General features: G+C 42.7%; 1 protein-coding gene and 1 pseudogene across 6 annotated transcripts; both read right to left on the bottom strand.

Annotated features, from left to right (window-relative positions):
* Window positions 1-23927: 23927 nt before the first annotated feature.
* Window positions 23928-47775, bottom strand: IFNAR1 (interferon alpha and beta receptor subunit 1). Of its 6 annotated transcripts, none has more exons than XM_007183708.3 (11): window positions 47353-47764; window positions 43617-43740; window positions 39391-39572; window positions 36727-36884; window positions 36469-36610; window positions 35460-35574; window positions 32273-32472; window positions 32007-32164; window positions 29403-29553; window positions 28790-28935; window positions 23928-27556 (listed from the first exon to the last, which is right to left on the bottom strand). In XM_007183708.3, exons 1-11 carry the CDS (start codon window positions 47423-47425, stop codon window positions 27317-27319), a joined length of 1689 nt encoding a protein of 562 aa, XP_007183770.2. In that variant the 5' UTR covers window positions 47426-47764; the 3' UTR covers window positions 23928-27316. The 6 variants fall into 6 exon arrangements, with proteins under 6 accessions (XP_007183770.2, XP_028022686.2, XP_057401411.1 ...); XM_028166885.2 differs by lacking the exon at window positions 47353-47764 and adding an exon at window positions 39873-40010 and having other exon boundaries at window positions 43617-43743; XM_057545428.1 differs by lacking the exon at window positions 47353-47764 and adding an exon at window positions 39873-39989 and having other exon boundaries at window positions 43617-43743.
* Window positions 47776-69394: 21619 nt separating this feature from the next.
* On the bottom strand, window positions 69395-69769 carry LOC102997234 (60S ribosomal protein L31-like; annotated as a pseudogene).
* Window positions 69770-72089: the final 2320 nt, after the last annotated feature.

The following is a 72089-nucleotide window of genomic DNA, read 5'->3' as shown; positions in this document are numbered from 1 at the left end:
GACCTTGTTGTTTATCCATTCTATATGTAATAGTTTGCATCTGCTAACCCCAAACTCCCAATTCATACCCCCCCCCACCTCCCCTCCCCCTTGGCAACCGCAAGTCTGATCTCTATGTCTGTGAGTCTGTTTCTGTTTTGTAGATAAGTTCATTTGTGCCATATCTTGGATTCCACATATAAGTGATATCACAGGGTATTTGTCTTTCTCTTTCTGACTTACTTCACTTAGTCTGATAATCTCTAGGTTATCCATGTTGCTGCAAATGGCATTATTTCATTCTTTTTTATGGCTGAGTACTCTTCCATTGTATATACGTACTTGGTACATTCTAATGTCCCATAGAAGAGTGATTGAGAGGTTTTTAATCATGTCGCTGAGATGCAGGGTAGTTTAGAGAAGGATGGGTGGACTCTGTCTTCTTCTGGAAATAGATGTAAACAAACAGCTCAAGTGACTTCACATCAACAAATACTGATGAACTGACTAGGCATGTGACATTCCAAAGGACGTAAAATGATAACATAGACTCTGCCTCCAGGATCTTGCAATCAAATAGCAGAATAAGATGGGAACTCAAATAAGGCAGAGGAGGAGGAAAGCAAAGAGAGTTCTTAGAAGGAGGGGGCTGGTCAACAAGGTCCACCGCTGCAGAGCAAAGAGATGGCAGAGATTGGACCACACCAAAGACCAAAGAGCAAATCTTGGGGTGTGGTTGCCGGGGACAGCAGTGGCTTTCAGAGAGCAGCAGGCAGGGAAGCCAAACTGAGAGGGATTCACCAATGAGTGGGTGTGAGGAAGCCGAGAAAAGTGTGGTGATGAGGCATGGTGGTGAGCCCAGGAAGTGGTAGGGCTGCAGGAAATTTGTGTCATTTTTCTTACGTAGAGGAAGACCTGGGGATGTTTATAGATGTGCAGAAGGAACCAGTGGAGGAGGCATTAACGATGCCGAACACGTGACAGTGATCACCAAGCTGTCTCTGTGCCCCGTATGCAGACCTAGCCGTGCTTCTTAACTGCTGGAAGACATTCAGAGCACGGGTGTTTCATCGCTTAATGAGTATTGTTTTGAGTTTTGTTTGCTTTACAATGAGAACCTATTAATATCCTACTCGTGAGGTTAAAAACAACAGCCAGAACAGGTGTTTGTTGAGGTCTACCTTGTTTCCTGGAGGGGCTCAGGGCAAGTTTGAGCTCAGCTCAGACCGTCAATAACAACATAACAACTATGGATAAATAAATGTGGTCTATGCATATAATGGAATAGTGTTCAGCTGTGAAATGGAACAAAGTACTGACACGTGCTACAACATGGATGAACCTTGAAAACATTATGCTAAGTGAAAAAAGCCGGGCACAAAGGGTCACATACTGTGTGATTCCATTTATATGAAATGTCCAGAATAGGCAAATCCATAGACACAGGATGTAGATTGGTGGTTGCCGGAGACCTCGGGGAGGAGGGGTGTGGTGTGACGGCTTAACGGGTACAGGGTTTCCTTTCGGGGTGATGAAAATATTTTGGAATTAGGTATAGGTGGTGGTTGTACAACATTGTGAATGTACAAAATGCCACTGAAACTATAACATACTTTAAAATGGTTAATTTTATGTTATATGAGTTTTATCTCAATTAAAAAAAAAAAAAAACCAGGGAATTCCCTGGCAGTCCAGTGGTTAGGAGTCCGCACTTTCACTGCTGAGCACCTGGGTTCAATCCCTGGTCGGGGAACTAAGATCCCATAAGCTGTGCAGTGCGGCCAAAACAAGCAAACAAACAAACAAACAAAAAACAGCTCAAAATGATGCTGGGCCCTGCCCATTGCTGGAATCTGCGTTCTTCCCTTCAAGGATTTGTTACTCACTAGCCTTGCAAATCACCGCAGTCCACAGTTTGCTGGTCTCTGAAATGGGGATCCTAACATTCATTGGGCCAATTAACCTCCTGGCACCGCATGACCCGGGCTGATCTCCTGCTGTCCTCCTCACGGCATGGATTGCGTGCCCCTTCCTAAAGCTTCATTGCACCTCAGTCTTTAGCCAACGTTGTGGCTGAAATGTACCGGGCTCTGCAGGGGCACCCACTGTCCTGGTTAGTCAGGGATGGGGCATTTCCTCAGAAGAGGGAATTTCAAGTGCTGAAACTGGGAAAGGCCCGGGTAAACAGGGGTGAGTGATTGCCTTATCTTGTGCTCTGGTCAAATGCTTTGCAGAAGTCAAGACTATGATCTCTCCAGTTTTGGGGGACAGTCCCAGGTTCTCTCACCCTGAGATGGTCTTCTCTTGAAGTCATAGGGTCACATTACAGATGTGTGACAGGGCTCCTGTGGGCCAGGGCAGGAGGCTGGCTCTTAAGATTAGTGAAGCCAAACCAGCGCTAGATTAGGGGCTGGAGCAGTTTCTCCTTTTGTAGTGGAAATTGGGATTTCTTTTGAGGTCCACTTTGAGGTCAGGATGCAAGGTACAGAGATGCAAGGCAAACTCCCGAGGACTATGCTAATGGTAGTGAGGGGAGCTTGGCAGGACCCTTTGGGCTGGACAAGGACCTGGGGCTTAGATGCAGTCAGTGGGGGAAATTAGGAGATGCCTCAAGCTGGGAGATGCAGATTTACAGAGATGCCAAGGAGGCTCCGCGAGAGAGTGACTGGGACTGTCTACTGTTTCGCTTTGAAGTTCAGTGTTACTGGAGCCCATCTGCTGGATGGAGGGTGGGGAAGCTCGACTGAGGCTGATGGAAGAACGATCAGTGGGGGCCCTCATTCACCTTGAGGGCCGGGTGTGTGAAGGGGTTAGGACCGAGGGGATCTGAACAGTGGTCTTGGAGCCTAAGTCACTGGGGAGGAGTGTTAGTCTGGGTCAGCCTATGAGGGACACAGCCACGAGCGCATTGTGGGGTGCCTTCTGAGAAGTGGTTCTGTGTGAATCAAAAGTGGGCACTGGGACTTCCCTGGTGGCGCAGTGGATGGGACTCTGCTCTCCCAATGTAGGGGGCCCGGGTTCGATCCCTGGTCAGGGAACTAGATCCCACATGCATGCCACAACTAAGGAGCCCGCCTGCCACTACTAAGGAGCCCACATGCTGCAACTAAGACCCAGTGCAACCAAATAAATAAATATTAAAAAAAAAAGCAGGCACTAATGCACTCTTCATAACAGCCCCAAAGTGGGAACAACCCAAATATCCATCAGTTTATGGATGGATAAAGAAACTGGTCTAACCATATAACGGAAATTATTCAGCAATAAAAAAACCCCAAGGACTTCCCTGGTGATCCAGTGGGTAAGATTCTGCGCTCCCAATGCAGGGGGCCCGGGTTCGATCCCTGGTCAGGGCACTAGATCCCACATGCATGACACAGCTAAGAGTTCTCATGATGCAATTAAGAGTTCTCATGCCGCAACTAAGTCCGCATGCTGCAACTAAAAGATCCCACATGCCGCAACGAAGATCCTGCATGACACAACTAAGACCTGGTGCAGCCAAAATAAATAAATAAATAAATAAATAAATAAATAAAATTTTTAAAAAAGAAAAAAAACTTGGAGAAAGTCAATGAAACCAAAAGTTGGTTCTTTGAGAGATCAATTAAAAAACAAAAACAAAGAAACAGCTAAAAAAAGAAAACCCGAAGTGTGCATACATGTTACAACATGGATGAGCCTTGAAAACCTTGTGCTAAATGAAAGAAACCAGTCAGAGGTCACATGTATGATTCTCTTTATATGAAATGTACAAGATAGGGAAATCCATGGACAGAATATAGATTAACGGATGCCAGGGGATGGGAGGAGGGGGATGGGGAGGGACAGCTGCGGGGTACAGAAGGTCAACTTGGGGGGTCACACATTCTACCAGTGTGCCTCCCAGAGTCATGCTGTGTAACCTCTGTGGGCCCATTATCCACAGGCTCTGTTTATGCTTCAAGACCAGCTCTTTGTGAAGAAGTCTCTGAGGCATGGAGGTGGTGGGGAGGGAGGACCACACAGCCCAGATGCTGTCAATGCTCTTAGTCTCTTTTGCTCAAATGTGGGTTTTCTGTGTCACAGAGCTGATTTTTGCCCTGAGGTTTTGGTTTCCTGTCTCTTGCCAAGTTTCTGTTTGCCATCCTTTTGTGTGAGTTAGAACAAGTCATAACTGGGGGTGTGGGAGGCCAGGAGACGGCCCAGCTCAGTGCTCTCAGTTCTGGCTGCACTTTAGAAATACCTGGGTCTGTTTAAAGACTAGCAACGCCCAGGCTTGTACCCAAAGTCTCTTGAGTCAATTGCGGTGGGTGGTGAGCACCCACACCTTGACTGTACAGCCAGGATGAGAACCTCTCTTCTGCAGAAAATATTACAGAACAGATCAAAGTGCATGCAGGCAAAACAGAGGGGGTAAGTATTACAGAGATGTCTCAGGCAGTTAATTAATACAAATATTGTGTTATTTTCCTGGGTTTTTTAATGTCCATGATATTTGATTCCTTTTTGAGATTTGTAACTTGTAATTTTATTTTCTCATTCTACACAACTGTTCACTTTTGCACCAAATTTTGTATTCTTTTTCTCAAAAAGGGACTCCCAAGATTCTATGAGTTCTGTGCCCCAAAACACTTGGGATCTGCTTCTTGTCTAAAGGCTCACTTAGGTTCAAGTTTAACATTTTGGCAAGAATATTTCACACATATATCACATTAGTGCTCCCATAATGTCTGTGTGTCTCAATTTTAATGACTATTCAGTTAAGGCATGACAGCCAGATCTGTCCACTGCAAAGATCCATTTGTGCCATTGCAATTAGCAAGCAGTCAGTGGAGTAGTATGTTGTCACCGTGCAAATATTCCACTCCCCAACTTTTCACTGAATGGTTTTAACAAGCATTGGTGTGCCTTTCTGGAGTCAATTATACCACTGGGAGTTGCAAAATGCTAATTGTATGATTCTTTCACTCATTTTGCCTTTATTGGCTGGAATTCTTCTATGAAGAAAGCTTTCCCTTGTTGATTTCACAGATGATTTTAATGTCAACCAACCGTGGTTTAGAAGCAGCGATTCAGTCCAATAGCCACATTTACAGAGGAGAAATACTGAGGTTCAGGTAGGTATAAAGATTTGCTCAAAAATCACACAGTAACTAGCAATCAAAGGCTACTTTTTTTTTTTTTTAAATACCAATAGAAAAACCTTTCCCTTGAAACAATTCCAAAACACCAGAGCAGTGCATCCCAAACTGTTATTCTTTTAGAACTCCTGTCAACATTTCCCAGAACAGGACCTGGCTTGGAAAGTACTACCAGGTTTTGGGAAACATTAGGAGGATTTTCATTTGATCCAGGAATGAAATTAGCTCCCCACTCTCTCATGGCCATTATTTATCATGGTTCTGGAGGTTCTGGCTAACAAAGTAAGATAAAAACTAAAAAAGATGTATAATTGCTAGAAATAAGAATACAAAATCACCACTATTTACATATAGTATAATACTTTTTCTAGAACAGCAGTTCTCCTTTTGGCCTCAGAACCCCTTTACCTTCTTAACATTTACCCTCTTAAAATTTGCAAAATGGCTTTTTAAAAAATGTGGGATATATATATATATATATATATATATATATATATATATATATATATATATATATATATATATATATATTTACCATATTAGAAATTAAGACTGAGAAAAAAACCTTTAAAATATTTACTTATCAATTCATTCAGAAGTAAAAAACCCAATTACGTGTTAATGCAATGAATTCTTAAGAAGAATGATTATATTTTCCCAAACGAAAAGCATTTGGTAAGAAAAGTGCTACTCTTTTGTAGATTCACAGATCTCTTTAACCTCAGGCCTGCTGGAAGGCAGCTGGGTCCTTATGTCTGCTCTGCACTCAGCAGGTGCACTGTCATACGTAATGCAGTCAGTGGGAAATTCCACTTCATACTCATGAGAGAATGAGAGTGAAAAAAGCAAATAACCTCTTGGTTATTATTATGAAAATAGTTTTGACCTTGCAGACCTCCTGAAAGGGTTTCTGGGACTATACTTTGAGAACGGCTGTTCTGGAACACTCAAGAGACTCAGTTAAAAGCTTTACTAGTATCCATTAGCTTGCTAAAGTGGCTGGATAAATGATAAATATATGAAGACAAATCACTTTCCCATATACCAGCATCTCTGGAATGTCCCAGGCTCAACACAGTGTGTGTGTGTGTTGTGTGTGTGTGTGTCCATTGTGTCACCTTTATAGCAAATCTGGAATCTTAACAATCCATGGCTCATGTTGCTAGGAGTCTAGGCTTTTCAAGGGTTCCTTTTCCCTAGCCATTCCTTCTAGGGCTCCTGGATGGGGCAAAAAGGGCAGACAAGATGGGGAGGCAGAGAATGAGGGCTCACATATATCATCAGAGCTGTGCCTGCTGCGAGGAGCCCTACTGTGTGCTATTGGCACTCCCTCCAAGTCCCCCCCCCCCCACTGTACTGCTGACATCCGGGATCTGCCAGCCAGGCCTTGCAGAGAGGATCCCATGGTCCTCTTGGTGCTGCCTTGATCTTCCCATGGCTCCTGGGCACTGAGGGAAGCAGGTGATCGAGAGGTTGGCCCAAGGGGTGGTCAGGAAGGCACCTCACAATCTCCGGGATCTGCCACCCTCTCTGTCACCCTGGTCCACCAGCCAGACCTCTGCATTCATGGAGCATGTCTCAAAGGGACAGTGCCTTCTCTTCCTCCAGTTCATCTCCCTTCCAGGAGCTGCCACTGGGGGTGGAGTTCATACAGGTGGGTCCCTGAGCCTCATGTGCATCAGTAGGTGTGACTGGGTATCTGTGTCTGTGTCCTCACATAGTCCAGGGCCCTTCAGAAGGTCAGTTGAGCAGACAGTGGCCTTGGTCAATTGAGTCTCATTTGACACATGTCAAAAGGCTGGGAATACTGAGGTCATGCCGTGAGGGTGGGAAATTTCAGTAGGATAGAAAAAAAAAAAGAAAGAAAACAAGGGGCCAGGTGAGCAATAGTGTCTGAGTCTTCTGGAAGGTTTTGCCAGAGGAGACAGGAAGGAAGCTCCTTCCTCCAGACACTGCTGGGAGCCCAGTGTGAATGTCCTTCTAGCACGAAGGGAGACCCAGCCTTTTCCAGGGGACCCATGACTTCTTTGTGGTTAAATCCAAAAGATGCTTTTTAGTCCCCTTATCCCAAAGCAGTGGACATTTTCAGTGTCATACAAATTTATAACAAAAAAACTTGTTTCTTTTGTAAACAGAAAAAAAGGTTTTTTTTAAATGATTATTTTCTATGCCTGTCAGAATTTTCTTCATGGTACTATATTTCAAGTGTCCCCAGACTTTATCTTAATTATGTTGAAATACTATGGAGTCTAGTTTTGTTGCAGCCTTGGAATTCTCTTGTTTGGATGTTTTTTCATGAAATAGAAATGCTTTATGACTAACAGTTCATTTATTGCCCAGTTAATTTTTTAAAAAATAGATTTTAAGGTATAATTTATATACCATAAAACATCCATCTTAAGTGTATAATTCAATAATTCTTAGTAATTTTATAGAGTTGTACAACCACTACTGCAGTCCAGAATATTTGCTCATTTTTGTTTAACTCTTAAAAACACCTTAAGTACAATTAGTGTTAGAGAAAATATGGATATCTATTTTTCAAAAACCCCGAAATTTGAAAGTATTTTAAAGTAGTGTTTTTGCTTTCAGTGACAATAGCTTAAACTAAGCCAATTGAACTCATTTTAATGAATCAATCAACTATTCAAAAATTTATCAAGCATAACATAATGGTTCATTCTATGGGTCAACCTGGCTTGGCCTGGCACCCAGATATTTGGTCAAACATTATTCTAGATGTTTCTGTGAAGATATTTTTTAGATGTGTCCTAATGTCTTCTTCTCATAAAGACAGCAGTCCTATGGGATTAAGGTCTACCCTAATGACCTTATTTTACCAGAATTACCTCTTCAAAGGCTCTGTCTCCAAATACAGTCACATTCTGAGGTACTTGGTGTTAGGGCCTCAACATCTAAATTTTTAGGGGACGGAGAGAGACAAAATTCATCCCGTAGCAGATGAAAAGCTAGTCTACTTGGCTAACTTCCTTTAAACTTCTTTTATCATTTTTCCTCTTGAGACATTCACTTGAAAAAAAGAGTTTCACCCAGTGTCTTAGTCAGTTTGGGCTGATATACCAAAAAACACCATAGACTGGGTAGCTTATAAACAGAAATTTATTTCTCACAGTTCTGGAGGCTGGAAGTCCGAGATCAGGATGTAGGCAGGGTTGAGTTTTGGCGGAAGCCCTCTTCCGGGTTGCACACTGCTGACTTCTTCTTGTGTCCTTACCCGGAGGAGAGCAAAGAGGGGAAGCAAGCTCTCTGGTGACCTTTATAGGGGCACTAATCCCATTCATGAGAGCCCCACCCTCGTGACCTCATCTAATCCTAATCACATCCCCAAACCTCCACCTCCTAATACCATCGTGAGGGGTAAGGTTTCAATATATGAATTTTGGGGAGACACAAACACTCAGTCCACAACACCCAGATTGGAAAGTCAGATTTTAATTTTTAATCATGTGAGCTCATTAAGGGTTTGACTTAACATTCTTGTCAAAGTGATGATGTCTGGAAAATGACTGTGGCCGTGGCTGCCTGTGTTTGCTTGAGTTTTCAAAGGCGTGGAGTAAACTGAAATCTCTGTAAAGAAGGTTTTATTTCTCCCAGTCTGATTTCCCCTCCTACGCATCCCTCCAAGTGAAGTCAACAAATAGGGCTTAACACTTTTAGCTTCTCTTAACACTTTGTAATTTAGTGAACAGATCATTCATCTGTTCATTCATCATTTAACCATAAATTATTAGTAAGCATCTACTGTGTAGATGTGCTAGGTAATTTCTAAGGTCAGGGATACTGCAGTGATCAAAAGAGATTAAAAGAAAAAGCCAAAAATTCTATCCCACTTACATTCTAGTGGGGGAGACAGAAAATATTTAAGAGATGTAAGATAATTTTTTTTTTCCTAAAGAGAAAAATAAATCAGGGAAGGGGGTTAGGAAATGTGTGTGTGGGGGGGAGGGGGGTGCAATTTAAAGTAGAGTGAGCAGAACAGGCCTCCCTGAAAAAATAACATTTAAGTCAAAACCTGAAGTGAAGGGCTTCCCTGGTGGCACAGTGGTTAAGAATCTGCCTGCCAATGCAGGGGACACAGGTTCAAGCCCTGATCCGGGAAGATCCCACATGCCACGGAGCAACTAAGCCCATGCGCCAAAACTACTGAGCCTGCGGGCCACAACTACTGAGGCCCGTGCACCTAGAGCCCGTGCTCCACAACAGGAGAAGCCAACACAATGAGAAGCCCGTGCACTGCAATGAAGCGTAGCCCTCCGCTCTCTGCAACTAGAGAAAGCTGGCATGCAGCAATGAAGACCCAACTCAGCCAAAAGTAAAAAATAAATAAATAAATAAAATAAATTTATTTAAAAAAACCAAACAAACCTGAAGTGAACGTGTGAGCCATGGGGATAAGCATGGGAGAAGTGCATGCTAGGCAGAGCAATTGGCAAGTGCAAAGGTCCTGAGGCAGGAGCATGCCCAGTGTGCCTGAGGAGCAGTGGAGGCCAATGTGGTTGGAGAGAAGGGAGCAAAGGGGGAGATGAAGCCACAAGGGTGATGAGGTGCCCCGTAGATCATTGCAAGGATTTGGGACTTTGCTTTAAGAAGGGAGCCATGGGAGGGTTTGGAGTCCATGAGTAGTGTGATTGGCTTACAATGCTGAATAGTCACCTAAAATTACTGAAGAGGGGAAAGGGCTGAAGGAGGAAGGAAGGTCAACTAGGAAGCAATGCAATCATCTACTAGGAGATAATGGTGGCTTAGACCAGGTGGTAGCCGCAGAGTGGGTAAAAGTAGTCAGACTGAGATGTTTTGGTGGGATTTCCCAACAGATAGAATGTGAGACAGGAGTCAAGAGTGGCACAAGTTTTTTGGCTTCAAAAAAATGAAAGAAGGGAGTTGCCATTTACTGTGATGGGGAAGACTGAGGGCGCAGGAAGTTTGATTTGGTTTCAAATCAGCGTAAGCATATCTTATTTTATAACAGAAGACTTTTTAATTTTTTTTGGCAGCATCATGCAGCATGTGGGATCTTAGTTCCCCGACCGGGGATTGAACCCGAGCCCCCCTGCAGTGGAAGCATGGAGTCTTAACCACTGGACTGCCGGGGAAGTCCCAGAAGACTTTTGAAAAAAAAAGATACTGTGTCTGAGGCACATGATTCTAGAATCTTCTAGATGATCCTGCAACCCATAAATTGTCCTAAAAACTGTATGTCCATCACTGCTTAGCTCAGCAGCTGCTTATCTTAGCACATCCATGTGACATGGTGTGACCTGCCAAATTTCTGTTTATTACTGTCTGATGTATTATGTTATACCTGTGTTGTAATTAATGATCGCTCATACGTACTGAGCACTTCTTGTGTTTCAGGCAGAGGTGAAGCTGTTTGCCCAAGTTCATCCAGCCAGTAGGTGGCAGAGCTGGGATCTGAACCAGTTTGCTGGACCCTGAAGCTCCTATCCCTTTGACACACAATTTGGTGCCTAATTGCAAAACTGAATGTTGTGCTGCATCAGGAAGAAGTGCTTGAGAGTAATTCTGAATTATCCATTCCCATGCTCGAGAACAGTGAACTCAGTAAGTTATTTGTTCTTATGGCATTTGAGTTTTTGCCTGAGTTCCACACTTGAAAAAATAAGCTTCCCTGCGTTAGAGGAAGTGTAGCTAGATAACTGCATGCTTAGTCAAGGGGAAATTTTCAAAATAAAAGACAGTATACATTTGAGGAAGTGGGTTAACAGGCCATTGCCCAAGAGGCCAACAAAGAATCAGAGAAATTCACACTTCTCCATAATAATTGTTTAAAACTGAATGGACAGCTCAAAAGCAGTATACATCTTAATTTGTAATCAGTCTTAAGTCAATGATCCCTGAACATGGTAATGAAGAGACCTGCATGGTGAGGGGCATACAGTACGCAATCGAGGTTTGTGGGATGAATGAATGTTCTTGGCCTTTTTTTTTTTTTTTTCGACTTCCTTTCCCTGAAATGACAGACAGCAACAGAACTAGGAAGACCCAGTCTTCACTGACGTATTTATTCTTGATGGTTATCGTCATCAAGATGTAAGTTACAGGAGGCAGATACCAGCTAGTACAGGGCCAGTTACAGAAGAAAGCTTTTGGGTACAACCTCAGTATAGTTTCCAAGGAAAACAAATATGCAACACAAATGCTTCATTTTACCAAATCCTCTCTTTCTTAAAAAAAAAAATCAAAATGCATCTATTATTTTCCATATGGTTATGATTTTAATAAAATCAGATGAACACGTCTCATTCAGGGTAAATATGTACGCAAATCCTGTAAGTCATTGGTCATTTAAGATGAATTCTCCCAATATCTAAGCCTGCAGGCTTGTTGACCACAGCAAGTAGGCATGGCTAAGTGCTCTGGTCAACATATAATAAGGTAGAAATCAAGGTGTTGGCTGGACTGAGTTCTCGTTTGGAGGCTCTGGGGAAAAAACCCTCCATGAAGCCTGTTCTTCTTGCTGGCAGAATTCCAGTCCTTGAGCTGTAGGACTGAGGACTTGGACCGTATTTCCATGCTGACTGTCAGCCAATGGCTACAGGCCCCCTGAATTCCTGGCCATGGGCTCTTTCCCTCCAGCAACAGGTGTTGAATCTTTGTGCTTCAAATTTCTGACTTCCTCTTCTATGATGAGCCAGAGAAAACGCTCTGCTTTTAAAGGGCTCATAAGTCACGCCCACCAGGATAATCTCCCTATCTCAAGGTCAACTATGCTTTATAATACAACCTAACCACAGGAGTAAAATCCATTATCCTCACAGGGCTGGGGATCATACAGGGTGTTTACACCAGGTGTGGGGATCTTGGGAACCATCTTTGAATTCTGCCTACCACACCCAGCTTCAGGAACTCATGGCCAAAGTTGTTTCATCTTGTTGCAGAATCAGCTCCCTGGGAAGCAGGCGCTGAGATGAAGGTTAGCTTGCAGGAAGCTTAGTGAGGGTGCTCTCAGGATCAGCTCTATGCAAGGGAGGAGACTGAGGTGGGGCTGGGAAGAGGGAGGCGGAAGCTGGGATGGTCCTTCAGAGGTGTCTCAAGGTGGGGCAGCTCTGCATGGACAAGACCCTGGATGTGGGCTGCCCCAGGCAGGGGTTCTCTGAGGGCAAGGCAACAATCCGCAGCAAGGTTCTCCCTGAAAATGCTGACAGTAGGAGGTAAGGGAATAAACTTTTCACTTCTGATTGATACATTACAGCGATTGCATTGCACTGCATTTCTACTCCCCTCTCACTCCCATTCATCCAGTAATATTTTGAATTAAATCCAAGATATCATATAACTTCATCTATAAACATTTCAGTCTGTCTTTGAAATACAGGAAACTATGATATCCTTATCTCATCCAAACTAAATTAATAATTCTTATTATAAAAATGTAGTTAGTGCTAATTTTTAAAATGGTCTCATAAGTGTCATGACTCTCCCCCCACCCCATTTCTCTCAAGTTTGCTTGTTTAAGTCAAAATTGAAAATAGATGAACTCTCTCTTTTTCCTTGCACTTGATTTATTAATGACACCAGAACACTTGTCTTGGAGACTTGCTCAGAGTCTGGGGTTTGCTAATTGCATCTGTATGTAGGATGTTTCTTTGTCCCCTGTACTTCCTGTAAGTTAGTAATTGGATCTAAGGCTGGATTAGATGAGGATTTAGTTTTTTGGCTAAAGTAGTCCACAGATGGTCACGTGCTCCTCCAGCAAGAGGTGCATCATCTGTAAATATTCAATACATTTTTTTTTAATCCATCCATTCATCAATGGACATTTGGGTTGCTTCCACCTCTTGGCTGTTGTGAATAATGCTGCAATGAACATGGTTGTGCTAATCTCTCTCTAAGATCCTGCTTTCAATTCTTCTGGATATATACACAGAAGTGGGATTATTGGATCATATGGTAGTTCTGTTTTTAATTTTTTGAGGAACATCCATACTGTTTTCCATAGCAGCTGCACCATTTTACATTCCCAAAAATCGTGCACAGAGTTCCAAGTTCTCCACATTCTCACCAAAGCTTACTATTTTCTGGTTTTGTTTGTTTGTTTGTTTATTGTTGTTTTTTGATAGTGGCCATCCTGATGGCTGTGAGGTGATATCACATTGTGGTGGGTTTTTTTAAAAATTTATTTATTTTATTGTTTTATTTTTTGTGGCTGTGTTTGGTCTTCGTTGCTGTGCATGGGCTTTCTCTAGTTGCGGTGAACGGGGGCTACTCTTCGTTGCGGTGCGCGGGCTTCTCATTGCGGTGGCTTCTCTTGTTGCAGAGTACAGGCTCTAGGTGAGCAGGCTTCAGTAGTTGCAGCACGCAGGCTCAGTAGTTGTGGCGCACGGGTTTAGTTGCTCTGCAGCATGTGGGATATTCCCGGACCAGGGCTCAAACCCGTGTCCCCTGCATTGGCAGGTGGATTCTTAACCACTGCGCCACCACGGAAGCTCTCACATTGTGGTTTTGATTTGCATTTCCCTAATGATCAGTGATGTTGTGCATCTTTATTTTTTAAAAAATTAATTAATTAATTAATTAATTTTTGACTGCGTTGGTTCTTCATTGCTGCACGCAGGCTTTTACTAGTTGCGGCAAACGGGGCCTACTCTTTGTTGCAGTATGCGGGCTTCTCATTGCGGTGGCTTCTCTTGTTGCGGAGCACGGGCTCTAGGTGTGTGGGCTTCAGTAGTTGTGGCTCATGGGCTCTAGAGCACAGGCTCAGTAGTTGTGGCACACGGGCTTAGTTGCTCCACGGCATGTGGGATCTTCTTGGACCAGGGCTCAAACCCGTGTCCCCTGCATTGGCAGGCGGATTCTTAACCACTGCACCACCAGGGAAGCCCTGCACATCTTTCATATGCTTATTGGTCACTTGTACATCTTTGTTAAAGTATCTAGTCCTTTGTCCTATTTTATTTTATTTTAATATTATTTTATTTTTGACCATGCCGTGCGGCATGCAGAATCTTAGTTCCCCAGCTGTTGCAGGAAGGGGGACCCCTTCAGGGCCTGAGAATGGGCTCTTGTCTAACACTCAGAAATTAATTGTCCGAGGAGACACACGTGCTGACAAAGCAAGAAATTTTATTGGGAAGGGGCACCCGGGCAGAGAGCAGCAGGGTAAGGGAACCCAGGAGAACTGCTCTGCCACGTGGCTTGCAGTCTCAGGTTTTACAGTAACGGGGTTAGTTTCCGGGTTGTCTCTGGCCAATCATTCTGACTCAGGATCCTTCCTGGTGGCGTGCGCATCGCTCAGCCAAGATGGATTCCAGTGAGAAGAATTCTGGGAGGTTGGCGGGACATATGGACTGGCATCTCCTCTTTTTGACCTTTCCTGAATTCTTCCAGTTGGTAGTAGCTTGTTAGTTCTGCATTCCTTACCAGGACCTCCTGTTGTAAGATAACTCATGCAAGTGGTTACTATCTTGCCTGGCCAGAGTGGGGGGTTTCAGTCAGTGGTTCCCCTAACACAACCAGGGATTGAACCCATGCCCCCTGCAGTGGAAGCGTGGAGTCTTAACCACTGGACCACCAGGGAAGTCCCTCCTTTGTCCATTTTAAATCAGGTTATTTGTTTTTTTTTGTTGTTGAGTTGTAGGAGTTCCTTATATGTTCTGGACATTAGCCCCTTAACAGATATGTGATTTGCAAATATTTTCTTCTTTCTGTAGGTTCTGTAGGTTGTTAATTTTCTTCTTTAATATGCAGCCATTTTAAAGTTTTATATTACCTGCATTGTCTATTTTTGTTTTGGTTGCTTGTGCTTTTGGTGTCATATCCATCCCCCCAAAAAGGAAATCACTGACAAATTCAATGTCATGAAGCTTTTCCCTTATGTTTTCTTCTAGGAGTTTTATAGTTTTAGGTCTTACAATTAGGTCTTTAATACATTTTGAGTTAGTAAATAGTATAAGGTAAGTGTCCAACTTCATTTGTTTGCATGTGGATATCCAATTTTCCCAATACCATTTGTTGAAGAGGCTGTCCTTTCCTCATTGCATGGTCTTGGTACCCTTGTCAAAGGTCATTTGAGTATATGTATACCCAAAATTTTTATTGGGTTCAGTAGACAAAGAAGGAAGGAGTGATACCAAACTCTGTCCCCAAACTGCACTCTACCCATAACCTCAAAGTTGTACCTGGCATGGTCTGGCCTCTTTCTGGGGGTGATGGGGCAGGAGAAGCTACAGTGTTAGCTATCTGTCTTGGGTAATAGCTCTGACTGTTCTGTACCACCCCTGTCTTCAGTAGCTTGTTCAATAGGTGAAAGAGGATGAGTCAGAGTCAACTCAGCCAGAAGAGTGTGCAGGAGGGGCCAGGGCCATCTCCTTTCAGGTCCAACTCAGCTTTGAAGCAGGGCCTACTTCTTCCCATCCTCTCCAAGGGTATTTCTACGGATGTGGGGCTTCCTTCTCAATGATTCATTTACTACAACGTCCTACTTATTAAAAGGCAAAGGTGGTTGTAGTAAAGGAGGTGATGGCTACGTATTTGCTCAATTGCTTTATCTTGCTTTAGTAAAACCAACAACCAAACCATTTCTGGGGCAGGTCGTGGCAACCAGCACAAGAGTCTTACTTTTTCTTTCCTTTCCTCCTTGTTCAAGATGAGGCATTCACAAATAGAAGAACTTGACGAAGCTCCCTGTGTAACCATACTTTGAGGAACTATCTTCTGAGGGTAACAATGCCTAAGGATTCCCATGGAGCCCTTTAGCAAGGATTGAGGCACACCATTTAAGAAAAGTTTTAAGCCAGTGTTTTTCAAATTGCAGGTTTATTTGTAGGGTATCCTAATTCGCTTCCAGAAATTTAAGAATTTGCCTTCACTTTGGTGGTAATCTTTAAAAAACTAATATAAGCATATTCTGGAATCATCAGAATAAACCTATTGTGTGTTTGTGTTTAGGGTCTCCTCCTTGAGATGTACTAGCACCATTTTGATCATTTCCAGATAATGGGACCTAAACAGAGACAGACTTAATATGTTCTATTCCAGCCAAATGTAATCAAATGGTATTAACCATACTGTACAATCAGAGAGTCATGGTAGTTTGATCTTAAAAAATAGCAATGGCTAAATTGATTAATTATAGGGTGCATGGGAGACAAGCCGTGCTGAACTCAGAAGAACCTTCTCTCTGACCAGATTCATTCTGTCAGTGGCAATTTAACTTCGTCAAAATAACATTATTTTAAATATTGAATTAATGCTTTTGCTTTAACTTTATTGTTTTTCAGTTTTGATTAGAATTCATTTATAAATTTGATTTGGTTTTGTGGTTGTATGAGAGCTACGAACTGAAGATTATATTTGGTTTTAAATTCACACATATTTAAGGAATATTATAATTTAAAAATTGTCAATATTAGGAGATGCCAAAGAAGGCAATTACAATCCAACTTCCCACAAAGAAAAGCTCAAATCAGCATGGTTTCACTGTTGAATTTTGCAAAACATTTAGAGAAAAATGAACACTAATTCTTCATAAGCTCTTCCAAAAAATAGAAGAGAAGGAAACCTTTCCCAACTCATTCCATGAGGCCAGCATTACCCTGATACCAAAACCAGACAATGGCATCAGAAGACAACTACAAGTCAATATCCTTTAAGAATATAAATGCAAAAATCCTCAACAAAATACTAGCAAACTGAATCCAGCAACATGTAAAAAGGGATTATACACCATGATCAAGTGAGATTTATGCCAGGATTGCAGGTGGGTTTAACACACAAAATCTTATCAATGTGATGTGGCATTTTAATAGTATAAACGAAAAAAAAAAAAAAGATGATCTCAGCAGACACAGAAGAAGCATTTGACAAAAATGTAACACCTGTTCATGATAAAAACACAAAGCAAACTAGGAATAGAAGGAAACTTCTTCAATCTGATAAAGGGCATCTACAAAAAACTCCACAGCTAACATCATAGTTAATGGTAAAAGACCACAAGCTTTCTCACTAAGGTCAGGAACAGGACATTCTTTCACTTCTATTCAACATTGTATTAGAGGTTCTAGTTGGGGCAATTAGGCAAGAAAAACAAATACAAGGCATCCAGATTAGAAAGGAAGAAGTAAAACTATCTCTATTTACAGATGATGTAATCTTGAATATAGAAAATCCTAAGGAATCCACCAAAAAAAATCCTACCCAAACAAACATACAAACAAAAAACTTGCTGAACAAAGAGCTGATAAATTCAGTGAGGTTACGGGATACAAGATAAATATAAAAATAATTTTGTTTCTGTACACTAGCAATGAACAATTTGACAATTAAATTAAGAAAACAATTCAATTTACAATAGCATCAAAAACAATAAAACAATTAGGAATAAATGCAACCAAAGAAGTACAAGGCTTACACACTGAAAACTAAAAAATATTAAAAGAAATTAAAAGTGACCTAAATAAACAGAAAGCTATCCCATATTCATAGATTGGAAGAATTAATATTGTCAATATGGCACTATTCCCCTAAACTGGTCTAGAGATTCAATGCAATTCCTATCAAATTCAGCTGGCTCTTTTGCAGAAATTGAAAAGCTGATCCTAAAATTTATTCTTCACTGTCCTGTGTATTGTAGGATATTTAGCAGCATCTCTGGCCTCTACCTGCTTGATGTCAACTCTCATCAATCCTCGGGTAAAATGCGCTTTGGAAACTAGAGATTTGGAAGTTCCCTCAGGCTTGGAAACATTAAATGCCAAGGAGATATGGGGAGGCACCAATAGCATCTGCTATAGTTAACCCTTATACCATGAGAACAATTTTTGCCCCATGTTAACTCACTTCATGCTGTAACTGGTTCTTCCAGGTGATGGCTGGTCACGATTAAAAAAGAATTTAAAAAATCATCATGATTGATAGGGAGATTAGAGGGACAGCTACAGTCCCTATTTCTGAAGATGTTCTTAAGGCCAAAATAGACACTCATCTTCTCCCTCTTCTCCCACCGATTTGAGATTCTCCTCACTCTAGGCCAGCTCTTCTGATCAGGGTTGCTTGCCTGGTGAGATGACCCAGACCTTTATCCCTGAGTGATCTGTACCCCCATGACTGTGCCCGTATCAGGCTGTTACTGTAATTGTCCATTCCCAGTCATGACTTGGCATGGAAGCATGAAGACATGCCTCAGGGAATTCCCTGTGTTTCAGAACCACTCCTTCTTGTCCCATTAGGTAGTTGTATCACCTCATAATAATTGGGGTGAATTACGCTTGCCTTTATAGCATCTCCTTTTTCTGTCTTCTGGTCTATTGGCATGAGGAGCTCAGAATAACTAGGTTTTAGCCACAGACTCAGGTTTAGTGGAGTCCTATGTCCTTTGGCAAAACACCCCCTTATCCCCATCAGGAAACGGAGACCTCTAGTCCAGCCAAACCTAAAGTGCAGATTCCCCAGGGGGATCCTGGGAATGATGGTGAGAGATGTCACTAGACTTCCATCCCTTGGTTCCCAGACCTTTGAATTCTACATATCAGAAACCAGCACCTCAATCCCTCAGCAATCACCTGCCAGCTGGTGCCTTAGCTGTGGTGTTTCAGACTATCCCAATGTTTTATCAGACTGGTAGCTTCTAGGTGATGTTCCATACAGTAGGATCACTGGATCCCAGGATCATGTGTCCATTGTTGTACCTGCTTTGACATGAAATGGAACCCTTGGTCTGAGGCAATGTGTCAGGATTCAATCAGAGAAGCAGAACCACCCTGAATGACGTAGAATAACGTATTGTTGTAGGCAGAATAATGCCCCCCACAAAAGATGTCCACGTCCTAATTCCTGGAACCTGTGAATGCATTAGTTTAGATGGCAAAGGGGGAATTAGGGTAGCAAATGGAATTGAGGTTGCTTATCAGCTGACCTTAAAATTGGATTATCTGGGTAGACCCAATATAGTCACGAGGGTCCTTAAATGTGGAAGGGGGAGGCAGAAGAGGAGGTCAAGCAATGCCAAGTGAGAACTTGACCTGTTGTTGCTGACTTTGAAGATGGAAGAAGGGACCACAAGCCAAGGAATATGGGTGACTTCTAGAAGCTGGAAAAGTCAAGGAAATGATTCTCCCATACAGCTTTCAGAAAGGAACACACCTCTGCTGACCCCTTGATTTCAGCCCAGTGAGAACCATTTTGGACTTCTGAGTCACAGAACTTACAAATCAGTCATATAATAAATTTGTGCTTTAAAAAAAAATAAATTTATTTATTTATATTTATTTATTTTTGTCTGCGTTGGGTCTTCATTGCTGCGCGCAGGCTTTCTGTAGTTGCGGCGAGTGGGGGCTACTCTTTGTTGCAGAGCACGAGCTCTAGACGCATGGGCTTCAGTAGTTGTGGCACATGGGCTCAGTAGTTGTGGCTCGTGGGCTCTAGAGCACAGGTTCAGTAGCTGTGGCGCATGGGCTTTGTTGCTTCACGGCATGTGGGATCTTCCTGGACCAGGGCTCAAACCTGTGTCCCCTGCATTGGCAGGCAGATTCTTAACCACTGCGCCACCAGGGAAGTCCTTAAATTTGTGTTCTTTTCAGCCACTGTTCGTGGTAATTTGTTAGAGTAGCAACGGAAAACTAATACTGATATTTATCATAGGGATTAGACCCTCGGCAGTTATGCTGTCAGGAAGGAAAGCTGAACGTGAACTGACCAGCTGCTGTCCCACACCAGCAAGGTAAGCAAGCGAGTCAGCAACCATGTGCCCAGCTGCCCAATGCCATGATGGATGCTTGCCTCTGTCTTAAACATCTTTGGCAAATTGCTTCCCAGGGGGCTGCTAACCTGCAACAATACAGAGAAGGAAATTCTGGGAAATGTAGCTTCTGCATAGCTATTTTGATGCAGTAAAATGCCATCCACTCTTTTGACCTTTGGATGGTGATGGGGACTAAGGCACTGCCGGGCATGTAAGAAATAGCATTAATCCCAGTAAAATGAATTGCTACCCCTCCAGGTGGAAGTGGTCAGATGCTTGGAGAGTGGGTGGATGAAGGATATTACTGTGTAGGATTCAGCATCCTTCTAGGCTGATGTGGGGTTGAACGACCAGCCTTGGTGACAGGGAACCCAGGCTGTTGGGCCCGTGCATAGCTTCTTTCATGGCTGCTCTAGTCCTGGGCACACTGTGCAAACACCATGGGGGCTGAAGATGGAGACTGGTTGACCTCTATAGGATGAGTGGGCCTCTCCACCCAGTGGCCCAGGGCTCCCCCATGGTGGAAGCTCTCTGGTGAGCACTGGTAATAGACACCCAGACGTGCCCTTTCCCCAGACCTCTTTGTCCATGATTTTCTAATTTCTTTTATTCCAGGCCATTTGGTGGATTCATGAGTACAAGTAAAGGCATGTAATTTATTCGATCATTTAAAAACATGTATTAAGCGCCACCCTGTAGCAGGTGTGATGCTGAGGCCTGGGATCATTGTAGTGAGCAAGAGTGTCACTGTCCCTGCCTCCAAGGAGCTGGCAGTCTAATAGGGGAAAGGTCATTATACGAGTTCTTTCTAGGGTAACGTGGAAGTACGGAGTGCTGAGGGGCCTAAAACAGGAGGACATAGACTAGTCAGAGAGTAACAGTTCAAGGAACAAGAGTAAGGCCGGGAAGGTCGGGCTGGAAAAAGGAGCCACATTAGGCGAGGAAAGGGCTTAACCTAAGAGCAATGGGAAAGCATCTGATAGGTCCCAAATATTGTCTTTAAAGGGCCACTCTCTCCTGTGAGGAGAATGGCTTGGAGAAGGACAAGAGAGGAGCAGGACAGGTTAGGAGGTGGTGTGTGGGGACCAGATGGTGGCGTAGACTAGGGCAGGGGCGATGGACACAGAAGCGGAAGGATTCAAGAGCAACTGAGAAGGTGGAATGAATGGGACTTGGGGAAGGATTGGATAAGGAGTGAGGAGGAAGGAAGGGTCAAGGACACCTTGTGGTTTCCAGTCTGAGCAAAAGGATGGATCCACTTCCTGAGCTGGCACAGAGTGCAGTGGAGGGGAGCCTGGAGGTTCATTTCTTCATCTACGTTTACTGATTTCTTAGGAAGAGGTCAGTACATGGAGGTGCTGAAAAGAGTAGAGTAAAAGGCTCTCCCTGCCCTGAAGGAAGACAGCCTAGTGGGCAAGAAAGAAAGGCAGACCAACACATGGAAGGCAGTAATTCAGCTGGCAAAAAATTTTTTTTTTTGCCACGCTGTGTGGCATGTGGGATCTTAGTTCCCTGACCAGGGATCGAACCTGTGCCCCTTACATTGGTAGGGTGGGGTCCTTTTTTTTTTTTTTAACATCTTTATTGGAGTATAATTGCTTTACAATGGTGTGTTAGTTTCTGCTGTATAACAAAATGAATCAGCTATACATATACATATATCCCCATATGCCCTCCCTCTTGCATCTCCCTCCCACCCACTGTCCCTATCCCACCCCTCTAGGTGGTCACAAAGCACCGAGCTGATCTCCCTCTGCAATGCGGCTGCCTCCCACTAGCTAATCTATTTCACATCTGGTAGTGTATATATGTCCATGCCACTCTCTCACTTCGTCCCAGCTTAGGTAGGTTGGAGTCTTAACCACTGGACCACCAGGGAAGCCCTATTCTGGCTTTTTGACCAAGTAATCCTACTCTTGGAGAGTGATCTGAAAGAAATAACTCTAAATGAAACAGTGAATCCATTTCAATTCAACAGATCCCTTTTCTGAGCAACTACTCACGTATATTGGGCACCATTTGGCCTGAGGAATCGAAGACAAATTAATACAGCCCTTCACCTCAAGCTGCTCACAGTCCGGCAGGACAGACAAGCATGCGAGTAACTGTGACATGAAAGAACATGTGAACAGAGCCAGCTGAGAAGTGAGGGGAAGTTGGTAGCTGGCCAGATTCTTCAGAAGGTCCCCACCCCACGGAGCTGCCTCCCTCAAAGCCTTCTCCTTGGGACAGAATTAGACTGGCATTCATTTTTCTGGCTTGCAATGCTTGCAATGTTGACTCTCTTAAACACTGTTTATTTATTTAGGCTGCATTTGGTCTTCGTTGCTGCGTGCTTTCTCTGGTTGCAGCTAGTGGGGGCTACTCTTTGTTGCGGTGCCTGGGCTTCTCATTGCAGTGGCTTCTCTTGTTGTGAAGCACAGGCTCTAGGCACGTGGGCTTCAGTAGTTGTGGCGCATGGGCTCAGTAGTTGTGGCTTGCGGGCTGTAGAGCGCAGGCTCTGTAGTAGCGCACAGGCTTAGTTGCTCTGCAGCATGTGGGATCTTCCCGGACCAGGCTCGAACCCGTGTCCCCTGCATTGGCAGGCGGATTCTTAACCACCTGGGCCACCAGGGAAGCCCAATCATCATTTTTTTTTTTTTTCCAGCTTCGCTGTTCGGCTTGCGGGATCTTGGTTCTCTGACCAGGCTTCGAACCCTGGCCACTGCAGTGAAAGAGCCAAGTCCTAATCACTGGACCGCCAGGGAATTCTCCATCTCTTTTTTTTTTTTTTTTAATTTATTTATTTATTTATTTTTGGCTGTGTTGGGTCTTCGTTTCTGTGCGAGGGCTTTCTCTAGTTGCGGCAAGCGGGGGCCACTCTTCATCGCGGTGTGCGGGCCTTTCACTATTGCGGCCTCTCGTTGCGCAGCACAGGCTCCAGACGCGCAGGCTCAGTAATTGTGGCTCACGGGCCTAGTTGCTCCGCAGCATGTGGGATCTTCCCAGACCAGGGCTTGAACCCGTGTCCCCTGCATTGGCAGGCAGATTCTCAACCACTGTGCCACCAGGGAAGCCCTTCTCTCCATCTCTTTTTAAAAGTTAAATTCCAGGGTATTAAAGCCTTATAAAATCTGGGAACAGACAATAGTACACAAAAGGCACTCTGCTATCTGTTATGCAGTTAAGGACTAATTCCAGTCTTTTGGAAAAAATGGACCATCTTTCTACTGGAGAGACAGGAAAATGTTTTTCTTCTTCTTCAGTCATTCCCTTTCCCCTCAGCTCCTTCTCTCTGATGGATCCAGGAACTTTTGGGACAGAGGACCAGGAGTGGCCAGAGTCACTGTGAGGAGAAATGTTTAAACCTGCTCCTGAGAGAATTTTTCCATTTCCTCCCTCTTCCCAAGACCTTTCTCTAAGCCAGCATATCGACTCTGCCCACTTTTTCTTTTCTTGGTCTGCATCAATTACTACTTCACCCAGAAGATATCTTCTGCTAGAACATGAGTTCTAGTGGGGACAGAACGTGGGAAGGGAAGGTATATCCTTTGCATGAAAGACATATCAAATTCTCTCTTCTTGCCTTTTTTTCACTCAGGTGAAAAAACTGGATGTTACTGGTATTTGTCATTACTGTTAAGTAACAGGGAGTTTCCCAGGCATCAGAGATGAATTTACTAATATTTACTTCCCTGTACAGTTTGAAAAAAAATTCACGGAAGCTTACTAAAAACACACGAAGCGTTCCCAGCCTGAATGTCAGTGGTGTTTAACTTCAGACTCAAACGTGTCTAGAAGGTAGATCAATTTACACGTGGGACTAGGGAGTCTCCTTAAAGAGCTTATCCTGAGAAGAAATGTTGGTAAAAGGAAGCAGTGTAGTTCGCCGGAGCGGAGTCTGCACCACACTGCAGACTCACTGGGTCAAGGCTGTGCTCCGGCCAAGTCTAAAGTTGAGGCTGTGAAAAAGCAAAAGGCAAGCAAGAGAGCTCCCTGTCCAGGAGCTCCGTGGGGCGATGACGGCAGTGGGGCCCCTTCAGGATACCAACGCCGGGCATGCGCACACCGGGTACAGGGACCAGCCCCCTCGGTTGTGAATACCTCATGAAGACAGCAGTTGCCACTCCAGTGATGCATGTTTAATCAGTTCAAGCAGAACCACCATAAAACCCAAGACTTTTGGCCTCAGTGCTTATTACAGAAAACTGTTTAACAAACTGCTTAAAAAACAGCAATGGGGGTTAAGACAAAGTACAAATGAAATAAGATACAAAGCTCACTGCATAGAAACATTGGAAACATGGTTGTGTCCTTCCACAACTCAACAAGACACACAAACAGTGTCAGAAACACCCATTTGGTTCAAATTTTAGATTACGATCATTTGACAATTATTTCCTGCGCACTTTTTACGTGTGAGGCACCGCACTGTGGTAGGTGCTGGGGATACAGTAATAAGTCAAAGTAAATTCCTGCTCTCACAGAGCTTCTGGTCCCCTGGGGGGCAGACAGACACCACGAAACAAACATGTCAGGTAGTCGAAGGGTTACGGGGAGGAGCGGGCAGGTAGGAAAAGTTTCTGTACACTCTCCAAATTCTTAGGAGCAATCAGAGGCTGTTTTGAAGGTCACAGTTTGGGGAAAAGATACAAACTCTAAATTATATATATATATATATATATTTTTTTTTTTAAAGATATTCACCATGTATTTCTTCTTTAGGTCTTTTTTTTTTTTTAATTTATTTTTATATTTATTTTTGGCTGTGTTGGGTCTTTGTTTCTGTGTGAGGGCTTTCTCTAGTTGCGGCAAGTGGGGGCCGCTCTTCATCGCGGTGCGCAGGCCTCTCACTATCGCGGCCTCTCCTTGCGGAGCACAGGCTCCAGACGCACAGGCTCAGTAGTTGTGGCTCACGGGCCCAGTTGCTCCGTGGCATGTGGGATCTTCCCAGACCAGGGCTCGAACCCGTGTCCCCTGCATTGGCAGGCAGATTCTCAACCACTGCGCCACCAGGGAAGCCCCTAAATTATATTTTTGAAATAACTTTTTTATAGGTTGCAAATTTCTGGTCAGACTCTTTAGTTCACAGTTCTCGAGCAGCATTTATACTTTTCTAACTAGAAGCTATGCTAAGTCTTTATGGCTGTACTACTGGAGTATGGCCCACATCATGCATGTGCACGTGTAGGCATAAGTACATATGTATGTTTACAGGCGTATGTCACCACTTACGTATATGTTAATCTATATTACGTATTAATACATTATTTCTGGCTGTAATGATACAAATCTTTTACATAATGCGTAGGTTATATCTAGCTTCTCCAAGAACTATCAATATTGTAGTTCTGAGGCAGTTTATTGGTGCTCCCAAGTATATGGTATTTCCAGGTAAACTATCCTTCAGAAAAAATACTTGTCACTTTACAAGTAAGCACATCCTGCTTAAGCTACATGTGGGCCACAGTGAAGAATGGGATGGAATTGCATTTTTAGGTCAGAAGACAAGGCAAAATCGAGAGGTTTTTGTTCGCTGCTGCTCAGATGCTTGTTCGCTGAAAACCACAGGGGGTCCCTAAACCTCAAAGACACACAGACTCCCACATCCAGGGACCTGGCGACTTCTGTGGTGTCTTTTCATCCTAATGCCCGAGTTTTCCCTCTTCCACATCCCACGAAGGCGCTGTTTCCTTTTGGGATGTCCATTCTGAAGCAGCCTTCTTCCTGTGGTAAATCCCAGGCCCGCGTGCTGACCAGGCCTGTCGCACCGACACAGCGTGGAGGCCCGGGCTGACAGGGTCCTGGCATGTTCCTCACTTCCTCGCTACAGAGGCAAATTCCCACTGACAGGGCCTTTACAAGCGAAGGGCCAACCCAGATCTGCTTTGAACCAAAAGCCTCTGGTCAGCAGGATCAAAGGTGTGTGTGGGTCCCTGTAGGGATCCTGCAGGAGAGAACTGCTTCGGCGGGGATCCCCGGCCCATACTGTATGCTCCCCTAGGAGCTGGACCGAGGTCCGGGGAAGCACACGGTGTGCTCTGCAGAGGACGTGCTGAGCGTCACAGCCCTTCCCAGGGCAGCTGCTTTCAACCTTTTCTTCCACCCAGAAGACCACAGCGGACCACCGTGTAAATAAGACTGGCCTGCCGTGATGCTGTGGGTAGCTCCATCTCCCTTCCCTTTCACTGGTCCTTCTGCAACGACTGAAGCCGAGAACCCGGCCTCAGAGGCCACCGGAATTCCTACACTTTCCTCCTCTGCAGGCTCTCCATGAATAATCCCAAATAGCGAATCATTTAAAAATAAGCTACAGATGCCTCTGAAAGGCATTATATATTTAAAAAATTAGGTTTTCTTCCTAGGTACATTTCCTCCCACACCTTGATACTAAATAATCAAGGACATTTTCTTGAGTGCATGTAGGCTGAGCAGAAGGGGTGCCTCATACTTCCAGACGGTGTACAGAAGCTGGCCTGGAGTCAGAAATGATACAGATAAGCCACGAAAACAAACCACACTCAGGATGTTAGTAAGCAGCAGTTGATTACACACATTATCCTTATTTTTCGCTAAAGCCACCTGCTTCTTTCCTACGGAATGACTCTACGTCTTACTCTGTCTCTTCTCTCAGTACCATTTTCTGGTCCCAAGACTTCTTACATCCACTGTGACTAATGTCACATACTCCCATATCTTAAAAGCGAACAGTAAGTTATCTCCTCAGATAGTTTCCCGTTTCTCTGTAATTTTAGTGATTATGCACTGTCATCAGAGGCTATTGTTCCAATGTTCTGAATCAGGAAGACTTCATGGACATATAGCAAAAGATTGTCTGGTTTTAGTCCTAAACCGCAGAAGGGACAGGTAACTGTGACGTAGAAGCCAATGTAATTGGTAAAACGGATAGAATTCCCCTGAAAAAACTGTAAGGACCATACCGTGTTTCTGGCATCTGCAGCTGTTTCCCAGAGTAAGCGACTTTTTCAGAAAACCAAGTGATGGTGGTATTCAGGCTTTTCTAAAGCCATTTCCAAAGGGCCTACTTTCGTGTCCAAAGAAAGACCAAATGTTCTAAATATGTCCTGAAAAATAACGGACTGTAATACTGGGACGGAGAAGGGACAGATGGTACACGCAGCGGCAGTGGCAGCACAGCGACGGTAGCAGCTGACGCAAACACAAGCGCCACCCTTACCACACGACGGCACGGTGGGGCTTCAGGGGATCATTAGGAAGACAGAGGGCATCTTCTGGATTTAACTCCTCTCATCCAGGGCGGTCCAATGACAGGTCTTTCAAGACCTTACACATGGAAAAGAATGTAGAAAACTCTTCTCCAAATTCCTTTCAAATAGTTAAGTGCTTGCCTGTGTTTTCAGGACCTACGATCTGAAGATGATCTTTCTTCCCCCACAAGCAAATATTCTCTCGATAGTTACTGAGAGGACCAAGGAGCCCAGGCTCCCACTGCAACTCCCGCAAGACTCCCTAATATTTTAGAGTTCATTCTTGGTCACACAGTTTCCTGTTGCAGAAGTTCTTCACTTATTTTACTTCCACTGTTTTCGTCTTCATTAGAATAGTTTCCTGAATCTTGACTAGTTTGGGAATTGTACTTTTTGTGATCTTCATCAGTTGGATTAGTCTCTTCTATTACAGTAAGAGTGTTTGCATTTTCAATTATAGAACATCTTTCTGTTCGTTCCTCAGAAGTGGAAAGGAGTAGATTCCTTACTGGCGGTTCAGAGAAATACTAATTCAAAAGGGAAAGAACAGAAACAGATTATTTAAAATAACAAAAATTAGTTTTCTAGTTCTAATAAGCTGTGGTTTCTTAAGTTATCTAGAAACCCTATCTTTTGACATGCATATTAAAAAGCAAGCTAAGAGCATATCGATTGCACTATAATGTTTAGAATAAAACCATCACTAGTGAGGTCACGTACGTGTTAGTATCGTTTTGGGGAATTATATGAAGAGTCCCTAAGAAAGGTCCACTGTGCTATCAGGGGTGGGGAGTGGAAAAGTGTGGGCGAGGAAGGAAAGGGAGAGCCCTGGGATTTGGGACATTTTATTTTGACATAATAAAAATTTTGGTATCTAATCCACAAATACCCAGAAAAAGCACAGGGAGAAATTAATTTTTCCCTGTCCCACTAAGAATAAAGAGCTATTGTAACTTGTTAGTTTTAAGTTCTTTAAATAACGGCTCTGAAGAGAAGAGTATATAGAAATGACATTAAAAAACTCAGGCATAAAAGAGTAAAACAGTTCATATTTACAGAACGTTTGTACAGTGTTAGGCCTTTCTGGTTTATCACCTTCGCTCCTCACAAGTCTGCTGGATGGTACTATTGGCTCTGTTTTACAGTCTACGGGCACTTGCTCAAGTACCCTTAAGAGAGCTGCTCAAGTTCACAGAGCCAGTAAGTGCAAATACACTACAGCCCATCAACAATTCACCTTCAGGTCTCTAGCTCCAAAGCCCGGGGAACCTGAAACTGGGCAGGTAGCGCGGAAGCTGCTCCAGGTGAACACACCACCCACAGGGCGGTGTCCACACTCTGGTCTCCACCACTCAGTGCTTTCACTAACTATGCCAACCAGAACACCAAGGTGCTGTGAAAGGAAACTCACGTTCTGCTACTTCGTTTTCTGTGATTTCATCCACAGAAATCAGTTTTTGCACTGATGATAATGTTTTAATCTTTTTGTGAATATAGACTTTCAATGGTAAAACAAGTGCCACAGTAACCAAACTGCCAGAAAAATATGAGATTAAGGACACACCTTACTATGCCATGTTATATTCTATTAAATGACTGTTTCTAAAGTTAATTTTCTGAAACTCTGAAGAAAAAAACCCAAATCAGTCTGTATTATTTTCTGAATATCAAGAAAACATTTATATTCTGTTGAAATCAAATATATTTCCCATTCATTTTAAGAAAAATCCAGTTAGCTGTTGAAAAGAAAAGTAACATACCTCATCTACAGTGGAAGGAGGTTTACTTGATGGAAAGAACACATAATTGATACATCTCAAGAGGACTTTCACAACATAAATGGCAACAATGATAGAAAATAATGAAGTGCAAATTCCAGCTATAAGCCAGGTTTTGGAAGTATTTCCTAAAAACAAATAAATGGTGTTTAGCATCAATATAGGTTTTGACACACATACATTAAGACTGCTGACAGTCTGTGTGAAACAAATACAGCCATGTGAAAGGAAATATACATTCTATTAAATAATACCAACAATAACATAAAAAAATTCACAACTGAACTAATTAAGGGATTTCCACATAATAATAATATTAAGGATTATATAAAAAATTAAAATAGTCTCATTAAATTCTGAGTAATAAAAGGAAATTAATTATGCAGATATCCATGAAATATAAAGCATGCAAAAACCACTGAACTAAGTTGAGTATTAAAAATATTTTCTAAAACTGGAAGGCTCAGCGTGAAGTACTCACACAGTTCATGAAGAAAATATTCTCTATATTTTTGTGGTAAAAAGGAAATATTTTACAATTTTCAATTAAGTCTTGTTACATTAAAAAAGAAAAGATACAATAAAAGATTCTGACCTGGTTTTGTTTTCTCACACACAGTATCACTAAAAACACTGCTTTTATTCCACTTGTCATTCTCAGTGAGTGCTCTGGCTTTCACACAGTATACAGTCAGCGGTTTCAAGTTAGGAAAGGTAAAATCAGTTCTTTTCTCTACAACTTTTCTCTATAAAAAATAAGTAAATCATTGATAAAATTTAGAACCCCAAGAAATCATATAGGGAATATCTATTTTCTGAATTCCTTAAATAGTCAAGATTAGCCTCTCACAAACACTTAGTTGGTATATGTTTGAGAAATATAAATTTCTTTTGGATAACACATTATAACCAAACTCAAAAGTTAAACATGGCTGCTGCCAAAAAAAGAATACAGTATGTTCCTAAGATGACTCTACTTTATAAGTACACGCTGATTTGGTTTAATCACCATCGTGTTATCTCTGTTTAGTGGCAGAACAATTAAGTGCAGAGGTTCTGGCCTCAAACTGCCTGTATCAAGATATCACTCACAGCTACATGGCCTTAGGCAAGTTATTTAATTTCCCTGGGCCCTACTCCCAGATCTGTAAAGTGAGGACAATTATTACTCCTATTTGTATTAGTCAGCTATTGCCGCAATAATGTTATATAACAAAACATTACAAGGCCAACAAAATAATGTTGTGCAATGCTGTGTAACAAAACAGCCTGTGGCTCAAAAGATATTTGTTTTTCTTACTCATGAGCGTCCCAAAGTGCTGGGGGAACGCTCACTGAGACTGTGGATCAGGTTTAGGTCTGCTCCACGGTCTCCCATCCACCTGGGGCCAGAGACCACATGGAGCTTGCTTTCCTCTTGACAAATGGGAGAAGCATGCATGCGCACTTAAGGCCTCTGCTCACACCACATCCACTCCCATTCCACTGTTTATAGCCTAGTATCAGTGAGGCAGTAACGAATATTCCATCCCAAGTATTTGCTGAATAGTAATTTAATCAATCAAACTGTCTGGCAGGGTTGAAGAATGATTGAGACAATTCATGTAAAATACTTAGCCTAGTACCTGATACATAATGAGTATTCAATGAATTTGAGTTGTTATTACGATTGTAATTATTGATGTGTTACCCAGCATAGGATGGCAAAAAAAAAAAAAAAAAGTTATTGAATCTACTATTTGTCAAGCAATGTGGTATGTATTTTCATATATTTTACCTCATTTTAAACCTTATAAACATCCTTTCAAAAAAATTAAGTTACAATGTAATATGCATAAAATGGATAACTAATGAGAACCTGCTGTATAGCACAGGGAACTCCACTTCGCTGTACAGTGGAAACTAACACAACAGTGTAAAACAACTATACCCCAATTAAAACAAACAAAAAATTAAGTTACTATGACCACCACCACTTTAGAGGAGAGGAAACAAAGCTTTAGCAGTTAACCACCTTGCCTAAGGTTACACAGTTTGGCGGCTTGAGACACAGATTTAGATCTTTCTGATCTAGGGATGACTGAGAACTAACCACAGTGCTCAACAGGGCTAAATTCTGCTATGGTTACAGAGTGTTCAGATAGTTAAAATGAAAGCAGCCAAGTCGCTGGAATTTTCTTAGATTTTCAACAGGAAATGAAGTTACAGAATTTACCAACTTATTTGCACAAGATTTTTAAAGGTTGATTCCTTGATTGTAATTCCACAGGGAAAAGTGATCTAGGAATAATGTGGATTATCTGATGTATATTAGCTTTGTCAGTGGTTTTTGAATTTTAGGGTTTAAACGAGTGTTTCTCAACCCTTTTGTCATGACTACTCCCCTAAGGAGCCTTTTTAGACCATTTTTTCCTAATCCCTCCCCCTTTACAAAGTTGAGTAAGATTTTGTTGGGCGAAGTTGAACACTCGAGGCAGGTTTTCCTCCTGGAGGGTCACGAACCACTGTAACAGGTAAGATTCTTTTGCACCCTAGAAACCAATTTTTGCCCTCTTGGAGGTGCCCCACCCCCCAGGGGATATTTGGCAATATCTGGAGGTATTTTGGGTTGTCAGAACTGGGAGGGAGTGCTACAGGCACCTAGTGGGTAGAGGCCAACGGTATTGCTAGCCATCCTATAATGCACAAGGCAGCTCCCACAACAAAGACTCAGCCAACCCAAATGTCAATAGTGTTGAGAAACCCTGGTTCATGAATACCTGAGAATCCTGTTAAAAATACAAATTCCTGAGTTCTACCCCCAGAGATTCTGACTGAGTAGGAATAAACTCAGGATCTGAATTTTAAAAACTAACTGTGGGGGCGGCGAATTCCCTGGCGGTCTAGTGGTTAGGACTCCGTGTTTCCACTGCAGGGGGCACGGGTTCCATCCCTGGTCGGGGAACTAAGGTCCTACATGCCACGTGGCGTGGCCAAAAACACAACAATAACAACAACAACAACTAACTGGGGCCCAGATGCAGGTGATCGTAACTCTTACTGCGTAAAACATGGGAAATGCTCATTTCTTCCTATTGTAAATATCTGAGTTAATCAGATAAAGTTTAAAAATTTCCCTAGAATTTTAACTTCAAGCTTTGTTTACCCAAACCACAGTTATAACTCTAAATTATAAACCTATACTACATAGTCTTTTTACCTCAGCATTTGAAGTGTTTTCCCGAAAAATAACTTCATAAATTAGTGGGTAAAGCTGGTTCACAGACTTGTTTTCAGACTCTTTTGGAGCACCGATAGAGACGTGCAGTGAGTCATCATTAATGGATTTCATGCTAATGACTGGAGGAAATATTATAGCTAGAAAAAATGTGTAAAGACACAAAGTTCAAATTAGACTAAAAAACAATTTTAAGAGTTCGCAACAACTTGGAGAATTACAATGTAAAGTAAAAACTATTGGCTTACTTTTCATTTCAGTATTAAATATTTTCTCTTCAGACCAAAAAGATGTGTTATTTCCATTAGATGCTTGGACACGGATACGGTGAATTCCTTCTGGGAAAACATTTTGAGGAATCACACAGTGGGTAGTTTTGACATCTTCACAGTTTGGTATTTGTTTCCATTTGTCTGAATGACTTCCAGGAATCCTTTTTAAAAACTCACTTTTAAGACAAAAAAATGTTTTTTATTCTAAACACATTAATTTAGTAAATATTTACTGAATACCTATAATACACTAGACACTCTGTTAGGGGCTAAGGTTACAGAGGTAAACGGTCCTCACCCTCAGGAAACTCACAGGACGGTGGAAGAGACATGTTCACAAAAGAAAACCAAAGATCTTGCTCCAGAGCGTGATAAGGTAGTGGTGTGCTAGAGCTGGCTCGTACCGGTGCACAAAAACAACTGCTAAATTTTCAGGAATGCTGCCAGCTAGTTGTTAAATACAGCCATTATTAAAAGTTAAGTTACATAAACTTACAAATAAATAAATTGTATTAAAAACAAAGGTAATAAATACTCAAAACTCATCTTGTCCTAATTATCTTCCTACATTTTATTATCTATGCTCAAGGCTATTTACGTCTATTGTGTCTATATGGCAGAAACGCTACATGACGGAGGGCTTACTGTGCATCTTCCCAAATGCATGTTCAGTGACATGCTGTTGGGAGCTTGACAGTGGCCGTAATAGGAGTAGTTATATTATAAAAACTGGCAAATGCTACAGATAAGGCTTTTCCCTACTGGAAAGCCAGCTGCTAAACGTACCAGCACACCTGTGGGCAAGTGCTGTATCAGAGATACACACCAGTGTCCTAAGAGCAAGTATGCACAGAGTAAGACTGGGCCTGGAGAGGTTAAGTAAGCTGCTCAGAAACAAGCAGCTCCAAGCATCTCAGTTCAAGCCTGGAACTGTAACAGCCTCCTGACTTGTCCCCTTGTCTGTCCTGTCTCCTTAGTCCCGCTGCACCACACACGATGTGGCCACCTTCTCCCTCCTCAAACACAGCCCTGTTACCCGTCCCTCAACACAAAATTCCCAATGGCATGCAAATGCCTACAGGGCAGTCTGAGGCCAAGCCTAAGCTTATGCCATCCTATTAATTCAATGTTCTCTCTCATTGCTCTCCCAGGCCCAAATGTTCTGCTACTCTCAAAGCAGGTCCTCCCTTCTTGTCGGCAAAATTCCAAACTGGCCCCCCAAATTCCTACCCGCTGGTGCACAAGCCCTACATGATCCCCTCCGCCTCAGTGTGGGCAGGATCCGTGAACTCTTGATTAGGTTACATTATTTGGCAAAGGTGAAGGGATTTTACAAATGAAATCAAGGTCCCAAACCAGTTGACTATGAGTTAATCAAATGAGAGCCTATCCTGGGTGGGCCTGACCTGATCAGATGAGCCCTTTAAAAGAGGGTCTAGAGGCCAGAGATTCTCTCTCCTGATGGCCTCCAAGAAGCAGGTCACCATGAGCTCTGCAGCTGCAAGAAATGGATTCTGCCAACCACCACATGAGCTAAGGAGACAGCACGAGACAGCGTGTACGAGACAGCACCCCAGCTGACACCTGAACTGCAGCCTCGCGAGACCCCGAGCAGAGAACCCAGCTAAGCCACACCTGGACTCCTGACCCAAAGTCATGGACAGATAGATAATAAACAGTGTGTTTTAAGCTGCTAAGTTTGTGGTAGTTTATTACAGAGCAATGGGAAATGAACCCCTTCTTGTTACCCCGACCTCATTTTGTCTCTTCATATCCTGAGCTTTCCCCTGTGTGTAGCCCCTGCGTGGGATGCCCTCTCTTGTCGTTTACAAATATGTGACTCAGCATTCGAGGCCTGGTTCACACTGCATCTCCTTCCAGAGGGCTTCTTTGGTCTCTCCAGCCCCAACCACCTTTGCATTTCTGACTTCTGTAACCCTTATAATCTGTACTCCACTCCTCAGTCCTAAATCACATTTTGCTATGCAAAGGCAGATAACTGCTTCGGATTTCTAGCACCATGTGTTTTATTCTGCTGTACCTTTACGATTCCTTCAGTGCTTTGTACAGTGTGCTAAGTACCCAAAAGAAACTTAGAGACCAGCCATCAGAAACCCCTATCCCTGTCTAGTCTGTGGCCCTACTGTTTAACATGCTTTTGAAAGTGAAGAATACATAAAAGACTCCTGTACAGTTTCCTGATCAGTGTGTATGTGTGTGTGTGTGTGTATGTATGTATGTATATCTGTAAGGGCATGTATGACATGAATGTGTTTATTATACAAACTGTTATTGCCTCGAAACTAACACCAAAGGGTTGAGAGTCATCAGTCACAGCAGTATTGACTTCCCTTTTCCCTCATTTTTTCTGTGTCTTTCTAGTCTCTTTCTTCTCACTCTTCCCTTCCTGCTTTGCCTATACTTGCCTTTGGTGCCTCTATTCCTCTGCCCTCAGTAGCTCTTTCTTTCCCGTCCCTTTTCTCCCCATGGTGCACTTCACCTTCCACTTGATTATCCTCTTCTCTTCTCCCTCTCTACTTATCCCCTACAGTTTTCCAATCAGTATAAACTATATGCAGTCCCCTTCCACTCACGTGGTGCTAAGCTTCACTCATATTTGGCTGGTCTCTACTCAATCACACAGAGCACAGTTCTCTCCAACTTTCTTAATTTCCCACTAAAGTAATCACTAAAAAATCTGCCAAAGCCACGAAAATAATCAAGACAATGGGAAGGCTAACTTGAATTGAACACGACAGAGTGACTGGAGTCAAATCATTTCAAGGGCTCATGGAAGAAGTGGGTTCTGAAGAAAGATCACGGCCATGGGTCAAGTATTCCAGACTGAGGAAATAGCACATGCAACTAGAATCACACCTTTAAAAAAAAAAAAAAAAAAAAGAGAGCCGGTAAGAACACTAGATAGTATTAGAATGTACCCATTTTACAACAAGTGAAGAAACTGAGGCCCAAAGAAGTTAAGTGATTAGCTCAATGACATCCTGGGACTAGAATGAAACACTCCAGTTCCAGTATGTCACGACCACCTTTCCATCAGGCCACACGTGTGCACGGAGCAGCAGGTGGCTGAAGCAGGGTGAAAAGAAACCTAACAAACTGGGCAAAATAAACTGCAAAAGGACACTTATGCAATAGAACTTACTGGGACCACTGAGCTCGAAAAGTCGTGTTTTCATATGCGTAATCCCACTTAAGAACATAGACCTGATTTTCAGCATCGATTTGTATATTTTCTGGTGCAGGCACTTTATGTTTCTCTAGAAGACAAAGAGCACACAAAAACACACACACACATTTTCTCTAGTGAGATAACAGACGGCTAGAATTCCTAATGGCATGAGCAAGAAGACAAAAGGCTCGCATTTTATCATAATGACCTAACAGCTAAATAAGTTATGGTGTATATTCACGCAAGGGAATACTATGCAGCCATTTAAAAGAATGTGATAGATCTATATGTGCCGACATAAAAAGAGAGTCTCAATATATTGGGTTAAACAAGCAAGTTTAAAATATATCTGGCAGGACCTTATTTTTTAATTTAAAAGACAAAAACCCCAAAACTGTTAAGTCCAAGTATATACTTATATAAGCCCTGAAAAAAGTATGAAAGGTTGTACACAGACTGCTGGTGATACTTATCTCTGGTAAATGGAATTGGGGGTCAGGAGGCAGGAGAGGAAACCTTTAAACCCTTCTATACTGTTTGATTTTAAAAACAAAGCATATTAAACTTATAATTAAAATAATAAATCCAAGCTCCTGCCCTTAAACCTTAATTGTTGGCAAGATGTCACTGATTAAATGTATCAGGATGCTTTCATATTTTAACATTTCATCTATAAAGGTAAACTTTTTGGAAGACTAACTGTTCTTCTAGCAACTACCTCCCTTTCTTGTGGATTCTGAATAAAAACAGTTTTTTTCATTAGAAAATACTTGGATTTTACGCAAAATTTTCATTACTATTTACTTGAGACAAAAATCCCAAATAACATTTGTTGCTTACGTAAATGCTGTTAGAACGCTTTTGTTTTAATGTCTATTAAACCATCACATAAGCTTTAGCAACTATTGGAAAAATGCCAAAATTAATAGGTTGCCAATTTGTATACATAGTTATTGAATCTGAAGCAAGACTTCCTCCTTACCTGTGGTGTTTATACAATACACTGGACTATAGAGACCAACTCTTCTTGGTGAACGTAGTTCTGCTTTAACTTTTAAACAATAAGTAGTCTCTGGTGAGAGTTTATAAATTTTATCTCTGGAATAAACAGTTTCAGTCCTTTCCTATAATTAAAAAAAAAAAAAAGAAGTCTGTTCTTTAAAAAAGTATAAAGTCAAGTTTTAGAATTAATTCATGTCATTCTTCTCTCACATCAAACAAAGATAAAAATAATGCTTACTTCTAGCCTTGAAGAGTTTTTCCAGATAACTAAGCTATACATAAAGCTGGAATGATCCATAGCCCACATGATACTATCTTTTGTCCCAGGAGGAGAGATGTTTATTATTATTGCCTTATCTTCAGCTTCTAAATGTACATCTAGAGGACCAATCTGAGCTGTAAAAATAAAAACATTTACTAGATAAGCTCACTAATACAAGCCAAAACATTCATACAACAAACAATTCTAAGCACTTAATATGTGCCTGGCATATAAAACGGAGAAAATCCCTCATGGAGCTTATACTTTAGTGACGGATGTGGCCAAAAATCCCAAATAAACAAATGCATATAATGTTATAAGGTCATGTGTGCTGTAAGAAAAAATGAAGCAACATCAAGGGACAGAGAATGGCAGCAAGAGCTGTTTTAGGTAAGTTAGTGAGGAGGAGGCTCCCCGAGGCGTTTGAGCTGAGACCTGAACAAGGTGAGGGAGTCAGTCATGCAAGTCTCGAGGGGAAAAGCATCCCCAGCTGAGGGGGCGCCAAGGGCAGAGCCCCTGAGATGGGAATGTGCTCACCATTTTCAAGAGACAGTAGGGGGCGCTCGAACGGCTGAGTGGTAGAAAATGAGATCAGAGAGGCAGCTAGAAGCCAGGTAACAGGCAGAACTCTGTAGTCTGAGTCTGCAGTCTCTGGAGGACTGCTGAGACCTGATTCACATCCGGGAAAGATCACCCTGGTTGATGTGTGAGGAAGCAGGGAAGCTACTGCAGCAGTTTGAGTGACAAATGAAAGTGGCCTGGCGAAGGCTGGTAGCAGGGGTGGAAGTGAGAAGGGATCCGATTCAGGATATACTTTCAAGGTTGATCACTCAGAATTTGTTGGTGGACTGGATGTTGCATGAGAGAAAGAGATGTCAAAGGTGATGCCAGGGCTCTTGGCCTGAGCAAATAAATAGGTGATGTCATTAACAGAGATGAAAAACACTGCAAGAAGAGCAGGTCTGGAGGGGGAAAATCAAGAGCTCTGTTTGGCCATTTAAAATTTGAGACGACTCGTAGACCTCTAAGTAGAGATGCTGAATAGGGAGCTGGTGATATGAGTCAAAGGTAAGGGGAAGGAATGAGGCTGGAGAGATATAATTTGGGGAGTCAAGAGCACAGATGATGTTGAAAACCATACGATTCCTGGTGGAGGGCGCATAGAGAGAAGAGGTTCAACGACCAAGCCCTGCAGACTGAGCCCTGCAGCTGTCCAACATTTAAAGGTCTGGGGGATGAGAAGAAACTGACAAAGGAGCAACCAAGGAGCAGGAGGAGAGCCAGGAAAGAGCAGTGCCCTAGAGATCAGAGATGGAAGGGTTGCAAGAAGAAGGGAGTGATGATCACGCCGATGCCACAGGGGAACTGGGCCAGAAGAGGACGGGGAATCCACCAGGCATTGTGGAGGTCACGGTGACCTTCGCAAGAGTAGTTTTAGGTTAGTGATGGGGAACAAAGCTCAAATGGAGAGGGCTGAAGAGGGAGTAGGAGGAAAAGTGTACAGAGAGAAGGTACAGATCATTCTTGTGTGAGTTTTGGTACAGGGCAGTGGTTCTCAAACTGTTTGGTCTTGGGACTCCTTTACACTCTTAGAGAAACTGAGGGTCCTAAAGAGCTTTTGTTTGCATGGTCTATGTCATTGAATATTTAGCATATTAAACATTAAAATTGATAAAAATTTAAAATATCTATCAATTCATTAAAAAATAGTAATGATAAAACCCACTACATGATAAAAAATGACTATATTTCCCAAAACAAACAAGCCAAAAAGCTTAGTGAGAACAGTGGTGCTATTTCACATTTTGTTCAAATCTCTTTAATGTCTGGCTTAATAAAGAAGGCAGCTGTGTCTCACACCTACTTCTGCATTCAGTCAGTCACCATTGCACATCAAACAGCCTCTAGAAAACTCCACAGTACACTCATGAGAGAATGAAAATGAAAAAGACTAGTAAGTCTTAGAAGTATTAAGAAAATAGTTTAGACTTTATAGACCTCCTGAAAGGGTCTTGGAGACCACACTTTGAGAACAACCACTATAGCAGCGGTCCCCAACCTTTTTGGCACCAGGGACCAGTTTTGTGGAAGACAATATTTCCACAGATTGGGGGGGGTGGCGGTGATGGGGGGAGATGGTTCAGGCGGTAATGCAAGTGATGGGGAGCGGCGGGGAGCGATGGGGAGCGATGGAGAGCGGTGGGGAGTGGTGGGGAGCGGTGGGGAGCAGTGGGGGGCGGCGGGGAGTGATGGGGAGCGATGGAGAGAGGCAGGGAGTGATGGAGAGCAGCGGGGAGCGGTGGGGATGGGGAGCGATGGGGAGTGATGGAGAGAGGCGGGGAGCGATGGAGAGCAGCGGGGAGCGGTGGGGAGCGGCAGATGAAGCTTCGCTCGCTTGCCCGACACTCACCTCTTGCTGCACAGCCCGGGGTGGAAGGGGTGGTTTGGGGACCCCTGCACCGTAGGGAAAGCAGGAAAATGATGCCATAGCAGGAAGGAGACACCGGTTTAAGGGAATCCTTGTTTGTTTGTTTTTAAAGATGGGAGACTTTATATCATGCAAATGAATGGGCTTGGGAAGAAGCTGTTCTGGTAATATTTAATAAAGAATACAGTGTAATTCAGCTGGCAACTTCTTACCTTTTTGAAATGGTATAAATGGCTTAACCTCATGCCATTGAGAAGTGTTGTTTCCTTTTTCTGCTCTTATGCGCAATTCGATTTTTTCATAAACATTTTTAAGCTTGACTGAAGAAAAGTTGCATTCGGTACTAGTAATATGTTGACACCCAGGCAATTTTTTCCAATTATCCATCCCTGGTCTTCAAGATAAAATAGCAAATAAATGAATGAACATTATAAATACAAGAGTGACAAACATGTTTTCTATTTACATTAACATTATAAAGCTAGTGTAAGTAGTTATTTCTTCTACTTGAGTTAATGTCCTGACGATATTTTTGTGCGCAATATTCTACTCTTTTTCAATACATATATACCAAGTTATTATTTATACAATGGAATAATTCTGACATATAATTTTTTAATATAAAAAATCCTAATGCATTAGGATTTCAAAGAAGCAGAGAAAGAAAGAACCCGTAAGATAAAAGTGGACTTACTGTCGGCTTTGTTAAAGACAGCTGTGTGACTTTTGGCCAACTACTTTGTATTCTGGAGCCTCTCTTCCTTACTGAAAATTTGGGAAGTAGATTTGATGATTCCCTTCTGACCTCCTCCTATGAAGAGATATACTAACCCTAAGGAAGACCTCAGAATCAGTATGGTTTGAGAATTTCCTCTGCTCTTCTCAAGACCAAACTATTCCTCTGCATACTGATCTCTGTAATTCCTTTGTTACATGACTAGAAACAAAGAACTTAAAATGTTAACATAAACTAACAAACTTCTCAATGTGGATTTAGTCCATTAAAAAGTCTGAGTGATATTAGATTTTTTTTAAGCACGTGAAGAAATTAAGTTGGCACAGAGTGCCTTAAACAGAAAGGACATGTTGTTACAAAGGGGACAGGAGCTGAAGTAAAGGTGAGGGACAGAAAACAAACATTAGATTTCAAAATTTTTGCCTGTGGTAAGCCGTGTCTGCCTTAAACCGAAGAGAGAAACTATCCTCTGAGAAGGCATTTTTGTCAAGCCGAATTCATAGTTCTAGCACTAGCTGATTTTTATTTTTTGGGTAATATTGTAGACCTCATTTTAAAGATGCTAAAGCATCTTTATTTTTTTTTAAATTTATTTATTTTTAAAAATATTTATTTATTTGGCTGCACCAGGTCTTAGTTGTGGCACTGGGGATCTTCACTGCAGCATGCGGGATCTTTTTTTTGTTTTTAGTTGCAGCATGCGGGCTCTTAGTTGCAGCTTGCTGGCTCCTTAGTTGTGGCATGCGAACTCTTAGTTGCGGCATGCACGTGGGATCTAGTTCCCTGACCAGGGGTCGAACCCAGGCCCCCTGCACTGGGAGCACGTAGTCTTAACCACTGGACCACCAGGGAAGTCCCTAAAGCATCTTTAATAAAAAGCTAAGGATGCTCTATTAAAAGCTAATAGAAATTAGGGATGATATCTAAATAATGTTTGTGCTGACTCCAATTCAAGTCTACCTTATTTTTCAAAAAAGAAACATTTAAAAAAAGTTACTGGGACTTCTCTGGTGGCACAGTGGTTAAGAATCCGCCTGCCCATGCAGGGGACAAGGGTTCGATCCCTGGTCTGGGAAGATCCCACATGCCATGGAGCAACTAAGCCCGTGCGCCACAACTGCTGAGCCTGTGCTCTAGAGCCCGCGAGCCACAACTACTGAGCCTGCGTGCCGCAACTACTGAAGCCCACGCACCTAAAGCCTGTGCTCCGCAACAAGAGAAGCCACCACAGTGAGAAGCCCGTGCACCACAATGAAGAATAGCCCACACTCGCCACAATTGGAGAAAGCCCGCTTGGAGCAATGAAGACCCAACACAGCCAAAAAAAAAAAAGTTACCAAAAATATACACTACCATATACACTTCATTCCTGGCGAGTTTCGCCTTCTTTACCTATCTGAGCTTTGAGATTAGAGTTGGCATTAATAATACCTTGATTTAAATGCAAATCTTCCTGAGAAACTCCTCCACAACAGAACCTATTTTTTTAAAATCCAGACTTTAAAAATCTAAACCAAAAATTCAGATTGTTTTTCCCCTCAAATGTCATTTATTAGAAGATATAATTCCAGAGAAATTAGGAGATTAAGGAAGTCTGGGAAGTGGGTACGGTACACAGACCTCTTTAAATCAGGTGCACAGAGGGTCAAAATAAAATAAGCTCCAGGCAAAAAGCCAGTAAAGCATTTCTGGTCCATTTATATGGAGAACTTTTATTATACTCAACAGAAAACCTTATAAAAAATTTAAAACCAAGCCTTGATATGGTTTCAACCTACCCTCACTCTTTACATCTGTCTATCCTGCTCCAGGAGATGCAGCTGCCCACTCTATTACAACTGCTTTTGCATGTAAGGGAGCTACTGCAGTGGTAGCTACATTTATATTTTCTTAAAAAAAAACCCAAACTTTATCATATACAGTGTTTGATCACAACAGAAATATAACTTGAAAATAAATGTGTAACCAATAGAAAATTCATTTCATAAAACCAGTTTCATAATAAAACTTCATGCCATCTTTGTCTCTCCTATTCACTAATGTATTCCAAGTACCCAGAAGAGTGTTTGGCATAAAAAGCATTCAATGTTTGTTGAATGAAGACTGCACACTACATACGTCATAATACATTTTATTTTATTTATTTTAAATAAATAAATAAATTCATTTTTTTAGTTAATTAATTTATTATTTTTGGCTGTGTTGGGTCTTTGTTGCTGCATGTGGGCTTTCTCTAGTTGCAGCCAGTGGGGGCTACTCTTCATTGCAGTGCGCAAGCTTCTCATTGTGGTGGCTTCTCTTGTTGTGGAGCACAGGCTCTAGGCGCAAGGGCTTCAGTAGTTGTGGCATGGGGGCTCAGTAGTTGCGGCACACGGGCTTAGTTGCTCCATGGCATGTGGGATCTTCCCGGACCAGGGCTCAAACCCGTGTCCCCTGCATTGGCAGGCGGATTCTTAACCCACTGTGCCACCAGGGAAGCCCCTACAAGGGTAATTTTAAATAAAGGAATCTGAAATAATCTCTGTTATACCTAAAATAGTTGTTTCATAAGAACATTCTGAACTAAGGCAAAGAACAAATTTGGTAACAAAACTCATTAAAGAAAATCTCTAAAGATGAAAACTGTTAAATTATCAGTTCTGAGAAAAACCATGTATGTGTGTGTGTGTGTGTGTGTGTATGTGTATACATATATATGGTTGACCCTTGAGCAACACGGGTTTGAACTGTGTGAGCCCACTTACACGCAGGTTTCTTTCAATAAATACATGTTACAGCACTACACGATCTAGGGTTGGTTGAATCCACAGATGCATAACCGCAGATTATGGAGGGCCTACTGTAAAGTTATACTCAGATTTCCGACTGCACGGGACGGGGGTAGGGTGGGGTGACCATCCCTAACCCCCGCCATTGTTCAAGGGTCAACTGTATATACACACACGCACAAATTACTCACCAACAACTGGAGAACAACCGGGCTGTGGTTGAAGTGGTGGAATCCTGGTTCTAGAGGTCCTACACCCTGTTTCTTCACTGCCTGATTCCCTGCCTGCTCTTTCTTGGACAGGGATCATGGTTAGCAGACAGGGCCCCAGAACCCAAAGCAAAGTACTATATTTCCTGAGCGGCATTTCCTTCTGTAATCCCTTCTTCCACAACTCCCTGTCTGCCTATCCTCTTGGCAATCGTTAAGTAGAAAGTTAGCACTAGGGAAGAGGCAGAAACACCAGAAACACTGAGTCTGTGGGAAGGCAGGGTCCAATATACTGATGTTTATAAAGTGTATCTAGAATTAAAACTTTGTGTATGATGGAGACAAGAGGAAAGCCTGACCACAGAAGCCTATTCCAAGACTGTGGCTAGGCCTTTAGGGGCACTCTCCCCTATCCTCAAGGTATGCTCTAGGTCAGCCCCTAATTTATATTTAAAGAAGTTGGAGCGTACAGAACAGAGAAGGTATGGCTGTGGACTACAGAAGTTGTCTGCTAGCCTCGTCCCCAAAATCTCTTGCTTCAATACCCAAGGATGAATTTGACTGAGTCTCTCTTTGTAGAAATGAAGTTATAAGTATTATGCATAATAGCCATACATTTTCTTTAAAAAAATGGAAAAACCAAATGTTTCCGAAATCTGAAAAAAAAATTTATGGTGTTAAAATGGTAAAAATTATTCAGCAAATCAATAAGTAGAGTAACATACATTTTATACTCTGCTGAAAAAGTCACATTCCTGACAGACTCACTGTTGCTGTTCCACTTCAGGATAAAGTTGTCATCAATGATGCAGACCCTGCCATTTTCAGGAGATTTTAGATTTGTTCCCCCTGTCAAGGCAATAAGAAAGAAGACAGTTAGTTATACATACATACATACACACATACTAAAGATATTTTATATATTTTTAAATGTTATTCTTCACATCACTGATTGGAGAATGAATACATTTAAATATAAAATATAAAAGTTAAGCATATAAAAAAATCTAAAAAAACCTAGTGCTTGCTCTCAGCATGGGGAGGCTGCTAATTATTTCTATCTCTGCATTCGAGAGAGTTGGAAAATGCTTGAGTTTTTAAAATCTATAAAAAGCAAACATTATATATCAATTATATCTCAATAAAGGTGGAAAAAATAAATCATAAAAAGGTAAGCATTGTCTTTTTTTTTTTTTAACATTCTTTTTATTTATGTATGTATGTATGTATGTATGGCTGTGTTGGGTCTTCGTTTCTGTGCGAGGGCTTTCTCTAGTTGTGGCAAGCAGGGGCCACTCTTCATCGCGGTGCGCGGGCCTCTCACTGTCGCGGCCTCTCTTGTTGCGGAGCACAGGCTCCAGACGCGCAGGCTCAGTAATTGTGGCTCACGGGCCCAGTTGCTCCGCGGCATGTGGGATCTTCCCAGACCAGGAATCGAACCCGTGTCCTCTGCACTGGCAGGCAGATTCTCAACCACTGCACCACCAGGGAAGCCCAAAAAACCAGCTTTTAAGTTTACTCTTTTCCCTACAACATTTCTAGCCTTTACTTCTGCTTCAGGACAAGGATGTTATCTCCTCACAGACTTTCTACTACAGCGGTCCTTGTATAGAACTTTGTTTTATTGGGATTGCTGCCTCTACTTTCCAGTTAGAGATATTATGGTATGGAGTCAAAAGGGGAGACATCTGAGGAAACATTTTCTGACTTTTCTTTTTAATTTGGGGAGGTACTCATTGAGTCTCCCCATCCACATTTTTCTATTTTACACTCCTATTCTCCGAGACTTCATCACCGAATAGAATTACTTCCCCGTATCCCACTCAAAACTTAATCCCCATCCCAGTTGTTGGAATTTTAGAGATTCTGTGCAGCCAGAGGACAGTGACTGCGTTTATGGGGTTAACAAAAGGTCTGATGGCATCTGTAGTCTCCAGCCCAGAATATTCTAATTCTAGTAATTCTGGGCCCTGAGATAGGATGCAGCAATTTGATACCTGGGGTAGAGTCAGGTATTTCCTCCGAGATGAAATCCTTCTGCTACTAAGGGAAGGAGACCCTGGAGTTAGAGGCATCTTGGCATTTGGGAGACAAACAAATAATTGACTGATAAATGGACAGGGACTTGGAAATAGTTATTAAATAGGATTTTAGAGTTCATAGATTTTGTTCTATTAGTATTAGCAATATCCCTTTGATAACAGTTTATTTCAACATTTAGCATGTAAAGTATATAAAAGGGTACTTAGTCCAATATTTCTATTTATAAAATTGGTTGCTTCAACCCTTCACATTCATATTGATGACTAGAAATGGTTTATTATATATATACATTTTTAGTATTTATTTGGTTGCGCTGGGTCTTAGTTGCGGCAGGTGGGCTCCTTAGTTGTGACCGGTGGGCTCCTTAGTTGTGGCATGCAAACTCTTAGTTGCGGCATGCATGTGGGATCTAGTTCCCTGACCAGGGATCGAACCTGGGCCCCCTGCACTGGGAGTGCAGAGTCTTATCCACTGCGCCACCAGGGAAGTCCCATGGTTTACTATATTTTTAAGTCTGACATAAATCCAGACACATACATCTATACAAATATAAATTTCCTCCCATATTTTGGATAGTTTTCTTAGACTAGGATCCCAGAGTTGCATTTACTAGGTTTGAAAGTATGAACAGTTTGATGATTTTGAAACATAGAGCAACATTATGATCTCAAGTTAGGGTTAACATTTCATTTAGTTTTCAACACTGCTATTCCTTCGAGAAAAAAGTAGATTAGTTAATTGAAAGATAACTAAGCCCTTAACATATAGGTGGATAATCAAGAACTAAATTGTGTGACCTTTAGAAAAAGTCTAGCCTTAGGCCCCAGGGCTTTGAGGCCAGATTCTCAGGGTTTGATTTCCTCCTAAAGCACTGGCTAGCTATATGGTCTCAGTCCACTCCTCTGCAAAAATTAAGATAACAGTGCCTAGCTTTGTTCTGAAAGCTAAATGAGTTCATACCTTTAAAACACTAAAAGTAGTGCCTGGTACATAGTTAAGAGGACAATAAATGCCACTTGTGTATGAACTTTATTTTAGCTCTCCTCTAATCTAGATTAAAATTGTGATCTTAATGAACAACCTCCTGGAATGTTAATTTTACATGAAAATTCTGGGGAAAGACTTTTTATACGAAAGCAAACATGAGTTGAAGGCAAAATTTTCATGAACAAAAGACTCCAAAGAAATTACCAGGGGTTACACCAGGACCCTAGTACCCATATACTATATACTATGTATGTGGAAGAGTTTGAGAAATAGGTGTGAAACAGAATAAAGGAAACATCATTTAAAATGAAGTCAGGAGGCCAGAAGCTGGAGCCTTCATGCACTTTCACTCACCCTCAATTCCAGACCCCAAGAGGAAGAATTCTCCTCTACCAGCAACAAGCCCGGCCAATGGGAAAAGCAGCACCATCCTGAACTCTTGCTTTCCTCCAATGGACTTACTCTCAAAACAGCCCCACCCAACTTCCTCCTTTTTCTCTACAAAGTAACCTTCTTCTCTTTTTGTTGTTGGACTTGCCTAAGGTTTTTGACCTAACTTGCTTGTCCCAAATTGCAATTCCTCTGCTATTCTGGAAGAAACCCATTATGCTGGTAAAATTACTAACTGGCTGTTTTATTTTTTAGGACAAGACAGATAGGATACCATGTACCCCAGAAAATAAGGATATGCTTTTCTAAACAAACAGGTATTTTAAGCCCACTAGGCAGCCTCACCAACTCCTGGATTCCTGCTCTCAGCTGCTAGGCCCTGTTTGTCTTTGGGCCTCCAAAGACAAAGGGGGACACCGAGTTCCCCTTCTCACTACAAAGTCAACCGTATGATAGTTGCCATTCCTCCGTGCATCCCAGCTAAGTTAAGAAAGGCAGCAAATTAGCTTGGTGGCTCCCAGCCTTTGTATTTTGGCTTTGTATTTTTCTTTTATTATTATTATTTTTGATTAGATTGTACGAATCCTGAGGGCAGAGAAATGCTTGCAAACCTTATCCCCCTCCCACATGGGACCAAGTAACTGTTTACTAAATTGAGGAAACAGCAGCACATAGCTCGTGGCTAAAGCCTTGTTTATTATTAAAAAGTCCAGTCGAGCTGCCGGAATTTTCGGACGGAAACAAACTCAACACCAAAGCTCTCCCACACCCAGCCCCGCGGGGTAGGAGCCCAGGGAACAGGCACAGGGCCGAAGGGATGGCGAGGAGGGCGCCCCCAAGCAAGCGGTGTGGAAGGATCTTGAACATCACTTTCTCTCGTTTGATTTTCGAGCCCAAGTTGGTTTCAATGTGAGCGCTGCGACCACGGACAACCAGAGGTCTCCCAGAGAGGACCTCTGTCCCTCCCGGGTCCGAGGTTTCCCACGCCGCCGCTGTCCAGCCTCGCGCCCAGCCCCCGACCCATGGACCCCCATCTCTCACCTGAGGCTGCGGGCAACACCCACGGCGCCCCAGCGACCAGCATCAGGGTCGTCGCGCCCAGGAGCGCGAGCATCGTCCGCGGGCCGCCGGCAGCCCTCCAGTCACATCTTCTGCCACCGCAGGTAGGGCGAGGCCGCGCGAAGGAAAGTTGGGCGCACTGGCTAGCCCCGGGCCGGCGCCCCAAACTCGCCGAGCCCACCTCCGCGTCGCCCCGCCCCTCTGCCCACCGACTCCCGCGCACGCGCCGTCCCTTCTGCGCGCGTGTCAGCGTCCGCTCACGCGCGTCGGACACTGGTGGGCTGCACAGCCTCCGCTGCCGTCTCTCTGACACCTCTTTCCGGCCCGAGACTGCACGCTCGCGGTGCACCCTCGGGTTCCGGGAAGACCGCGTCTAACCGGAGGCCTTGACCCGGGCGGGAACGCGGAACTTTGCCAGTGCGTCTGCGCAAGCCTCGCGGCCTGGCCTCCGCTCCCCCGTCCTCCTCGCCTCCCCCCCACTTCCCGCTAGTAGCAGCCGGAGGCCACTGTCGGGCGCTCTGGTCCCTCGCCCGCCCCAGCCCGGGTAGCGGACAAGGGAGCCTGGGAAAGCGGTGTTGGGGAGGCTTGGGGATTAAGGGAAAAAGCAATGAGGAAGCTTCCGAGCGGGTCAGGCCGCGAAGGGTGGGCGTGTCCAGAGTTAAGCCTAGACACGTTGAGCTCCCGTTTTCCGAGCGATCTGGCCGGGGGCAGCACGGTCCCTTGGAGAGGGTCGTGACGGCGTCCGGGCCTTGGGGGTGGTGTCCGGAACAGAGGTCTCTAAGCTCTTTTGATCGGCTGCCCTTATCAGTAAATAATTTGAGTCCATTATTCAATGGTTATTTAAGTACGTTAATAATAGATTATGTACATTATAAAAATACACAAAAGGGAAAATGTGAAGGACGAAAGATGAAATAAGTAGTCAAAGGCGTAACTGTTAATTATAAGAACTAAATTTAATGCTCAATTATAAAGTCAAATGAGTTTTGGTAAAGAACTATGCGCTTGAATATTGCCTTATAAACAACTGAGGTATAATTTGAATACCATGAAATTCACCCATTTCAAGTGAACAATGATTTTTAGTAAATCTGTGCAGTTGTTAGCCCTCATTTTTAAAAACCTTGGATTATTACTTTGTGATTCATAAAATTTTAGGTTTGGTTCTGAGTATGTCAGTGTCTTGCTTCCATTGAGGTCATAGATGGAAAAATACCAGATGAGAATATGTGGCTCTAAATGGAAGAAGGAAGTTCCTGATTGCACTTATTAATCATACTCTCATTAAAAGCCTTGACAACGGTTTATGGTTTTCATTAAAGTTTTTATTTCCTGCCGTCCAAAAGTTGTTCTTGCAAACTAGTTGGAATAGAACAATGGGCCCAAAGTATTTCATGGACTGAAACATTTCATTCGAAATATTTTAAAATATGTTGAAAAATTTCCCTCCACTTTGGTGGGCAGCTCGAGGTTTTTTAGATGCACATAGCATTTTTGGCAACAAAATTCACATTCAAATGGAAATATTTCCAAATATATTTTATTTTAGTAAAATTTGTTTATTTATTTTTGACTGCGTTGGGGCTTCGTTGCTGCGCGCGGGCTTTCTCTAGTTGCGGCGAGGGGGGGACTACTCTTCGTTGGGGTGAGTGGGCTTCTCATTGCGGTGGCTTCTCTTGTTGCGGAGCATGGGCTGTAGCCATGCGGGCTTCAGTAGTTTTGGCACGTGGGCTCAGTAGTTGTGGCTCGTGGGCTCTAGAGCACAGGCTCAGTAGTTGTGGAGCACAGGCTTAGTTGCTCCGCAGCATGTGGGATCTTCCCGGACCAGGGCTCGAACCCATGTCCCCTGCATTGGCAGGCAGATTCTTAACCACTGCGCCACCAGGGAAGTCCTCCAAATCTATTTTAAAATGCAAGAATTATATATACTGAATACCTGTATAGTTTCTTTTGATTTTCATTTGTTCACAATAAAAGCAATTTTAATGGATTAAATGCTTTGTTTTGTTTTTCAGTATTGCTACATGACATGCTAATGTTTTACACTTATTAAAGAAAAGGTCAGTAAATACATTTTGTAAAACCAGTTGAATGGCACAGAAGACTTTCATAGTTTTTCCCATCTTAATACAATAATTGTAAAGATTGGATTGTATCTTAATAAAATTGGATTGAATTTTAAAAAATTACCACAGGCGTGACACCCTGTAGTACTTTGTGCACTTCAGTTTCAACTTGTTTGCTGTGATAGTTTGTCTCTGGATGAAACATGAATTAATTTCCTGTGTGGTGCTAGCTCTGTAACCTTAACCTAGAACCTCCCCCTCGCCCCCTTTATTCAAGTCAAAATGATCCATCAGAGGTTATGTAACTGAGCAGGACCCTATCAGGCCTTCCTAGAATGGACCCTACTCCCACCCCTCCATGTCCTCCACCTGCCTTTTGTCTGTAGAAAAACTTTAGTCAAAGAATAAGTTTGACCTGAGAAGGGAGAAAATGCAGAAAGAAAGGAAAACAGTCAAGCAAGGCAAAATAATAATAGTTTAGTCATTAAACAGAGTCAGGGACCTTTAGTTCCTTCTCAAGGGCTATAGATAATGTTCTGAGCCACAGCCTTTGAGCTGTTTTGCAGATACTGAAACCCCCGCCAGGTGGAAGAAGTTAACTGCGTGCTGCCCACAAGCATGTAGACCCCAGACTGGTTGGAACCAGAAGGTTGATAGTGTTGACTCCCGATTACCTCACCACCAACCAATCAGAAGAATGTCCACAAGCTGATCACACCCTGCTCCTTGAACACTATAAGACTCTTCACTACCCGCTGCAGGACGGGATACACAGGCTTGAGGGCTTTAGCCCACTGTGGCCCCCTTTGCCAGGCAAAGCAATAAAGCTATTTCTTTCTACTTCACCCAAAACTCTGTCTCCAAGATTTCATCCAGCACCAGTGTGCAGAGGCTGAAATTCGGCATCAGTTACACTTGCAGTTTTTCCATAAAACATGTTCTTTTAAACTTTTTATTCTGAAATTGCGATGGTCCAGCCACCGCAGGGGGTCTTCCAGGTCCCAACGGAGAGGGGTAAGGGACTGAATAGCACCGTGAGTATGGGGGTCAGAAGGACCAAGACAACTGATGGTTGCAAGGCACTTTATTTAGAATTTACTGAATCTTATATAGACAGAAGAGGAGCTCATTATTAGACAATAATCCCATGGAATTGCTTATTGTCTCAGTTCAGTCACTACCACGGACGGATGTCAACAAGTTTACAACGACCATCCTTGAACATTATCTTCCCTTAACCAGGCTCACACACAGCCCCCAGCCATAAGGAACAACCAGGACTCTCAGCTCCCTGAGGTCTCCTGGCTTGAGATAGTTTTGCTAATCTCTTTTACATTCCTCAGGCCTGGGAAAAGGAGTGCATTCCAAGATAAGGGCTTTGCCTTTTGTGAGAGACATACTGTCTCCTCCAGGAGTTACCTCCGGCTAAGACTGCATGCTTCCCACAGAAATAATTTCAAACTTACAGAAAAGTTGCAAAAATAGTAAGAGAACTCCTGCATACCCTTTGCCCAGATTCACCAAATTGATACTTTGTCATACGTGTCATCTCTGTCTACACATACAAGTATGCATACAAACTTCTTTTTCCCTGAACTTCTTTAGCTTTCTTTAATCTGGAGCAGTTACCTGGCCTTGGTCTTTCACAACACCGACTTTTTTTTTTTTTTTTTTTTTATACAGGCTAATTATTTTACAGAATGCTTTTCAATTTGGGCTTTCTGATGTTTCTTCATGATTGGGATCAGACTATGCATTCCTGGCTGGAATACTGCATAAATTGTGTTGTGTTCTCAGATATTCCATCTGAAGGCACACCATGTTCCTAGCCCCTCACTGGTGATGCTAATTTTGAACAGATGATCAAGATGTTAATCCAATGTCTCCACTCTAGTCCTTCGTCTTCTTGCAATAATCTATGGAGAGATGCCCTAAGATGCTGCAAATACCCAGCTTTTCATCAAACTTTTACATCTAGAATCAGCATCCATTAATGATGCCTGCCTGAACCAGTCTACTCTGATAGTTGTGAAATTCCTATTTCAACCCTGCCTCTCCAAATGCAAGTATTGGTCGACATATTATAGGAGAGAGCTTTCTCTTCTTTCCATTTATTATCAGTATGGATTCATAGATTCTTATTTTATTCAGTGTTTATAGTTCATTACGATCCTTATTTATTTATTTTTAAAAATGATTTTTAAAAAATTTTATTTATTTTTTGGCTGTGTTGGGTCTTCGTTGCTGCGTGCAGGCTTTCTCTAGTTGTGTTGAGCAGAGGCTACTCTTCGTTGCGGTGCACGGGCTTCTCATTGTGGTGGCTTCTCTTGTGGAGCACGGGCTCTAGGCACATGGGCTTTAGTAGATGTGGAGAGTGGGCTCAGTAGTTGGGGCACGCGGGGTCTAGAGCACAGGCTCAGTAGTTGTGGCGCACGGGCTTAGTTGCTCCAAGGCATGTGGGATCTTCCCGGACCAGGGCTTGAACCCGTGTCCCCTGCATTGGCAGGCGGATTCTTAACCACTAAGCCACCGGGGAAGTCCCAATCCTTATTTATTTAAAAACTTTTTAAATTAATAAACTTCACTTTTTAGAGCAGTTTTAGATTTATAGAAAAATTGAGCAGAAAATATAGACAGTTCCCATATATTCCCTTCCATCACCCCCCCACCTTTCCCCTATTGTTAATATCTTGCAATGGTATGGTGCACTTGTTACAATTAATGATTCTATACTGATACATTATTATTAACTAAAGTGCATAGTTTACATTAGGGTTCTCTCTTTGTGTTATATAGTTATATGGGTTTTGCCAAATGGTTAATGTCATTAATCTACCACTACAGTATCATACAGAATAGTTTTACTGCTCCAGTGGTTAAGAATCTGTCTGCCATGTAGAGAACAGACATATGGACACCAAGGGGGGAAAACTGCAGTGGGGTGGGGATGGTGGTGTGCTGAATTGGGCGATTGGGATTGACATGTATACACTGATGTGTATAAAATTGATGACTAACAAGAACCTGCAGTATAAAAACAAACAAACAAACAAAGCAACTAATACTAAACTTTCATTGGGTTATTTGTATGGAAATATGTTAATATAAATGTTTCAGACATTACATGAAATTTCTAAAAAAAAAAAAAAAAAGAATCTCCCTGCCAATGCAGGGGACGCAAGTTCGAGCCCTGGTCTGGGAAGATCCCACATGCTGCGGAGCAACTAAGCCCATGTGCCACAACTACTGACCCCACGTGCCACAACTACTGAAGCCCGCACACCTAGAGCCCGTGCTCCACAACAAGAGAAGCCACTGCAATGAGAAGGCCGTGCACCACAATGAAGAGTAGCTCCCGCTCACTGCAACTAGAGAAAGCCCACGTGCAGCAACGAAGACCCAATGCGGCCAAAAATAAATAAATAATTAAATTCATTAAAAAAAAAGAATAGTTTTACTGCTCCCAAAATCCCCTGTACTCCAGCTATTCACCCTTTTTATTTTAGTGCTCAAATTGTCCCAGTCTTGGCCAGGGGGAGCCATTTCAAGCTGGCTCCTGTTTCTTTTGATACATCCCATCTTTTTTTTTTTGAGCACTTCTTTACCTTTGGGCATAAAATGTTCCAGGCTCATTTTATACTTTTCCTGCCCCATGGCTCAATGTCTAATCCATCTCATAATTGTCTGGTACCATTTTATTTTTATTTGTTTTTTTTTCAGATTGTGGGACATTTGCCTGATAATATCAGTCAGGGATGAAGGCAGGTTTAAAAACTGGCTGGAGAAAGGTTAAGGGGGTCCGTTTTGCTCTGCCAGCCCTATTGTTCCCTAAAGGTATAGAATCTGTCTTCTCAGTATGGGCTGAACAGTGAACAGTAGCAGTTTTAGAAGGGAGGTGGATAGCTTGTAATAGGGCAGCAATTATATGCCCATTAGCAATAGGAGTCCCTGCAGAGGTTAAGAATCCACGGGATTTCCAAATTGAGCCAACAGCTTGGCAGACTGCAAAAGAGAGGTGGTTTTCCCTTTTTCTCATGTACACACTCTAGTAAAAGCTACAAGTTCAGCAGCTTGGCTGGTTTGACAGTGGGCAAAGATTATGCCTCAGGTGTTTCATGTGGGGAACCCATGGCATAACTAGTTATTATGTTTCTCTCAAAATTTCATTTATAAGAGCCATCACAAAATAGAAGTAAGCCTTGGTTGTCTGAAGGGATGTCTGAGAGATCTTCTTGTGGCTTTGAGACCATTTTTGTAGTTTCAAGGCAATCATGTGGAATGGACTCAGGCTCTCCATCACCAGGGAGGGGGCATGAAGTAGCTGGATTTAGAGTATTACAACGATGGAAGATGACGGAAGGGTTAATTAAAAGAGCCTGGGTGGTGCTTTGCCACGACCTAGAGGGGTGGGATAGGGAGGGTGGGAGGGAGGCTCAAGAGGGAGAGGATATGGGGACATGTGTATGCATATGGCTGATTCACTTTGCTGTGCAACAGAAACTAACACAGTATTGTAAAGTAATTATACTCCAAAAAAGATCTATTAAAAAAAAAAAAAAGAGCCTGGGGACTTCCTTGGTGGTCCAGTGGTTAGGACTCCATGCTTCCACTGCAGGGGGCGTGGATTTGATCCCTGGTCTGGGAACTAAGATTCTGCATGCCATGCAGCGTGACCAATAAATGAATGAATGAATGAATGAATGAATGAATAAGCGAGCCTGCTCATAGGTGGTTGGTTGCCCATGTAGGGAGATGCTGCATCCTATGAACTCGCAAGATAGCAGACACAGCATGGGGAACAGAAAGTTGCATGGGAGACCCTATTGTTAGAGTACTGGCTTTGTCAATCAAGGTGGCAGCTGTGGCCACCACATGTAAGTGTGGGGCCTTACCTAATGCTACAGTGTCTAACTGGCATGAGAAATATGCTATAGGACTCATCTGAGAGGCAAAAGACTGTCCTATAATGCCTGCAGTAATTCCATTATTTTCATGGCAGTATGGATGAAAAGGTTAGTCAAAATGAGGTAAGCTGGAGGTGTAGCCAGAGCTAATTTTAAGGCCGCAAAGGAGGTAGCAAAAGGCTTGCTGGTGAGGAGTTTGAAGCTAGAAAAGCATGACAGGTGTTAAGAGGCCCTCAAGATATTAGGGTGGGCTGAGACATGGGCAATGAGGTAGGCTGCCCAGAGACTCCAGCTGCTTGAATAGACTCAGAGGTGACAGGTAGAGATAAATCCTCTGAGCAGATGGTAGAGAAAATCTCACCAGTGTCAATTAAGAAATCCAGTTCGGAACCTCTGTTTTAAGTTTAATGGTAGGCTTTTGGGGTTGAACTGGGGATCCGCTGACACTGTCATTTGAGGGGGAATTGTCTGTCAGGAGCAGAAAAATGAACCTGGGAGTAATGGGACCTAGAGGGGTTGTTTCTTAAACTTTCCTTTCTCTTAAGTGCAGGACAATTTTTCTTCCAATGTCTGGATTTCTTACAGTATCTGCAACTGTCTGGAAGAGCTCTGAGTGGGCATGGAGTTGCTCTTAGAATCATGCTTTTGTTTTTCTAAAGATTCCAGTTGCAAAGCAATAACTCTTGCTTTTAACTGTTTTTCCCCCCTGGCATTCCTGCAAACTATTTTCAAAGAATTGAGCTACAGCTTCCATTATTAGCTTAGCGGTTGCCCAGACCAACTGACCACACTATTTTGAATCTGTTTTTAATAACAGGGAGAAAATTTCCCACTAAAGCAGATATGAAGAGATTCCTGTGTTCTTGGGGCTTCTGGGTTCAGTGCGGTGTGTCTTTGAAAAGTTTGTATAAAACGTTCAACAAAAGCTTTTGGATGTTCCCCATTCTTCTGAGTGTATAATTTGACTTTAGACCAATTAATCTGGGGGGGAAGACTTCTACTATTGCTTGAACAGCAGGCTTATAGGGCCTACTCATGTGTTCTGCCCTATAGTTCTTCCTCCTTCTGACAAATGACAAAACAGATAGAGACAAAGAAAAACAGTGACCATCTGGGAGGACAGAATCAATAAAAAGCAAGAGTACTCATTTACCAAATGCCAGAGGCTCTATGTCACAAGGAACTAGCTCCAAAACTAATCTCCTGCTAATCTAAATAGAGAGAGAGAGAAAAGGGACTCCCACCACTTTCCCTTCAACCAGACCCTGCAGGCAGAGATCTGGGAGGCTGACGTGATAAGAAATCTTAGCTTCTGCTGGCCTTTGTCAGGTGTCTCAGGATCTCTCAGCTGTAGCAGCCTTGGGGTGGCAAGGGTCTGGCCAGTCTCCTGGCTGGCTTACCAACTGTCAGGGAGGAGGGAATTTCCCCCTCCCCTCCCTTCTTGAGTTCTTGCAGCTGGACTAATAATAAAATTGACACTAGACAGATTAACAGGAGGAAAGAAACAAATTTTAACTTGTATATATGGAGTTCTCATAGAAATGGGCCCTAAGAAGTGGCCAAAGCTGGCAGCTTTTATACTTTTTTGATAAAGAAATAATAAATTTGTGAGGAATTGTCAGGACAAAGAAACTTAGTTTTGGGTGCTTAATTAGTGAAGAATCTAAACAAAGTTCGGGGGACTTCCCTGGTAGTCCAGTGGTTAAGACTCTGTGCTCCCAATACAGGGGTCCTGGGTTCGATCCCTGGTCAGGGAATTAGATCCTGCATGCCTCAACTAAGAGCCTGCATGCTGCAACTAAGACCTGGCACAGCCAAATAAATAAATAAATATTAAACAGAGTTTGGGTTTGGGGTAGTAAATTAAAGAAGTAACAAAGTTGGTTTATATAGGCTTCTTGGGCCTGAATTCCCTATCTCTTGTGATAAGGGTGTCCTACTTCCAGATGCAAGGGAGTGCACCTTTCACATGGAAGATTTATTTCCTGCTTTCAGGGGGACAGAGGAGGGTCCGTTTTCTTCTTGCATCCACTGCTTCTCAAACAACTTCAATTCAAAATAATCAACATGCCATCAGCATATTTTGGGGTGACCCTCCCTGAACCCCAACACCAGAATCTGGCACAAGGTGTTCAATAAATATTGGCTAATTTTTCCCCTGGCCATTATGGTTATTGTATTTTCTATTTCAGAAAGGCTCAGGGGGAAGATCTAGGTCTGCTATTCTGAAGGATCATGTGACCCCAAAACCAAAACTTTCTTGTCTAACCTCAACTGGGCTGACATTTAAAACCTTCTGCACTCACTGCAAATCTCGGCCCCACCACTTCTCATTTTCAACAGATGTCCCACTCAACTCCTACTTTCTTGGAAAATTCAAGCAACCACAGATCAGACTTTAGTTTCTCACCACCAAAATCTCACATGCATCTGAACTTGCAGCTCTTCTTTCCTTTTCTTTCTTTCTTTCTTCTTTTTTTAAACCCTTTTTAAGTTGAGAGGTTTAATTTTGAAATTGAAGACTATGGAGAATATATAAATGGATTTCTTTAAAAGGAGAAATAACCTGATCCAATTTTCCAGTAGAAACACTCTGGCAGCAGTGTGGAGAGTGAGTTAGAGAGAACAGTGGGAGACTGAAAGATTTCTTAAAATATGGTTGCGGTTAGGCCAGGATAAAAGGGATGGCCTTTAAGGTAAGATTGGAGTCATGGATAAGGTAAGGAGCTAGTGAATACTAGGGAGCAGCGTCTATCTTTTGCTAATTAGTTGTGGAAGAGGTTGTAGTTGAGGATGATGGAAGAAATTTTCACATGTTGAGATATGGGGAAGTCATTCTGGCTTAACTTTATGCTAACTAGAACAGCCTGTTTTGTGGCTTATTAAACATGCATTGTACATCTGCTTTAACCATTAAAGAAAAGAATGCATTTAAAACTCAAAATGGAGTAGCTGTAGTTCAACCATTCAAAATGGAACTGGGTGGCCATTGTGGATGTGGTTTCAAACATGTTCCTGCAATACTGAGAACTTGAATTTTCTGAACTGTATCAGACTCAAGGACACCAACAGCCATTCTCAAAACAATATCTGTTAGCGGCTGCCAGCTGCAACCTTCTGGTCTCAAGGTAACTATGCAACCATTTCAGACCCCAACCAATCCTTGCTTCACAAACACCCTTACTTCTTGCCAGTTCCAATTATAATTCTTGAAAAATTTATATAATTTTGTGGGTTTTGCTTTTATAAGCCTCCCCTTTTTTGTAGTCCAGCGGAACAGAATTCAAGTGCTTCTTGAATCTGTGTCTCCCAGGCAATAGTCCTCAGTTTGGCTCAAATAAAATTATTTTCTATTCCAGTTATAGACTGTTTATTGATTATTTCTGTCAACAAGGATAACTCCTAGGTTTCCACATCGAAGAATGACTTGACGGTGAGCCCATCATCAAGACAGAAAATAGAAGAGGAATGAAGAGTAGGGTGGAAAAGACAATGAGTTTATGTTGAGACACATTACCTGCTTTAGCAGGTAAATGTTGCATGTAGAGGTCTGAGTTGGAAAAATAGATTTGGTAGTCATCAGCTTTATATTTTATTAAATGAATCCATGCATGCATATGAGGTCCCTAAGAGGGAAAGTGTATGGAATGAGAATGATAGAGAACTGAGGAACACAGGCATATAAATTCAGGAAGGAAAAGAAGAATCTACAAATGGGTCCCAGAATAGCCATCCAGAGAAAAAAGGGAAACCAAGGGAGTGACACAGCCTTTCTTTCTTTTTCTTTCTTATTTATTAATTTTTTAAAAATTGCAGTTTAGTTGATGTACAATATTATATGTTTCAGGGGTACAACATAGTGATTTACAATTTTTAAAAAAATTTTATTGGAGTAGAGGTGATTTACAACGTTGTGTTAGTTTCAGGTCAGTTATACATATACATATATTCATTCTTTTTCATTTCTTTTCTCATGTAGGTTATCACAGAATACTGAGTAGAGTTCCCTGTGCTATACAGTAGGTCCTTGTTGGTTATCTATCTTATATATAAGAGTGTGCATATGTTAACCCAAGCTCCTGATTTATCCCTCTACACCACGTTTCCCCTTTGGTAACCATAAATTTGTTTTTTACACCTGCGACTCTGTTTTGTAAGTAAGTTCATTTGTACCATATTTTTAGGTTCCACATATAAGAAATATCATACGATATTTGTCTTTCTCTGTCTGACTTACTTCACTCAGTATGACAATCTCTACATCCATCCATGTTGCTGCAAATGGCATTATTTCATTCCTTTTTATGGCTGAGTAATATTCCATTGTATATATGTACCACATCTTCTTTATCCATTCCTCTGTTAATGGACATTTTGGTTGCTTCCATGTCTTGGCTTTTGTAAATAGTGCTGCAATGAACATTGGGGGTGCATGTATCTTTTCTAATTATGATTTTCTCTAGATAGATGCCCAGGAGTAGGATTGCTAGATCATATGGTAGTTCTATTTTTAGTTTTTTAAGGAACCTCCATACTGTTCTCTATGGTGGCTGTATCCATTTACATTCCCACCAGCAGTGTAGGAGGGTTCCCTCTTCTCCACATCCTCTCCAGTATTTATTGTTTGTAGGCTTTTTTTTGGCTGTGCCATGTGGCTTGCGGGAATTCCCCACCAGGGATCCAACCTGTGCCGCACAGAGCGCTAACCACTGGTTTGCCAGAGAATTCCCTGTAGACTTTTTGATGATGGCCATTCTGACCAGTGTGAGGTGATACATCACTGTAGTTTTGATTTGCATTTCTCTGATAATTAGTGAGGTTGAACATCTTTTCATGTGCTTTTTGGCCATCTGTATGTCTTCGTTGGAGAAATGTCTATTTAGATCTTCTACCCACTTTTTGACTGGGTTGTTTGTTTTTTTGACATAGTGATTCACAATTTTCAAATGTTATACTCCATTTATAGTTCTTATAAAATATTAGCTATATTCCCTGTACTGTACAATATACTCTTGTAGCTTATTTATTTTATACATAGCAGTTTGTACCTCTTAATCCCTTACCCCTTTCTTGCCCCTCCTCCCTTCTCTCTCCCCACTGGTAACCACTAGTTTGTCCTCTATACCTGTGAGTCTGTTTCTTTTTTGTTATATTCACTAGTTTGTTGTGTGTTTTAGATTCCACATTAAAGTGATATCATACAGTATTTGTCTTTCTCTGACTTATTTTACTAAGCATAATACCCTCCAAGTCTATCCATGTTGTTGCAAATGGCAAAATTTAATTCTTTTTAATGGCTGATTAGTATTCCATTGAATATATATACCACATCATTCCCTGTTCCCTTGTTCTCAGGGTCTCATGATTTCACACTCATTTGCTGTTCCTTCTGTCTCTCTGGCCATTCTCAAGCTCCATCGCAAACCCACACCACTGCTTTTTACTTAATATTGGTGTCCCTCACTGTTTTGTCCTAACCCCTCTTTTTACTCATTTTAAGCAATCTCCCCTCATGGCCTCTTCCCCTCCATGAGTTCATTGGCTATCATTTATCCCGGTGGCTCCCAAAATTGTCTTCAACTTAGATCTCTCTTCTGATATCCAGATTTTATACCCTGTTATTCTGCCCTGTGAAATCTAGCTGCTTCAGCCTTCATGGATTCCTAGTTCCATCTACTCAACCCACAGGGCTCTGGGTTCCTCCTCTCTGTGCTGATTCCTGGCAGTTCTCTCCAGAAAGTCAGCCTGGGCAATCACAGAACTTATCTCGGTTGTTTCTCTTCTCTCAAGGATCGCTGTCCTGAGCTGTGTATTGATATAGATCCAGAACCAGGAGTCCCATCATTGTACTGCTTTTCAGATACTTTCTCCTCTCCATTTTCTCTGTTCTCTTCTTATTAGTAGGAAGTTTTACTTTCTTCATTGACCCTTGATGTCTCTTAATCTGTTCACTCTTGTTTTTTTATCCCTTTGTACTTTTGTCCTTGGTTTCGGAGGACTTACTTGACTTCCAATGAAATTTTTATTTCTGCAATTGTGTGTTTAATTTTCAAAAGCACTTTATTATTCTGATTTGTTTAAAAAGTAGCACCCTGTTCTTGTTTTATGGATCCACCAACACCTCAAATCTTTCAGAACTTGGGTTTTGGTGACCTTCTTTTCTGTTCCAGTAGTCTGTTTCTCCAAGAGTCAATTTGCTCTGTTTGCTTAGCTTTGTCTTTCTCTTTCATGCTGCTAGTTTTTCTCATTGTCTAGTAGTCTTTGGGCATCTATTTATTTAAAAGGTCAAAGGTTGGTTTTTTTCTTTCAAAAAGCACAAAACATGATTCTTGAGCATTATAACTGATGTCTTATTTAGTAGAATAAGTTGTGTCTGGGTTAGAGGTAATAAAACGTTATGAACCCACAACAATAGGCTCTTCTCAGTACAACTGCTGAGACCACAGAATTGTGAAAGTGAGTCATAAGGGAGGCCGTTGAGAGCCATGTGTACCCACCTGTTTTTTATTTTGTTTTGATCATTTGCAAAGCTTATTTGCTGCTTCAGGAATAAACCAAAATAAAACTCCATCCTAAGCAGGGACTGAGTCCTCATTTTCCAATCCTAGAATCAGGATCAGACATTATTGTCTGGCCTTGCATATACCAACGCTATTGGTGATCCATGACCCTTAGGATTCCCTTTACTTGTCTGTGTACATCAGCCAGCATCTGCTAATGGCAAGCACCTATACCTTTGTTGGATGCAGGCTAGAAGTTTCTTGGGAATGATGTGTGGTGGTATATATACCCCACTTCCCCTACTCCTTGGCTAGGGTACTTCTGAGGAATGTGCTCTGCATCATTTTCCCCAGCTTCTCCATGGGATTAAGATTTACTTTGATAGCTGGTTTATTGGAAGTCTTCCTTTTCCTGTATCATCTTCCCTCTGCTCTTGTCTGTGCACCTTCCAGGAGAACTACATGCTCTCAATCATCACCTCAGGATCTTCTTCTGGAGGGAATCCAATTAAGATAGATTGTAATGTGAGCCAAAAGCTGACACCCTTCCCATTTCTACTTCTACCAAAAGCCCCACTCTTCTCTCTCCAAAAGTCCATTAAGAGAGTCTGGTGAGGAGGGACAGATTTCTACTCTTGCGCTTCCTAGAATGTATTTGCCCCTGCTAATGGCAGGAAGAATGCAGGTACCCAGAATGTGGCAGATATGTCTCTAAAGACTGTTAAACCACAAAGAACACAAACCTGCCAGATGGGTTGGAGGATAGACCTCAGCTGTCATAAAGAATCTCTTCTGCTCTTGTTGGTGTTTCACGTCCATTCATCTCCACCACCATAGGGTACTTTTTGACTCCTGCAAAATAAGAAGTCACAATAATACAGAAATCTGCAAATTTTGTAATAAATTAACCATTTATGTATCATTTAAGGGAGTGGTCCTCAAACTTCTGTGTGCATCAGAATCACCCAAGGGCTTGTTAAAACACAGATTTAAATACAGGTCTCACCCCTAGTGTTTGTGATCCAGTAGGTCGGGGGCGGCACCAGAGAGTTTGCATTTCTGATACGTTTGCAGGTGATTGCTGCTGTCCAGAGAACACACTTTGAAAATCATTGCTTTAAGGAATTTTGATGTTCTTCCCATCCTAGCTTAGATGATTATATTTCTTAGTCTCTGTTCCTTTCACGGAATCTTCTAACACAATTTATGTAGTTTTCCATGTGATTGTATTGTATCTACAGGACTCAAAGTTTCATATTAGTGATGATAGGATATTCAGAATTTTCTTCTATATCAGGCTAGTATATTTCACAAGCAGTTCTTTTATCCCAGTAAAATATTAACCTACTTCATTGAATTTTAAATGCAATCAGCAATCTCATTATTTTCAGGTGTAACAATTAATATATCCAAATATATTGCAAAAGCAGTTCAGTTTCTGTCAAAAGTCACAAGGTTTCCAATTTTTCGGGACACTTTTTTACCTGCATAAAGTGATAGGCTTTGAAGGAAAAGCTTTGATCTCTCTCTTAAGTCTGATGCATTTGCATTGTGCTTCTCAGAATAAAGAACCAAGTCCCCTAAGGAGTTTGTGGATTGCAGTGTTTCTGGAAGGTGGAAAATTGATGCCAGAATGGGGCGGAGAGAAGAAAGGAAAGACCTCAGCTGAGAGGCCATGGCAGGTGTGGCCAGCAAACAGGAGGGCCACCAGCAGAGCTTAACTGTGCATGGTGGAGACCCAGAGGGTCAAGGCAGGTTGGAGAGGATGAGAAAGAGAGCAGGGGCAAGGCAGCTCTGAGGGGCGAGGAGCAGGTGCTGGAGAGAAAAGGGGTGGGGAGCCAAAAGCACTCCCCGAGTTGGAAGCAGCAAAGGCGTAGCTGCTTGTTAATGCCTACAATGTGTCTTAAGCAGAAATTGTCTCTGAAGGACCTTAATCAGAAAACATGTTACAATTTTCTATAATAAGAAACCCTGTAACGTTCAATTGCTCCATCGAAGAGCAAGATACGAAAAAGGTTAGAGGCTGTTTTATATGAAACATCATTAACCAGGAGGGTCAAAGGTTTTCTGGCTTACACCACACAATGCCATCTTGCGTGTTGCCTTTATGACAAACCTTCTCCTCAGGTTTATTGAGTTAAGATGAAAAAAAAAAAAGAAATAAGGCTTTGTGGAGAAATGTAATGTATTTGATGACAAATGCATAAGGTATGTTTGTTTTTGGAAATGGTATTTGCTTCGAACACTGTAAATAAACACACTAATGATACTTAACCCACCGCTGTAATCTGTGTCCAAAGCAACTGACCAACCAAACCAGTGTTGTGTTATTTCAATTCATCACTGCGGTGGAGGTTCTTTTGTTAGTCAGAAAGCACTAGATTCCCATCTTAGCTCTATCTTTACAGACATGCTCCAAAAAACATTGCCTGAAACTACCCAGATATTCATCAACGGATGAATGAACAAATGCTGTGTGTGTGTGTGTGTGTGTGTGTATGAATATTATTCAGCCATAAAAAGACATGAGGTACTGAAACATGCTATAATGTACATGAACCTCTAAAACTTCATGCTAAGTGAAAGAAGCCAGACATAAAAGGGCATATATTGTATAACTCCATTTATATGAGCTCTACCCAGAATAAGTAAATACATAGAGACAGAAAGCAGATTGGTGGTTGCCAGGGATGGGGAAGGGGGAATGGGGAGTGATTGCTTAATGGGTGTGGGTGATGAAAATGGTTTGGAATTTGATATGGGTGGTGATGGCATACCATTGTGAATGTACTAAACGGCACTGAAATGTACACTTTAACAAGGTTAATTTTATGTTATGTGAATTTCACCTCAGTTCGGGGGGGGGGGGGGGAAGTAAAACATTGCGTGTGGCGCATTAGATTCAACTATAATGTGAAGCTTGTCCTTCCACAGCAGGCACTCAACTTCCCTCTCCCAGAGCCCCTGAGGTTGAGTTTCTCAGATGCTTCTTCCAGCAGCACCTCTAAGCTCAATAGAGAAGGGATGTCTGACTCATGTAATAGGAACCCCAATGCAAGGCAGACTCCTAGGATAAAAACAGGAGCACAGGGTCATGGGAAGGAGAGAGAAAGCAATGAGGGGGTAGAATTTCTGCCATAAATTCTGCATTTTAGAATGAATGAGAAATAATCAACGTGAACGTGCTTAAATTTCCACATGGGGAAAAAGATGCTGTACAAGTCCTAGTGATGGGTACAGATATAATTTAACTACAAATGGAAGAGTTTAAGAAAGTTTACATGTGCTGATTCCAAATTGTGTACCTATCACATCTAAGAATCCAAAAGACGGGAAGCAACCAGTCAAGGGACACAGAAGACCTCAGCTCTGGGTCTGAGTCTGCCACTCATTTACTGGCCGACCCTGGGCATGCATTCATTCATTCATGCATGCATCCAACAAATAGATCTTGAGCACCTGTTAGGTGCTAGGTACTGTTCTAAGGGCTGGGGATCCAGCATTGAACAAGACACACAAAGTCTCTGCCCTCATGGAGCCTATAGTCTAGTGTGGATACAGACAACTCTGTGAACAAGTATTTGTTGAACTGAATTGAAATAATGTAAGGTCAAGTAATGATACATGCTATGAAAAAGAACAAAGCAGGACAAGAGACAGTGAGAAGGAAGGTCTTTCCCAAGGGGAGACATTGCAGCAGAAATGCAATGACATGAAGAGGGGGCTGTGTAAACAGAGAGCATTCAGGGCATAAAGAAGAACACATATGAAGGCTCTGAGACATACATGTGCTCGGCATGTCACAGGCATAGCAAGGAGGATGGAAGAGCTGGAGTGTGGAGAGGGAGGGGTGCGGAGGAAAGGAGCCAGGGAAGTAGTCTGTAGAACCTGCAGGCTCCGGGAAGGGTTTGGGCTTTATTCCGAGTGAATGGAAACCATTATACAGATTTTAGCAGAGGAATGAACTTATGACTCAAAAGGCTCCCTCTGGCTGCTGTATAAAGATTCAGGTATAGGATGGGGGGCTAGAGAGGAAGTAAAGAAACCTGTTGAGAAGGTCTTATAGTAATCCAGGTGATTGGTGAGGGAGGCCTGGTTGGGGTAGAAGCAATGGTGGTAGGGAGAAGTGCTGCACATTGAATCTATTTTGAAGGTAAATGATACATGTCTTGGTGATGGATTTTATTTTGGGGTGAGAGAGAACTAGAGGAGGAAAGGATGACTCCAAGATTTTGGCCATGTCCTTGAGTCTGTAAGCCTTTGGTTCTTCATATATAAAGTGAGGGGGATTCGACTAGGCAATGTCTAAGGCTCCTTCCAGCACCGAGAGTCCAAGACTCTAAGAGAACACTGGATAATACACAGTAATGGAAGGACCAAACCTCAGTTTACTCATCTGTAAAACGCACCCATCTGAGGCCGGTGGTGAGGAGGAAGTGAGGTCATACGTAACACTAGCTTACACTGAGGGTCAAATAATTACTAGCTTCTTTCCTTCTTTTGAAGAGCGAGCGTATCTAGCTGTGCCAGGTTCCTGAAGCCTCTGGGAAAGGGGTTCCAAACTAAGGGTGAGTTTTATAAAACAAACCAAGTATTTGGCATGCAGAGTGTCACTTAAAACTGATGAGAACTTATGTCCACACGAATACCTGCCTACGAATGTGTATAGCATCTTTATTCATAATTGCCAAAATTTGAAGCAATCAAGACGTCCTTCATTAGGTGAATGGATAAATAAACTGTGGTACATCTATACAATGGAATATTATTATTAGTGCTAATGAGCTATTAAGCTATGAGAAGACATGGAGAAAACAAATGCATGTTACTAAGTGAGAGAAGCCAATCTGAAAAGGCTACATACTGTGTGATTCTGACTATATGATATACTGGAAAAGGCAACATTACGGAGACAATTTTAGATCAGTGGTTGCAGGGGTGAGAGAGGAGGAATGGATGAATTGGTGAAGCACTGGGGATTCTTAGGGCAGTGAAACTATGTGTGATACTATAATGGTGCATACCTGTCATTATACATTTGTTCAAACCCGTAGAATGTACAACACCAAGAGTAAGCCCTTTGGTTAATAACTATGGGTGAATATTGGTTCATTGATTGCAACAAATGCACCATACTGGTGTGGGATGTTGATGGTGGGGAAGGCTGTGTGTGGTTGCGGGGGAGGGAACTCTGTATTCTCACTCAATTTTGCTGTGAACCTAAAACTGCTCTAAAAAAAAAGTCCATTAGTTTTTCAAAAATGCAAATTACCTTTGGGCAGAGCTTCATGGGCCCAACTACGCCATGTGATCTCAGCCCTATGGGCACATGACCCCTGCTCTTCAGCTTGGGAATCTCCCAAACTTATTTAGACCAGTGACCCTGAGTCCTTTTGAGACTTGTTTTTCAGTTTGTGCAACTGAATGGTTTTTAGTATATTCATAGAGTTGTGGAGCCATCACTACTACCTAATTCCAGAACATTTTCCTCTCTCCCCTAGAAAACCCCATACCCTTTGGCAATTATCCTCCATTTCCCCCTGCAACTTCCAGCCCTAGGCAGTCACTAATCTACTTTCTGCCTCTATGGATTTGCCTGTTCTGGACATTTCATATAAATGGAATCATACAAATGTGGTCTTTTGTGACTGGCCTCTTTCACTTAGCATAATGCTTTTTTTTTTGGTTTGTTATAATTGTTTTTTATTAGTTCTTTTTTTTAACATCTTTATTGGAGTATAATTGCTTTACAATGGTGTGTTAGTTTCTCCTTTATAACAAAGTGAATCAGCTGTACATAGACATATATCCCCATATCTCTTCCCATGCTTTAAGGTCCATCTGTCTTGTAGCCTGTATCAGTACCTCGTTTCTTTTTATGGCCAACTAATATTCCATTGTATGCATATACCACATTTTATTTTCCATTCATGTGTTGATGGATATATGGGGTTGTATCTACTGTTTGGCAGTTATGAATAACAGTTCTATGAACATTCGTGTACAAGTTTTTGAATGGGCACATGTTTTCATTTCTCTTTGGTATATACCTAAGGTGGAATTGCTGGGTCATATGGTAATTCTGTCTAGGGAACTGCCAGACTGCTTTCTGAAGTAGCTGCATCATTTTATAATCCTAACAGCAGAGAAGAGGAGTTCTGATTTCTCCACATCTTTACCAACACTTGTTATTATCTGTCTTTTAAATTATGGCCACCCTATTGGTTGTGAAGTGGTATCTCACTGTGGTTTGAATTGTATTTCTCTGATGGTTAATAATATTGAGCAACTTTTCATGTACATCTTGTCCAACTGTGTGTCTTCTTTGGAGGAATGTCTATTCAGATTCTTTGCCCATTTTCTTTTTTTTTTTAGAGCAGCAGCTTTTAAAATTACTTACTTAATCAATTAATTAATTAGGCTGTGTCCGGTCTTAGTTGCGGCAGGCGGGATCTTTCGTTGTGGAGCACGAGCTCTTCACTGCAGCACGCGGGCTTCTCTCTAGCTGTGGAGTGCGGGCTCCAGAGCGCACGGGCCCAGTAGTTGTGGTGCGTGGGCTTAGCTGCCCTGAGGCATGTGGGACTTAGTTCCCTAACCGGGGATCACACCTGTGTCCCCTGCATTGGATGGCGGATTCTTAAGCACTGGACCACTAGGGAAGTCCCGCTCTTTGCCCATTTTTAAATTGGATTATTTGTCTTTTTACTCCCTTTGAGGCTCTTGAAAGCCCCAGTTCTTCTACCCACAACAATACAAATAAGACCTCAGGTTAAGAAACTCTGGGCTCTGGAACCAGACTCTGGGGCCGACCCAAGACAGAATCAATAGGTGAACTTGGGAAAGGAGATTTGCAAGGTCACCTGGCACTTACCTCCCTCCTGGCTCATAATGACATTGCACTTACCCCATTAAAAACTTTTAATGTCCAAGGGTTTTTGTACACTGATAGGAACCCACATTAAATTATTTGGTTTTTTTTTAACAGTTAACAATTATCTAAATGTTCACATTCTGCTTAGACAATTATTATATCAAAAAACATGAATTTTACAAATTAGAGTTCCCCAAACATTTTAACAGTGATCTCAATCAGTTAAACTGTTCCAAATGAAAACTTGATGAAAATTATAAGCCAAATTATGGGCTAGTTTAAAATGCTTTAAACAGCTTAATAATCTGACACACATGAAAGCAATGATTACAAAATTGTCAATATAAAGCTATCAAAACTTTTGTTTGGCAAAAATGCCACTGTCGTGGATCTAAATTTGCTTCCATTATCTCTGTTCTTAATTTTACTTTCTCTTTTTCATATTGCTTCCCTGGGATGCTGGAGCCCTCCATCTGCCCCTCCAGATCCGCTCTGCTCCTTGTCTGCCCTGGGAGACACTTTGTATAAAATGCATCAACGGAGCCCTTTACCTTCTGACTCTGGTTGGGTTCTGCCAGTGGGAGACATCAGCCTGAGATTGGAGGGTGGGGGACACTGAGGTGGGATCCCTTCCTGGAGGGTTTGTGGGTTGGCCATAGACCCTGCTGCTAATCTTTACTCTCTCTGGGGTCATGGTTCCTCCCATTTCCCTCCAGGCCTAGAGCTAGTAGTGGGATAAGAATCAGTCTGCCAATGCAGGGGACACAGGTTCGATCCCTGGTCTGGGAAGATCCCACATGCCTCGGAGCAACTAAGCCCGTGCGCCACAACTACTGGGCCTGCGCTCTAGAGCCCGCGAGCCACAACTACTGAAGCCCGTGTGCCTAGAGCCCGTGCTCCACAACAAGAGAAGCCACCACAATGAGAAGCCCGCGCACCGCAACGAAGAGTAGCCCCCGCTCGCCACAACTAGAGAAAGCCTGCGCACAGCAACAAAGACCCAATGCAGCCAAAAAACAAACAAACACAAAACTATTCCCACTATTGCTAGCCTTATGCTACTGTACTCTTCCTTGATGGTTTCCCTTACCCCTGCCCACCCCGCTATAAATGGTCCCTTCATACTACACTCTTCAATCGCTCTATTGGAATGTTCCATCTCTTTCCTGCTAGATCCCTGACTGATAGATCAGATTACAATTTCCTTTGCCTGACCTGGAGAATCCGAGTGACCTTCACTAATCTGTTAGGATGACCAATACAGCTGATCAGTTGAAAGCTCAGAACCAGGAACAGGAGACTTGGATCTGCTATCCAAGGGATTCTGTCCAGGCAGAATAAGTTCTTTATCTTTTTTGGATAGGCTTTGTTCATTGCATGAGACCCTGCCCAGGTTATTGGCTCTAAACAGTCAGTTTCGCTTGGATTTTTTTTTATGTCCTCAGTCTTGTAATTCTTGCAAAATTATGCTGTTTGAAGGTCTTATCTTGAAAGGGGAGGCTGACAAAAGACAATGTCTAATTATGTAAGTGTTTATGATGCAATCAATATAAGCCATTTTGCAACCACTTGTTCTAAGAAGGACCTGGTTTGGGTTGACTAATTATGCTCAATTCAGTGAACTGAGACAATGATTTTTTTTTTTTTCCTGGCAGTTCTATAACTTTATTGGACAATCAGCAGTTAGTTCTCATCTACATTAACTGCCTGTAGATTTTTGAAAGTGGTGACAGGTACATAGGTAACCAACGTATAGCGCTTGTTTGGTGAATCTTCATCTTCATTCCGTTTTCTGGACAACCGCACACGGATACGGTATGGGACATTCCTTATTCCTTTGGCTCAGACAGCTTTGTTGAGCCTGGTGTCAATGCATACATCTGGAGTTCCCATCTCCTTCATGGCAAATTTCCGGACTTATTCGAGTGCCCGAGGGGCACGCTTCTTGAAACCCACTTCATGGCTGTGCTTGTGAATGTTGGTGGTGTATTCTCTGGTCACCACCTCGTTGATGGCGGACCGGCCCTTCTTCTCGCCATCCTTCTTTGCGGGAGCCATCCTGCCCGGCCAGGATTGGAAGGGAAGCAAGACAATGACTTTTATTTCTCAGTAACCATTAAGACTTACAATAATGAGGCCTCTACCTCTGTGTCTGCTCAGGACCTCAGGGGCACCCAAGGCCTCCAGGGCAGTGAGTACAGTCAAGATAATGGGGCCTTTCAGGGCAGCCCACTTGGGGCAATTTCACGTTTTCAGTAGAACAACCTTAGCAATTCCCCATCAGCTGGTGCTGCCCCAGGAGCAGGAAGAGAAAAAAGCGATGATTCCGCACTTGAGGACTTTCTGATACAAATTGTAATCTCTGAGTGGGTGTAGCTGGAGTTTTACTGCTTGTATTTTGCCAGCCAGTTTGGTGTTTTGAATTTCCCTGCCTGTGGGCCTTGGCTGCTCAACTGGGTGCATCTAAGTCGTTTTTGGACACACTTTCTGACACTGGCTGAACCCTTTTCTCCCGGGACTGCTGTGGAAACTAGAAACACAGCAACAGGTCAACATCACTCCCCGGGAGGGCTCTTCTTCCAGCCCTTTCCCCATCTAACAGAGCTATTTGCCCATCGCCGAGCTGGGCACTTTGCAGATATTCTGCCGCTGATTTTCAAATAGGCTCTCAACACTGCCCAGTTAGCCCTCTCCTTTGTCGGGTGAGCTCACTTTCTCATGGCCCTGGAGGACCGTTTCACGTCCACTCATTTATCCCCCAAACCCCTCTCTTCCCTCCTTTAGCTGATGATCTTCATTGGGAAAATAGGAGACACCAGACTTCCTGAACTTCCCTCCCGCATCCCTCACCCACGGCTGGCTAGCCTGCCTGCGCTGCCCCACGCTCTCTTCTCTCTGTCCTCCTGCCAGAGGCCAGGGCCAGGGCTCCGGGTCCTGCCACCGCTTTCATGTCCTTTCCAAGGGCAGCAGTCCTGCTCTCATGGGTATCATCAGTGTCATCAAGGGCTCAGCTGAGCTGGAGAGAGAGCGATGAGCTGCCAGGAGTAGCTGATAGAAGCAACAAGCCCCAGATGAGAGTACCAGTGAGGTTTTCATCACTTACCACGATGGTATAAGCAAGAGGCACCCCGTTCCATATCCCCCCCATGGAACATGCAGTGGTCCAGGGTCAGATGGACCAGTGGGGGTCGTCTCACTGTTGAGGGAGCCTGAACCAAAGGCTATACAGTTTTATGGACCTGGGTCCGGTGGGGGAGGGCGGGGAGGGGGAGGGTGGAAAAGTACAGGGTGCAAGTCACAATGGATAACAGTGCCTCAAGGCTTTCCCCTCCTCCCTGATAAGGGGGCTTTAGCAGAGGTACCTGAAGACCTCAGATGGAGAGACCTAGGGATGAAGGTGCCAGGGCTGGGAGTGCAGGTGTGTAAGGGAATGGCCAGCCAGGGACCTGAGTCCTGGACTGCAGCTCCTGTCAGAGTTTTCAGGGCCTGGCTGTCACCGAGTCTAATGTGGGGAGGGAGTTTCCCCTGGGACCTGCCAGGTAAAGCCTTGTAATTACCTACAGTCAGGCCTGAAAATCACACATCGGGTTTTGGGGCAGGAGCTGGACTCCTCGGCATCCTGTCTACTGAGGCCACCCAACGGTCTCCAATCATGGTGTAATATCACTCACCCAACATACTTTACCCTTGACTTTCTGACCCTCCTCCAGGTACTGACATATTTCTCTGAGCCCTAAAGTCATACTTATGAAAGGAGGTGCCTATGCCTGTGGTCTCCACTTCCCCACACTCTCCCCTTCACTCCTCAGCTCCCTGAAACCTAGATTTTATCCTCATCACTCCACCAAGACGGGTCTTGCTAAGGTCTCTGTCTTAGGCTGGGTTCCCTGGAAACAGACTCTGAACAGAAGATGCCCAAGCGGGAAATGTATTTGGGAATTGTCTTGGGAACAACACTTGTAGGCTTTGGACGTGGGCTGCCCCTGGGGGAGGTGGGAGCTTGCACAAAGCCGTTCCTTCAGCTCCTCTGTCCTGAAGGAGGATCTGGGCGGCACCCCACAATGTCCACTACAGTCGCGCATGACCTCTGGGCCAGTACATCTATTACATCTCCTGTTCTTATCTTACCTAATTTATCAGTGTCAACACAGTTGACCACTTCCTTCTTCAAGAAAAATCCTTTTTCCTCGGTTCCCAGGACACCACACTCTTGTTTTATTTCTCTCACCCATCTGGCCATTTCTCCTCACGCCTTTTCATGAAGCTCCCCTTCCTTCTCCTGGGCATTCCGTTCTTCTGATCCTTCTCTCCAACTTATCTCATACAGTCTCAGCAGTTTAAAAACACTACATCCTCGATGCCGATGCTTATGTCTTTA

The sequence above is a fragment of the Balaenoptera acutorostrata genome, chromosome 4 (genome assembly GCF_949987535.1).
Source record: "Balaenoptera acutorostrata chromosome 4, mBalAcu1.1, whole genome shotgun sequence".
Lineage (NCBI taxonomy): Eukaryota > Metazoa > Chordata > Mammalia > Artiodactyla > Balaenopteridae > Balaenoptera > Balaenoptera acutorostrata.
The sequence above is the reverse complement of the archived record's forward strand: the minus strand, read 5'-3'. Positions and strand labels throughout refer to the sequence as shown.

Coding starts and splice junctions, on each gene's coding strand:
- IFNAR1 (XM_007183708.3), bottom strand. CDS start 47,425: ATGCTCGCGCTCCTGGGCGCGACGACCCTGATGCTGGTCGCTGGGGCG. Junction 35,575..36,468: donor GTATTGTATAAACACCACAG/GTAAGGAGGAAG, acceptor TTTGTCTTCTAG/AGAAACATAAAGTGCCTGCA. Junction 27,557..28,789: donor CTCCTTCCACTGTAGATGAG/GTATGTTACTTT, acceptor CTTTTGAATTAG/TATTTCTCTGAACCGCCAGT.